Below are 72,089 nucleotides of genomic sequence, written 5' to 3'. Positions count from 1 at the left end.
AGTGAGAGGAATGTTATCGGAAACTGTGTTTCCTCAACTACTGGTGACTAACTGTGCTTGCTCGTGAGTTTCACTGAACAATGTGTTTCTCCTTTAAGTAAAAACATGCTGCTCCTTTTTGCTTTTTTAAAATTCTTGACTTAAAAAAATATCAATAACGACTCAATAAAGTGGGGCATAGCTGGCCACAATGAACATGACCAACACTCTAATCTCTTCAAGACACAGGTTAATTAAGGAATGCATTATTTAAAATGTTAGTGTTACATAGACATTGAGTGGATAGATTTGTCTTCCTATATTGGTACTGTTTAAAGTTTGAGGACCCATAGTGAAAGTTTGTATACCTGGCAGGGGTGAAATTCTCAACAAAAAAGTGCAGGTACTCATACGCACAACCGGGTGTAAACATTTAAAAAATTGAGACAATTTGAGTGCCAATGAATAAACACTTAAAAAATATATACATACGATATATTTATAAGTACAAAATAAGCAATTTATTGTTCACTTTGTTTTGTGATCTGTCTGTTTGGTTTGGCCAATGAGCGGTTTTGTTTTGTAAAGTGTTTTGTTTTTGTTTAAATATTTTATTTAATAAAGAAACGAGCGCATTTGCGTCTCGCCCTGTAAAATTTTTTAAAAAAAAAATAACTCATCAATTATAACCAATTCACCATAAACAAAGAAACTGAAAATACGGACAGCTTTGTACTCTCTGCTTGTATCACTCAGTCATGTACTGTAATATAACAGTTAAGTTATCCTAAAAGGGATGATGTTATAAAAAATAGTATAAAAACAACAATTGCGAAAAAAACAACTATGAATAAATGATATAAAAAGGTCTAAGTCAAACAATACACAATAGGGGTTAAATAAATGTATTATGTAACAGGCACTACCACTACTAATGTGGCAGGCACTACCACTACTAAGGGCAGCAGTGTGGAGTAGTGGTTAGGGCTCTGGACACTTGACTGGAGAGTCATGGGTCCAATCCCAGGTGGGGGACACTGCTGCCATACCCTTGAGCAAGGTACTTTATCTAGATTGTTCCAGTAAAAAACAAAACTATATAAATGGGTAATTGTATGTAAAAATAATGTGTAAACAATAATTTAATTGTATGTAAAAATAATGTGATATCTTGTAACAATTCTAAGTTGCCCTGGATAAGGGTGTCTGCTAATAAATAAATAATAATAATTATATATTTTTTTCATAAATTTCATAAATATCTGTGGTTTACTTCTGCCTTTTTTTAAAGATGTGCATGCAAGTGAAAACTCACATTTAACTTAACCCCACCGTTTTGGTTTTGGTTTATTACAGTCCTCATAACAGAAAATACTAGGATCACAACAAAACAAAACTTTGATCACTATACTTAACATGTACCGTGCAAGTTGGGCCAGTGTTTGAAAAGCATGAAGCACACCTCCACCTGTATCCTGATTCTGACTCGCTTACCAAATCTGAAGCTGCACTTTGATCTTGTTTTTTTATGTTTTTTTTTGTTAATCCCTTCTGTCCCACACATTACTTGCCATTTTGGTAAATCGGTGCAAGGCAAAACGCGTTATGATAATTATTTCTAATATTTATCAACTGTGTAATTTATGGCTAACACTGCCTTCAAATTCATGTGCAGCAATGTTCATTTTTCAAATATTTCAGTTAGTTTCTCCGCCACACTAAAGAAAATAATTATTACTTCATAATAATGATAATTAGTCCATACCGCTGTTTTCATGTTGAAATGCTAAAGTCTTCTCTTTGCTGATCAATGCTGATCTAATTTGAAATGCCAGATTTTCATTTTCTCTCACCACTGCAACCTAACCAGGACCCCAAAGGCTGAAAAAGGCCAATGCCCACCTTCCTGTGGGATACCAGTCAAAGTTGGCAACTTGGCATGACCAGGTTTTCAACCCCACTTGCATGAGTCACCCTGTACTGTAAGCAGCAGTGAGCCCCTGAGGACAGTGAGTCCTGTGCCTGCACAAGACTGAACAATATGATGGTTCTCTTACAAGGTGACACTGGCACCCAGAGTGTCAGGGGCAAGAGTACATTCAATTTGAGGTGCCCTTGCCATTGTTGTTGACAGATGGTTTTAGGGTGTTCCACAGCTGTGCCCTGCTTACAAAAGACCTATTTGACCAGGTCCACTGTAATGTCTCTAAGATAGTTTTGTTTTTAGGAACAAGTGAAGTGTAATGGATGGCAATGCTTCATATGAGAGTGAACTGTCAATATAATCTTCTTCAAATCAGGTCCATGTTTTGTCCTTTTATCATCAGACATATCATCTTTTTTTTCTGCTCACATTGTCGTATAATGTCTCCTCTTGCTTCTTGTCCATTAACAATTTAGATGCCATATAAATAAAAATCAAATGTATATTTTTCTATAATGTAAAAGAACAAAACACTTTATTACAGTAAAATATATCAGAAATGTTTATTTTTTCACAAAAAGGGTTGTGCAATTCCTAATCGCTTACAAACACACTTAAATACTGTTACATTATTGTGTTATAAATATGATCGCTAAAATGTGAATTTATAATTTAAAGGTATGACAAAGTAACACAGACAGCCGTGTCAGCAGCAATACTAAAAATGTTGACTTCAGCAGTGATGTAATCATCTTAACAAGCATTTTATGAGGCAAATATGGACAATTTTAACATGAATGACATGATCAGTTTAACACTGTAGAGGCCAGGCTTTCCCCAATATTTAATCAAAAGTGAATATTAGTGCCTTTATAATCTCTGGTAAAATGTGATCCTTCAACCCTTGTCACCCTTGAAACAGTAGCTTTAACACAATCAAATATGTACATGTTAATGGGCATTTTTCTTTGATGGATTACTGCAAAAATTGTCTGTCACAAGTAAAGACACCAGGTGTTTAAAGGTGCTCTTGTTGAGTGGCTCAATCTTGTAACTGCAACCACCCTTAAGCTGTAAAGCTTCAACACCTGAAGCCCAGAATGGATATGAAGACAGTCTCCACTCACATTCCAAATGTGTCCTCTGGTCTGGTCTCTCTCTTTAATAGGGCTTGTATTTCATTTCATCTGTAGCAAAGATGATCCAATGCCAAAGACGATGGTAATGCAACTAAAATGATTGATCATATTTTAAGAAGTTGGTAGAATTATTAGGCCATTTTTTATTTCGGAAGTCTGAGCCCACAGCTGTTTTTCTGGATGTCTGTGGAAGTTTGATGAGAATTAATGATGCCAGTCTGATACATAAGTCACTAGCTTGGTAAAATGTAAACATTACACAATTTTCTATGAGGTAATATATAAAAAAAAAGATTTAAAAATGATAAAGATAAAACCATATAAAACAACCAGGTAGATACTTCAAATAATAAAATTTCCCATCATTTTAAAACCAAATTAAATGATGTATTAGTTTTGTAATTTTCATTACAATAACCTTACACTCCCAAATTATTATTATTAAGTCTCCTTATTTAAATGTGACATTGAAATGTGACATACAAAAGTTAATTGGATGTACTCAGTGCAACAAAACATTTTGCAGGCAGGCATCAACTCTGGGTTTAGTGGCAGTGATATACAGGGTGATTCGAAAGTAAGTTTACCACATCACTATACTTACTTTCTAATTACCCTGTGTATATATGCTTTTTTATCAGCTTCCACTGCTATTTGTTAAAACGTAGCATTTTCAATGGCTAAAATAGGGTCCTGATCTTATTGCTTAGCTCATGTACAGTACCGCCTTTTTAAATATACAAAAGATTAACTGTCAGCTGACTCAGTTCAAATATGTTTTAGTGAGACAGAAGGCTAAAGAACTTCAACCACCCTGAAGGAAATAGTGCCATCATGTGGTGATAAGAAAACATGCACTGTCTCCACCTTGCATAACAGAAAATACCGCTTCCTATTCGTCATTGTGGCAAGTTCACACGATTCAGAAAGTCAGGACTTCAAAATTTCTACATGCAAAACTGACAAGACCCAGAAGAAAATACAGATTTAACTTGCAAATGCTTTAAAAAGGATTAATAAAACAAATGAACTATGCGTTGTTCAGGTTCTAAGAATCAGCTGATTTTTTAAAAACTTTATTTAAATAGGTATTGACTGGGGTTTCACATTATAGGAAACATCTGTGACTTTTAGTCTTCTGGAAACAGTTTTTAGCTATAAGGCTGAACACCAGTCAGTGTATGTATAAAGCTGTACATTATACACCCATCTCCTTTCGTAAACTTCTGGTAAGGTACATTACAACAGTGTTTGAATGTAAATAACCAAGTAAAACATAATTCTATATGGATTCATAAATGTGTTATAATTAGTAACACTTGGTCAATGAGCTAAATGTATACCTGAGGGCAAGAAGACTTTTGAATCAATTCAAAATGAGACATTTGAAAGGTGTTTCTGTATCTGAGCTTAGAGACTCATTTTAATCTCTTAGCCATTTCTCTGTACCCAAGGTGTCTTAAAAATACCCTTTTGCTGTCACAGTCAGTGATAACAAATGTACTATAGCAGTAACAACCCAAGTGTTGGCAGTCTGTTACATTTCCATTGCCCATGAGGCTTTTATGCTGTCTTTATCCCTGTTGCTTAACAATCTGTGATTAGTGAACCTTCAAAGTAAAGCATTTGGCTAAAACTACCATAGGTATTGCTGCATTGCATGCATGTAATTGTTGCATGCAATTAGGCATAACTATCCCTTTGTGAATGCGGTTTCCTATCTGGTGTACTATTTTACCTTATACTCTAGGTAGGATTCGCTAAATGCTCCACTTTAGAAAATGACAAGATAACCTAATTGCTTTGTGATGAAAGAGCCCTCTTCCCAAAAAGTATAACAAACAAAATAGAAATGCAGATCTGTATGCAGCTCCCTTACAATTGTTAATCGATTTCAGTTTAATAATACACTTGGCTTAATAACACCCTTGTGGCCATGGTGGTACAAAACATTAAATGAAAAAAACAACAACAAAAAAACAAACATGTAAATATGTTGTGGTAGGTTAGCATTGCACCAGTTCATTCCTTGAGGCAATTTTTTAAAGTATTTTCATCACCTAAAAATATTGCTTTTGTGCATATTGATTTCTAGGTAATGTTTTATTGTTTGTGTTTTGCACTCCAGGGCCACCTTGTTGGTTTATACTTTACAAAAAAAGAATAAGAAATGTAGTTTAAAAAAGGTCATATTTTGATATGGTTTTGACTTTGAATGGCACCATGATTTAATCCACTGAATTACATTCTTCAAATACCTCATCGTTATCTGTGAAGTGTAACATGGTCACTAGTTCCTTAAAACGAATCCTGGCCATGACATCCGCTTCAGGCCTGTAGCGTGTTCATTTTCCCAGTAGGCCCTCACACTTATCATTTGCACAATCCCTACGTAGAAGTATATTCCAAGAAGTGGTGCAGGAGCTGCAAATAGACCAGAGGTGCAGCAACCCAGTCCTGGAGGGCAATTCCACCCCAGGTTTAACAGGTACAATTATATAATGAACTACTTCGGGGTCTGGATGGAGGTTTAATTGGTTCGATTAACAATTTAGAACAGGGTTGGAACAAAGACCACCCCTGAAACAGACGGACACGTGGTCTGAAAAATATAAAGATTAAAATGCTTTATGTATGAGCATCTTCTGGATCAAATTTTTTCCTCCTCCAACGATACTCAACCCCCTGTGGTGCTGGACCTGTGTGAGCATCATCATCATCACTCGGGTCTTCAGCAGTTTCAGAGGGTGGATCATCATCAATGTCTTGATCTTGAAGGAGAGTAGTAATTTCATCAACATCATCATCTGAAGAGTCTTCAAAGACATTTATGAATTCAACTGTGAATTTCTTTTAGTGATATCTGGAATAAATACACACAACAAACAATGGATAACTCGCCCAAACCACTGAATTTTAATTTTAATGTAAAAAGTACATTACATAAGGATGTGTATAATAATTGTACTTCATTCTCATCATATTTGACACGTATATAAAAGTAACTCATTAAAAAATACTTTCTAGTCCATTTATGCTTTTATGTTGAATTTTTCTTTGAGATTACCGAAAGGAGCTACAGCAGCTGTATAATATTACAAGGTGCAAGCCTTTGTTTGAACCATTTTATGTTTGGTGTATTACAGTGTTGTAACATGTTTGTGGTGTAATTTGCCAGCATATTATAAAGCCATAAATATAATAAAGCCATTTATCTACTTCCAAATGAAAGTAGAGTACATTTTCTTGCATTTTGTGATTGGATTTATTCATGTGAAGCGATAAACACTGATCATGCTGTCAGACTTAATGGCACATGCAGGTGGGAACTATTCATTGTGCTTTTCACACATATAATTGAACTTTATGCCCAAAGGCATATGTTTATGACGCTTTTTCTTGAAGCATAATAATAGACAATAGTGTATCATTAGGTGGTGTTTTAGTCCTTACTCTTCTGAGGCAGCTTGTTTACACTCTGCTAACTTGCTTAAGCCCTTTTTCATCCTTTGAAACTATGTTAAGATCAAACAATGGTTTAAGCTTACCATTTCAATTTGATGGCTGTTCAGATCTCGTATCAAATTCATTTAAACTCATATAAGTTGGAAATGTACCGTCTTCATCATCCTCCTCATTTTCACAAAATGAAAACTTACTTTCAAAGTTATTGTTTTCAAAATCTTCCAATCATGAATCATCAAACTGTTCTTCACTTCCAGTGTCTGAATCAATCTTGTATGTTGACATTTCATTTGCAATAATAACAAACAAATGATACCAACATAAAATAAAGTTAAACAAGCAATACTGCAAAAGTACCAAAATGGAAGTAAATACTATATATCTGCATTTAGATCACCAGTAGTTTGTTGCTGTATCTTTCATTCTTCTCGATGCACGCACAGATAAAAAGGATGCTGGCGTGAAATGTGATTGGATACAAATCCCAACCTCCCCAACTGCAAAACAAACCTTCCAAAATCACAACACATCCTACAGCATGCACACTGACAGACCAGGCTGAAGGAAACCCCATAGAACAGACTTGATGTACACAGGTACAGCATGATACTGCAAGATACGTTTTTTGGACGTACCTGTGTATGTCCTGGGCCTGAAGTGGTTTTCATAACAGCCTACCATACCCCTGTTGTAACACCTCCGGCCTTTGTTGGCTTTTAGAATAAATGAACTCTTCTAGATCTAATGTAACTGATAAAGTCCAGCAAATAAAATACAAAAACACAACATTGTTTACAATGCATAGATTTATTGATAAAGCCTGCAAGCTTAGTAAATCTCAAGAGGTAAGTAACTGGTTTACATGACCCATTAGTTTCTTTTCAATATTACATGCATATTCTTCTGGGAGGTAGTTGACACAAAGCCCAGCCATTGTCTGCAGTTTAATAAATATCTCTCCCAGTGGTCTGACAAGGACAGACTTGCAATTATTTCTGAATGGAACCATAAATCACTGTAGGAATGGAAGGCCACCTTCTGGGATTTTCTGAGATCTGAGAGTAAATAAATAATAGATCTATGACAACACAACAGTAGCCTTTGTTAACCATAATAAAGAATGTTGGTACATTCACAAGATCTTTGTACTGTATTTATATATATATATATATATATACACTGCTCTACTATTGTGGGGCTGCCATAATAATTGCATTACAGACTCATTTTTCCATATTTGCAAAATATGAAATCTATAGGTTGTTCTTTTTTCTATCTGAATGTCAATTGAATTATTAATACTCTCATGTATTAATTGCTATGAAGTAGTGTACAGTCCATCACAGTTTGGCATTTGGAAATGGTATTTTAAATGAACAGTGGCTGAATCACTCTGATCTTTCTTTCAGACCTAAGGTATTGCAAATGGTGAAATGTCATTATTCTTAAACTTGTATGGGAGAACTACTCATGTTTATCTTTTATTTTTTAACTTTGTGTTTAAACATTATTTCAAATGAAAGAAAGTTTGTATGTGCATATATTTAATAACAAACTACAAGCACAGTGCAAACCAAGCTTTCCTTTCCTCATTCAAAATCCACATAAGACATGGGCTATGGGCTATTAATCTAGTAATTATTATTGCCACACGATGGCATCAGCTTTTAATAAAAGGGCTTTTACTCCAACAGTTGGTCTCTATTCTGTCCACGTTACTATATGGCATCAAAGTGAAACATCAAATACCATAACTATTGTGAATGGTCTCTTAAAGATTTATCTCACAAATACCTAACAGAGATACATACTTCAATCTTCAGTTTCATTCCCACATCATTCTATTATATTTCTTGGGCATATTTATACTTGGGATATAAATTTGTCAATCGATTGTATTTATTAATCTGGTAATGTTAAATATCCCTAACGGTTATGTATCAAAGTTTTTTTCTTCACGATAAACTTAAATTTAGCAAATTTTATAAATTGCTAAATAGGAGGTGGAGGTTGTTGCATTTTTTTAACACACCAGTGTATAAGTGATGTATCTCTTTTCATTATCTGTGCTTCTATCTTCCTATCTTCAGTGTGCAGTTGATATCACTGCCCTAAAAAAAGGATATTGATTTTCCTGTTACTGAACACTCCCAGTACCGTAATCTCTTGAATATAACATATTGTGTATTCAGTGCACCCAAAATATCATCTTTGTTTTTATTCTGAAACATAAATAATGGCTTGACTATAAAATGGGTTAGTGTGACATGTAGGTTGTGACTTATGGTAAACTGCACTCAAGTATCCCACTTACCTCCTCTATAATACGCATTTTGTGGATAGTGCTTGTTGCTCGTAAAATAATAATTTGGGTTTCCAACAGTGCTCTTGAGTTTGGAGACAGTTACAAGTGCATGAGAATTTAAAGCAAGCTTGCTGTCTCTTAGGTCAACCGCTGACACATAAGTACTTTCATTTTGAAAACATCTGTTAAATTTGTTAGAGCTTGATTAGCAGATATAGAGTTTTACATACAATACATTGCAATGACATTCCCAAGCCAGCCACCCACCCATTGACATCCTGAACATTGTTCTTGATACTTTAATCAGTACTTGAACAGTTGTTGTAAACAATTACAGGGAGCTCTATTGAAAAAAAAAAAAAAGGATTACCAAAATCTCTAGAGTATAACATGCAAAATACGTTCAGCGCATAGCACATGTTTTTACACAACCTCCACTTTTATGGCTTTCCATGTGGCCACATCTACCTCCAGATCTGAATCACAGATTGCAAACAGGTTCTTTCTGTATTCAGGTTACAGCTCTCAGCATTTCTTCCATAATACCACTTGTCAGGACCTTACAGTGCTTTGGTCTGGAGCACGCAAACATGCCCATTCTCCAGGGTAACTTGGTTAAGCACACATGCCACTAACACAAGCCTCATGACTGCACTGGTAACTGTCGAAAACAAGATCCTTCTAGCATACACAGCGATACATCACCAGGGGTAAGGTTACTCCTGATTCCTTTCCTACAGGTACAATGCCACTTTAATAAAGTGACCATTACACAGACACCCCACATATTTGTACCAATTATAATTTATTGAGATGTCACTATGCCATCTTTCTGATGTAATCAGACACTATCTACAGTTAGCCCTTGTCAATTAATAACCCATTACTGATTTTGGTAGTGGTATTTGTAGTAGCAACACATAGACAGTGCAATATAATGCAGAATATTAACAAAGACATTTGACAACATTTGAAAATGCTATAGTCTAGATTATTCTTATCAACCGTCATATTTTCTAAAGAACCCAAAACTCAGTAAATTCAAAGAAATGTTTGGTTGTAAATCCTGGTGAAATGCAGGGAAATATTATTTATCTATGCTTTTTTTTTCTTTTTCATTTTCAACCTATTTCCTTTTGCCATGTATTTTTTATGCGCTGGCACTCGTGTTTTTTTGCACATTCATCAGTTTCAAACCACTTCAGAGCATGATTCATCAACAAACGACTGTTGGAATAGTAAGGATGTCAGTACAACAGCATATGCTATGTTGAATACAACATAATATAATAAAATACAAGATTATAGGCACAAAATAAGAATATATTGACATGATACTAGCATACTGTATGCATATTGTCAGGATCCATAGAATAGCACTGCTGACATTCAGCCATGTTCATTTCAATTTGCCATATGTTTACCCCACAGCAACATGTTTTTTTTTTTTTTTTTTTTTTTGCTTGTTGAATTTCAGATTTAAAATGCAGTCATCCTGGTTGCTTCCAGTAAATGCCCAAATACTCAAATGAAGGGTATTTAATTTAAATCGTAAGTTATAATGTGTGTATTACGTGTGTAATTCTTTATCATGTAATTCACACAATCATAAAATGAGTAAAATAAAGGGTCTTTTTAAAGTCATGTGAGTAATGTATCTCCTTAACGCCTAATTATGTTGCAGTCCCAATTTGTCTGCTCACATCAGGTTAAGTAATTAAATGCATTTTCAGCTCTATAAATACATTCCCTCTCATGACCTTTTCTTGGAATTTGACAGTCATCCTGCACAACAGAATTAGGACTTGGAGCATTAAGCAATTGCTTAATCTGTGCATGCCCTGTACCCTTCTATAGTGAAGGCACTGTACTTGACGAACATTGATTATTTCATTAGTGGCAATGGCTGAGTTATTTCTTTCTAAGTTGGTTTAGTTTAATTTAAAACCAGTTGTTCATTAGAGAAATGAATGGTAATTACTGCTCTTCCTTTTTAATATATATTGATCCAAATTTGAAAGATGTTTTAGGATGCACATTCTCTGTTGCAATTGCATCATATGTTATACAGTTTATGTTTAATGAGTCTTGCAACGCATTAAAACAGTTTAGAAACTCCAAATTCTCTCTCCATTGTAATGAGAATATGACATAGCACACCCTTACCATGCACATTTATTATGTTATAGGAAATGCACAGCCAAAACATGGTCTAGCTAAAAAGGATGGGTAATTCGCCTTCTTACACTAAAAGGCAGTGCAAATTCACTAAAAACTACATTTACCATGTATTCACAAGACTTTAACAGCGAAGGTGACATAACCTTGCACAACTTTATACTAAAAGACCATACCAAGCAGCTCTTTATGAGCAATTGAGATATGTTGAAAGTAGCCCTGGCAAGCTTCTTTTGTCCAAATAAGAATAAATTAGTATATGAAGAGGGATTGAGGTTTAGAGACCTCTTTATTCAGTATGTTTGTTTTTTTTTTTTGTTCATGTGATAACATTTATATAACTGGATAGAAAGATAGGCCGTATATAGAGTTACAGTGAAATCTAATTCATAGGGAAAGATTTGTTTCACAAGGCAAGCAATATGTTTAAAAAAATAAAAACACAAATAAATGTTGGTTCAAAGAAACACATGTGGGGCTTAATATGAGCTTTCTGCAAGACTTACTAGAAAATTATAAAAATACCCTGGGGATTAAGCATATACAGAGTAACTCGTATAATACCAGTATACCCCAATAACAACAAAAATATAACATTCAACTGACAAAAGCCTTGTACTTATTATTATTATTATTATTATTATTATTATTATTATTATTATTTGGGTGAGTAAAGTAGTCTATTGTACATTTACTACCAGTATTTCGAAAATGTACAATAGCCGACAACATTTTGACTGCATATTTTGTGAAGTGCTTTATTTTAGCTCTGTTTATAGACTACCATAAGGATTAGATTTAGAAGCTACCCTTCTGGGAACCTTAATAATACACTATATTATAAATATATATGGAGTCAACAATGTTTAGTAAAAAAAAAGTGCCAAAAAGGTACTACCGAAATAGCATGGCAAAAAGGTGAGACTTATTTTTATTTTTGCATGTAAACCTAATAAAGTCATAGAGTCAGGGGAAAGACGGTTCCATTCCTGGCTTCCTGGCATTTTTTACAAGTCAGATTTTATTCTGAGGTCATTTATTAAACCCATTCTAGTTTTACTTCAGCTCACAGTGCCATTTTCATAAATAAAACATAAATAGAATTGAATGACATTCAAATTGACCATGCTGAACTAAAACCTTGTTCAATAAAGTGGGTAGTTTCCAATTCTTAATGTCATATGCTGGGAGTCTGCCTAAGTTGTAATTGAGCTACAGCAATCAGCATCTTCTGCAGTGTTTATTTCTGATCTTTTTCACCACTCTGTTCCACGCAGACAGCTTGATGGAGTGTTCCTACTGATGTGCTTTTCACACCATTGCCAAGTCTGATAACAGGTGCACAGTTCATTCTTATCCACTCCCCTCACCAAGAGAATTGCACTTTGAGTTTTCAATGAATACAAGGTTATTAGTATTAATACGATAGCTGCCATTTTTAGGCAGTAACATGCATTTGTTTTCACAGATTGGCATAGTAAAACTAAATGGAAAGATTGCCATGTAATTAGGTTACTACTGTAATTATGGCATTGTTCTTATGTTAGAGAATGTTATTTTAGCTGCAGCGTACATGTTCATATGGAATTTGAACATCTTCCAACAAGCCTTTTCAGCTTTTGGCACTGTGTTTAAAGTTGTTTGTATTAAGCTTGGATCTCAAATTCAAACCTAAAGCTCTATCAACTGTGGAGCGCAACAACTTCAATCAAGTTCCTGATCGTTTTTCAAATTCAGTTCCTTCAACAGATCTTAGTAGCTCGTTCCTTTAAGCCCTGGCATTAATCTGGTTGCTCTTCGTTGGAAGACCAAACTGTGGTGAATATACAGACGTGCTCAAATTTGTTGGTACCCCTCTACAAAAAACGAAGAATGCACAATTTTCTCTGAAATAACTTGAAACTGACAAAAGTAATTGGCATCCACCATTGTTTATTCCATATTTAATAGAAATCAGACTTTGCTTTTGATTTTTTATTCAACATAATATTGTAAATAATAAAACAAATGAAAATGGCATGGACAAAAATGATGGGACCGCTAACCTAATATTTTGTTGCACAACCTTTAGAGGCAATTACTGCAATCAAACGTTTTCTGTAGCTCTCAATGAGACTTCTGCACCTGTTAACAGGTAGTTTGGCCCACTCTTCCTTAGCAAACTGCTCCAGCTGTCTCAGGTTTGATGGGTGCCTTCTCCAGACTGCAAGTTTCAGCTCTTTCCATAGATGTTCGATAGGATTCAGACCAGGACTCATAGAAGGCCACTTCAGAATAGTCCAATGTTTTGTTCTTATCCATTCTTGGGTGCTTTTAGCTGTGTGTTTTGTGTCATTATCCTGTTGGAGGACCCATGACCTTTCTGACACTGGGCAGTACGTTTCGCTCCAGAATGCCTTGATAGTCTTGAGATTTCATTGTGCCCTGCACAGATTCAAGGCACCCTGTGCCAGGCGCAGCAAAGCAGCCCCAAAACATAACCGAGCCTCCTCCATGTTTCACTGTAGGTATGGTGTTCTTTTCTTTGAAAGCTTCATTTTTTCGTCTGTGAACATAGAGCTGATGTGACTTGCCAAAAAGCTCCAGTTTTGACTCATCTGTCCAAAGGACATTCTCCCAGAAGGATTGTGGCTTGTCAATATGCATTTTAGCAAATTCCAGTCTGGCTTTTTTATGTTTTTCTTTCAAAAGTGGAGTCCTCCTGGGTCTTCTTCCATGGAGCCCACTTTCGCTCAAAAAGCGACGGATGGTGAGCTCAGAAACTGACGTACCTTCACCTTGGAGTTCAGCTTGTATCTCTTTGGCAGTTATCCTTGGTTCTTTTTCTACCATTCGCACTATCCTTCTGTTCACACTGGGGTCGATTTTCCTCTTGCGGCCGCGCCCAGGGAGGTTGGCTACAGTTCCATGGACCTTAAACTTCTTAATAATATTTGCAACTGTTGTCACAGGAACATCAAGCTGCTTGGAGATGGTCGTGTAGCCTTTACCTTTACCATGCTTGTCTATTATTTTCTTTCTGATCTCCTCAGACAACTCTCTCCTTTGCTTTCTCTGGTCCATGTTCAGTGTGGTGCACACAATGATACCAAACAGCACAGTGACTATTTTTCTCCATTTAAATAGGCTGAATGACTGATTACAAGATTGGAGACATGTGTGATACTAATTAAAGAAACTAATTAGTTTGAAATATCTTTATAATCCAATTATTTATTATCTTTTCTAAGGGGTACCAACAAATGTGTCCATGCCATTTTAGAATATCTTTGTAGAATAAGCAATAATTCATCTCTTTTCACAGCTTCTTTGCTTTATTCTATGACATACCAAAGGCATGCAAGTATACATGATAAAATAGCTTTTAATTTCATCACTTTTCAGGAGGAATGAAGCATTATTTCAATGAGTTGTAAGGGTACCAACAAATGTGAGCACGTCTGTAGTATATTAAATGCAGTCTCAGCAGGGCATTTTACAATCTCATTAAAACCTCTATTGATTTCTACTCTACTCTTTTGACTATATTCCAAAGCATCCTATTTGTCATTTTACTTGCTTCCCCACATTGTCTGGTTGCTGACAATGATGCATACAGTTTGTTTTAATCAGAATAAAAACAGAAAATGTTGCCCATGCATCACAGACTCAAAATGCTCTTTTTTGCAGCACTGCTATGCGAGACCACTTAGGCAAGCTAAGCATTTCTTAATTACTGAAGCCTTTTCCAAGCTGGCATTATGGGTGTTATGCATGCAGCAGTAGTATTTAATGATCTGAAAAAATGAAGGCCTGGTAGTTTCATATGCATCTCCAAATCACCTGCTATTATTCTGTGCACATTGTTTGGTTATTGTGAGGCTTTAAATGTTTAAAGAAATTCTTGACTGATTCCCCATGAGACCTTTTTTATTTAGTGTGTAGTTTGAATTAATCTTAGTACAACAGCAACAACAAACTTAGATTTATAAAGCTATTTTTGTCTGAGACACACCTCACAGTGCTATAAATACGGAATACAAAACTACACTTAATTAAAAGATACAGGTTTAGACAGCTGTATAGTTTGAGAAGGCACTCTGCAGGGCACGACTAGGAACATGCTGTATGGAATGAGCATCTCTGCATATAATCAGGAGCAAGACCATGTAGGGCCTTGTAGGTCTGTAATAAAAAACTTAAAATCAACTTTGTATTGTACTGGAAACCAATGAAGTGATTTCAAGATGGGCAATGTGCTGCCCAGCCCTAAATTTTGTTCAAATACAATTATTTGTTTATTTAGCAGACGCCTTTATCCAAGGCAACTTATAGAGACTAGGGTGTGTGAACTATGCATCAGCTGCAGAGTCACTTACAATTACGTCTCACCCGAAAGACGGAGCAGAAGGAGGTTAAGTGACTTGCTCAGGGTCACACAATGAGTCAGTAGCTGAGGTGGGATTTGAACCGTGGACCTCCTGGTTACAAGCCCTTTTCTTTAATCACTGGACCACACAGCCTCCTAATAAAAGCTGCCGTGTTCTGAACATGCTCTTGCCTACTCATACCCCATTAGACAGGTCAATGAAAAGAGCATTGCAATAATCAATCTGGGTCATGACAATAGTATGAACCAGCATTGGCCAAGGTCAAGCACAAATCAAATGTCCCAGTATTCAAGTGTTTTCATTTTTTTTGTTGTGGAAAATGGTCCATGGACTCACAGCAAATTGGCCAGTGTTAAATCAACTCTATAGGAGTCAAATCTAACACTTTTCCAGTGTATATATGTACAATTTAACTCATATGAGTACATAATTGTACTCCGAGCGCCCTCTGCTTCTAATTAACATATTTGTGGAGGCCGGCTCCAGGCAGGGCACACAATCAGCCAACAGGTGGCAACGGCGAGTCAGTCCAGGTGTGCCCGTTACAATATATTAGCCTACTTTGAACTTCTCCAGCATGGACAGAAGCGCCGCCATTACAGAAACTGCTAACTAAAATCCCGGATGTTGATATTATTACTCTTTATTTTACACTGTGAAACATACCTTCGTTTACATATGAAACAGATGTGAAATTTTAACACCTAAAATCAACCCTAACAGTTAACACTGGGATTTAAACACTGGCCAGTTTGCAAACTTTATGTTTCATCGTTTCTGAGAACTCTCCAGTTCTAGTAAAAGCCACAAAGGCACAGTCTACAGTTAATTAATTTACATTGTCGACTTACAGCAGTTCCTGAGGCTCATTTAAAACAACCAGTGTCATAGAGGTATATTGGGTGAGTGAGGTGCCATTTTGAGAACATCAATCTGGTCAACACTCTGTAGAGATGAAAGCTTATTGCTAGTACAGTTAAAGCCTATAAATCAGATAGTTAAATGCCAATTAGGTTCAAAGAAGATTACATATAATTAAATAGAGCCCATACTTTCACTTTCATTCTGTCCCTCTGCAGCAAAGGTTTTTAAATTCTCATCCCAATACCAAGGATGCATCATCAGATTTGAATTAGCATGAAGCTTTATTTATTTTAATGAACTGGAGTCATGAATGTTGGTGCATATAACTATTTAGAAAGGCTTCCTCGAAAATAATAAAGGACAAGAAAAAAAAGTTTAACTCCTTGATTTGTACGGTGTGTGCTATGTTTTGTAAAAGTGAAGTCACATCGTCTTTGCCAAACTTTGAATTTAGAGCCTCCCACAACAACTGCAATATGTAACCTGTAAACAAAACATAAATACTTCATTAAATCTATCTTAATGAATGAATGGTTAATTACGTGTGGTATAATCAGAAAACACTTTGTGGGTAACCCAGATAATCAATTTGTGTGTAAAGATAAAACACTTTAGGATCATGGTCCCTCTGTATTTTTGCATTCCTCAATCATTGATTAGTTCTGCGTTACCAACTTAGAACTATTTTGTATCCTCTCTGAAAGTTATAGATGTTGCTTTTGCATTTAGTCAATTTATTGTACAGACTATGAGCAAACCTTTGCCACAGAAGGACAGAATGTAAGGTACAATGTGCTTAGTGAAATGCAAGGTTGACCTTGAGTTGTTTTAGATTTAAGTTTTTTCTCTTTACTGGGTGATTCGGCCACTGACATGCCAACATATAATTAACAGAACCACCCCCCCAACCCTGACACCACTACCCACACCTGCCATACAGATGTATACAGATTATAAATAAATGGACGGGGTCTTTCACCTTGTTTTGGTCATGGCTGGAGTGACCCGTGTGTCCTTTTGAAAAATGTTCATCAATACCTGTGCTGTACAGGGACAGGGTCCCTCAACGCCTTCCTTGACCCCAACTATCTTTAGATTGTTTCTCCTCGACCTCCATTTTAAATCTTCACATTTGTCAATTGTAGCACAGATATCAGATTTAAAGGAGACAACTTTAGACCTGAGTGATGATATAGCCTCCAAATTAGCGGCAAATAGTCAAACAGTCCACGCAACTAAACTCATTTGCAGCACCGGTTGGGTGGATGGGAGAGGGTACAGAAATGTTCATTAATGATCAACAAAATGAGAATATGTTAAAAAAAATGATATAAAGCTGGTTCATTCGTATCTCAGAGAAACTGGAGAGGAACGGGAAATTAAAACAAGGTAAAGGCAATCATCCAAATAAAGCTGAAGCACTAACGGATAACGACATAGAACGTCTGTGCAACACTGAAACACTACGTTTAAAAAAACACAACTGTACTGCTGAACCTCGTCTTCTTTAATATTAGCATCACAAGGGTATCCATGTATTATAAAAAAATAATAGATGGGCCTCTTCAGTCAGTTACAGGAAAACAATTCCATCTTGGGTTTCTGTGACAGTTTATAAATGACTCAACCTTCGGTCTCGTAGTTTATGATGTTACAGAAACCCTAGATGGAATTATTTTCCTGTAACTCACTGAAGCCCATCTATTATTCTATATGTATATGTACTAGATTCTGCCAAGTCAACGCACTGATTTGAACGACCCCCCCCCGCCCCCAACTTTTAGCTGAAGTAATTTTCACCATTAATTTCCAAGCGCAAATAATGCCTGAGGGGAAATATCATGGCTCAAGTGAACAGAAAAAACTGTCTTGCTCTGTGCATTAATGATTCAGACAATTGCTTGCATCATCAATGATGAAGGTTCAGATGATACAGACTCTGCAGTCTGATTGATTACACATTCCTGTTACGCTACAATGCAAAATGTTTTAATTATTTTTTTCAGACACTGTAAGAGCTTGTAACTCAGGCATTTATTTGTATTGAACATTTTAATGCTATAGTGCTACCTTGGATGCTATGTTAATTTAGTATGTCATGGTTTTTTTCACACTGGACACTCCCATTTCTTACTTATAGAGATTATGTAAAGCCATTTATTTTAGTGGATCAAAAATTTCACGTGTTTATGTATTTTTTAAATGCAGCGACTTTTTATTCTACCGTTTTTCACCTGCAAACGTGTTTTTTTATAATGTGCTTTTGCACTGCACATTGTAGCTTTAAAGTTTAATGTTAGTTTTGTGAAAATATTTCAAATAACAAAACAGTGAACATACTGCAGCAACTTTTACTTGTATTTCACTAGTCAATAAATATGTTAACTGCACTTCTCAATTCTTTCGCGTGACTGTGTGCTGTCCTCTACCTTTGAATTTTAAGCATGCCTAATTGTAAACGTAATCTATCTATCTAAAGTTAATGCCTGTAATTTCACCCCTGCCTGAGTCAGAATTCAGTATATATAAAGCTAAACAATCTAACAGATGTACCCTTTTTTATCCTTGTTCTTCTTGTAGGTGATATTTAATGTCACGCCCCTGGTAGTTGCTACACTCCATGAAAACAGGTATGTTTTTGTTCAGTTCAATTCAGTTTTTAGTCTGACCACCAGGAGTCGGTGTTCTCAATTCCCCGACATCAAAGCCAGTTTGATCTGAGTGTAACAAATCCACATGGTAAGATCAGATTTCTGCAGGACTGCACTGGGACCAAGTTCAACAGAGGACTGAGTCCCAGCACCTATTTTAATTAAAAAGAGGTCACTATATATGGTATTCATTTCAGAAAATATTCTGCTTTAGAAAGAGGCACTACATTGAAAAATCTCTCATAAATGGCTGTGACCAGTGATGACAAGTCTCACTTTACTGGATTAATAGTTCCTGAAACATAAATGCTTCAAATAATTGATCACACTAATCTCACTTCTAATGCTTTATGTTCAAAATATGGCATCTCTAGGGAGTTCAATATTATTCTCGCAAAGGATTGGGAAGGATTAAGGATTTCCCTAATGAGTGCATGGAAAGTTCTATCCTTAATGCAAGACACAAGGACACTTTACTGTTAAAGTGGCTCCAAAGTTGACTGTCAAAGTCTGCAGTTCTAGTTTCTGCTGATCATATCCCAATGACTTTTCAAACTAAGAAGTTTAAAGCTTCTATTGAGCTTACAGCTTAATAGAACACTCAGAAACATACTTAACTTCAGTATCCACCTGCTTGACTAGAGTGTATCCATTAACCTGTGCCCCTAAAACACTGCCCCTAGGGGATATAAGAAATATATGTACAATGTGTGTTTCTTACTGATATATATATATTATTACATAAAAAATAGTATTGCAGGGAGACAGGTTAATCGATACCCTCTGGAGTACCAGATGTACTCAGAAATGAAGCATGTTTCTGTAAACTTTATGGAGGCCACAAGGGGTGCATTTTACTTCTGTTTTTAAAAGTCACCAGGATTTGATGACAAAAATTGAAAATCATATCTGTGAAATTAATCTAAACAACACAATGAGAGCACATCAGTTAAGTTGCAGTTGCTTTGTAACACAACACATTAAACCCCTGAAACATTAATTTAGATTTAGACAAAATCTCTTGGCAGTAAAATGAACAACAAAAGAAGAAATGGTTACTCGGTATTCTTTCCTGCAGACAGATACATTTGTCTATTACATTCTTGACAGTTTCATTTTTCTCATCATGTTTTTTATATAAACCCATACGATTAAAAGAGACACCGGAAAGAGAAATTTCAAACCCGTTCATCAATACGTTAATATCAAAGTGATAAATCTGTTAGTTATGTGAAACCTATAGCACGGTTTTCTAGGCAGAATTCCAATATGATGGCATTTTGCTGCATTCTTGGGACATAACTATAAATTGTACATTCATCTGGTAAAATGTTTACATGCACAGTGCAGCACATAAAAAACAGGTCTGTGTTCTGAATGCTTGCCAATAGTGGAGAATGTGTATCAGACTGGAAGTTTGAGCACAGAGATGAGCACAGCTCACTGCAGTACTGTCTCTCTTTATTTACCCACAATTGTCTAAAATTCCCTTGGGGAAGCTTTTTTTTTTTCCAGGAGCATAGCAACATAGCTTTTAGGATGTCTAAGGATGTCTAAGGATATCCATGTACTTGCAGCCTACTGTATATAAGGGAGTATGGCGTTCATGATCTTTGAGTACCATTTTGTCAGCACATGAAAGGACTATAAATCCCTAAAACTGCCTGCGAATATCAATCACTAGCTTTGTATTTTTTTCAATTTTCAAACAGCTTATCTTCTTTAATATAATAAATGTAGATTTAGCTTCTAATGAACCAGACTTGTTTCCTTGGGGTCAGGTAAGAGCTGCACTCATACAATATACAGTATGTATATGATAATAAAATGTCACTGCTCTTCTTACATTTCTAATTCAAAATACCTTTTTAAATGATTATACAGGGGTACTGTACCAGTACTCAAAGGCTTATTTGAGAGTGTTATTGCTTAAGATATATACAGTATAACACTGTCATATATAGCACACTATTTTAAAATGCACCCCTTAAATTACAGAGTAAGTAGCTTCCAATTACTCTCGCATTTACATTTGAATGATTCGTACTTTTTGATGTAGTCTATGTTTACTTGCTTTTACCTAAGTGGGTTTACACTAGGCAGTTAATTGCCAGCAATTGTTCTAATCTACACTTGGCAATTCAGCGATTCAACTGAAAATAATGGCCTGCTGCATACAGATAAATGGGCCTGCTGCATCAAGATTTTGCCAGCTCGTTTTAAAAGGAGGCAGAACATCCAGACAGTGAACAGTCAAAGCAGCTTGAAGCGTTAATGGTCATCAGCTATTTCCAGTATGCCCCAATACAGAGGTTTCCTCCGCTTCAAAGGGGCAGAGCAAAGCGCCATACGTCTCTCTAACCCTCTCTGCAGTTTCTAGTAATACTTCATATTTATTGACGTGCAAACCAAAGCTTTGTAATCCAAATCGTTAACTCCAGTTGGCATAAGGACCATGATCACTGTTGTCCTTGTCAGTGTGCTGAAATTCTTTAAACTTTAATTTGGATAGGATGATTTTTCAATTAGAATACTATATATTTGGAATCTTTTAATTAGTGCTTCCTGGTATCTAATCCTTTCCTGTGCTGTTGGTGTGCTTGTTGGTAGACCAGGTAGTGTATTAAATACATACATACATACATACATACATACATACATACATACATACATACATACATACATAAATAAAACTAAAAACGGAAATCTCTTCAACACAAGAACATGTGGGCAAGTGATAATGTTGCTAGTGCTAACATGATGTAAGAGAATGTATTTTACGGCCTTTATATGCTTAGCCTCTATATACTGTATATATTGAGAAAGAGACAGTTGAAAAAAAAATAACAGGTTTTATTTATAACCAGAATTATCCCCCTTTATGTATTTCACTTCAATGCATTAAAACAATCTGGTGAGTGATGCACAGGACAAAAAGGGAGTGATGCAAATCAGAGGTTAAATGAAATGTGTTCAAATGAAACATTAATTTTAAAACCTTAGCAGCGAAATCTTTAAACAATACTTCAGAAACAAGATAGCATGGCAGTAAATTGTTGGTACTGTACAGCAGTGTTATCGAGAGACTGCAGATACCATCTGGGTTGCTTGCTTCCAACCAGCGTACAGCCTTTAGAGAGTTCTGCTGGAGGAGTGCCATGTGTTCATGCAGAGAAGGGTTATTTTTTAACACAATCATGAAATAATGAAAGAAACTAGGTTTTATTCAGATGTACAGCAGGCCAGAAATGTGACTTTCTAATCGTGAGATGTAGTCTAATTACAGGAGTTTCGGTTTACTAGAAGAAGCATGGAGTAGAACTAATGTAACTGGAGTTGTAATGATAAAATAAATACAAAAAGTACAACAAGTAAAGACAGCATCTAGGCACAGGAAATTTCAGCGTCAGGCTTGTACCCATTACCACTCGCCGTCCCCAAGATCTAAAGCAACTTTAGCATCACGTGTGTCTTGCAAGCCTGCATACCTGTACGTGCTACAGCTTATAATGCTAAGAACACAGACGTTACATTACCTGTTTCAACCACAGGGGTCAGGATTCTTTCACATACAGTAGGGTGCCACTATAATGGCAAGAAAAAGGAAAGGCCAGAGCAGGACATGAACCGAGCTAACAAAAAGCTGGACAAGAATGTCTTACCAATCAACTAAAGAGCAAATGCTCTTGTCAAGAGGTATGCACACATCAAAAGTCCAATTTACAATGTTTTAATGTGGTCTTAATCAACGCTACAATCACAACTTACAAGTATAAGCCCATATGCCTTTTTGTAAGATTATACAGTAACTTTTTAAATCTTAAAACTGTGCTTTCAGTTCTTTATTTCTCCTTAGATCGTCAAGGTTTTAATATAATTAAAATATTGGAGCAATTCTGTCATGACATTTCTAAACACTGCTATGAGGATTAAACCGTTCAATAATTACAGCAATTAGCTACCATGCAACCAATGTCAAAAACAATTTAGTGCTTTTAAAACTTATATTCAGTGTACTAAATTTTGAGTGTTGTTGGTTGTCATTTAAAGATCCTGTATCATAGTTTAACCTTCAGTGTTATAAATGCCTTTTTATTTCAAATATAAACAATTTGACTTTACCTTAAAAGGTTCTGACTAGGAACGATATACTGTAAGTTCCTAGAATCAAGTTTGTTATAAACATTTGACAATTATTTATTAAGAGATATGTTTAAGACTCATGGTCCTGATCACAGTTGAGAATAAAAGGATAAACATAGGCAAAATAAAATCTAATGTCTAGTCTACACATACGCCAGTCAAAGTGACAGTTATTATAATGTTGAACCCCTAATAATAGTACTAACAAGACACATTTGTAAAAAAAAAAAGTCAAATGCTGTTTTATTTTATTTCTTCCTGTCACATTATGCAGAAAACAGCCTACGAAAAATGCCAGAATGACAGTTCAGAATGACTCGACTTCTGGTTGGTACAGGGCAGGAGATGACAGCCGAACATTGGTTCTGACCTCAACTCACAACCAGAGCCGCCTTGTTATTTAATTTACCGTATACAATTACTGTTGCAGTAGGCACGTTTTAATGGGGTCTAAAAATACATAGGCCTTTGAGTTCATTCATCACAAATGACACTGCTGTACATGACGCCTGGGAGACCGTATCTTAGCAATCTGAGCAGCTACTGTAGTTTGAGGGGACTCTCATGTGAGAATAGAAGGTGCATCTACTGACTTTTATTGTGGTGCGTCTGCTATTACCTGACCGGAAAGCATGAAGACGCTAATTCTAGGACTGCAGCCAAAAATGTAAACATATACCCAAACTTTGGATTAGATGGGGATTGCCTGAAGCACTTCATAATGCTGAAAAACTGGTGAAAGCTATTTCAAGTGATCTGAAATAGCACAGCAAGGTCCAATACATATTACAGGCATTGGTATATCCTATATAGACATGATACTGGATATGGAGTCAATTTATCTAAACGGTGGAGAATTTAAATAGTGTTATTGTTTAAATCATTTGTGAAAAACACACAATGTGTGCTACCCTTTTAAGTGTATTTTTGACTTGAAAAGAACGTACAATGACGAATTTGTCCCTCACATTGCCTGAGGCGGTACTGGAAAAAATAGTTTCTCCAATAAAATGTCACTGTGCCGTAAACATAAACAAAACTGTATATACAAAAAAAAAATCTTGCACACAGAAAAATCTTGATCCAACAGTTACTGTCACATCCACACATCCAACACCACATAGATTCCCCATGTTTAACCTAATATGCACAGGAATCAATCAGTGCATTGGGTATAAGATTACATTTAAATTTCCTGATAAAATAAATTGCAGTTAATCAATTTAACTAATTTTCACTATATTGGTATTTTTTATCCATCATAAGACCATAAGAATATATGTAGAAATACTCAACATAAACTAATGTAATTTTTGACAAATGTATTTGAAGAGATTATTTTTTTATCAACGTTAATTTAGTATTGTGTGTTTTCTGCATTTTTTTTTATATCATATTTTATTTGTTATATTGTTCTTATTTGTGTATATTTGTACATATAAAAGGAAAAGGAAAAGACACAAAGCTCAGGGAATTACTTGGGGGATTTCTCATTAAGAAGCCTTTATAACATAAAAATACACACAAAACTGTCACATCCAAGTGAACTGAGTTGTTGCTGGTAGCTGGATGATGACTTTGGATACCTAGCAGCAGTGCTATAAAAATAAACAAAGGTAGGGATTTATTAAATATTTAAACTGAACAATACAGGCAGATGGATTTGTGCTCAAACCCCCGTGAGTTTATACTCTGTTCTGAGATAGTGATCATCGTAGAATAGCCAACATAGGAACCCTTAATACTAGCACTTCATAGTGTTTATTTATAGCAGGGTGTCTCTTTTTATTTTTTCCCACTATCATTCATGCATTCCAATATAAAATATGGGGGAGCTTTTGTGTTCTTCACGGTAAGGGTAGTGTATGGCAAAATCATGTTTTAGAATACCTCTGCTTTCAAACACTATTGCAAAAATGTAGTTCATTGGCACTGTTGTCATTTGAGATAGTCGCAAAGCGCGATAGGGACTATTGAACAAGTTAGTAGTTTAAAAACTCTAGTCTGGGCATGTCTGGAATATTAGGCTGGGTAGTGCTTGTGACGTCATTGAAATACGGAGAAATAAATAACTTTGGAACCCCCACAGCATAGGATAAATCTAGATCCTGAATTCTGTTAAGATTCTTTCTGGATATGAAGTAACCATATCAGTAAGGCCTTGTACAGTATTAATGCTTTGTTTAATTATTTTGAAAATTCCAGTCATGAAATTCAGCAAATATTGTGTAGCATTCAATAGATGTGCTTCAACTATTTTGGTGGTGTTTTTTAATGGAGTTAATTAATCCATGAAGGCCAATATTGCCCTCCAAAAGCTCCTGGCTCTTTGTTAAGCACAGGGGTGGCAGGATCTTCAGAGAAGTCATTAAGTTTGCCAATTGCTTGTTTCACTCTCCTTCTTGTCTAAAGAGGAGTCAAACTGGTTAAACTCTGTAAGCTACTAGTCCCTCTGGGATCTGGTATCTCGTTTTGTTCATGAGCATGTTATTATACACTTATCTTATCTGGCCTTGCACTTCTTTTGTTGCTGTACAGAGAAGAAGAAAAAATAAATCTTAATTATGACAGCAAAAATCTGCCTTCTTGTGTGCCTAAGTTGTGTTTTAATTCAATTTGATGATCGCCCCAAGGCTAAGTCAAGAGTTATTTAAGTTCTCTGTGTCCAAAGTTACCGAATCATGTGTAAATGCTACCTCCTTTTGATGTATATTCTGTGGGAGGGGATGGCTAACATTAAATTATTGTCAAATAAAGTATGAATCATCTTGCATCTAGGTTACCTGTTCACTGTTTCAGACCTATTCTCAATGGAAACCATTGGATGAATAGAGACTGTAGACCTAACATTGCATATTGTCAGGGCAGTGTGGAGAAGCTGTTACTGCTGCTGCCTACTGTGGTAATAGCGTTAATTCAAAAGAAAAGGAGTCTCAAGATTCAGAAGATCCTTGTACAATATAGTACATTTTGGACAGTGCTGAAAAAAACAACACATTTTGCAGCTGCATGCTCTAAATGTTTCACCTTAGTAAGTTAATTTAGCAACTGCTATCTTTATCCCTATGCACCAACACTTTTCTGCACAGGGCATATTTGCAGGTATCAATTGCAGATAGTTAATAAAACATGGCAGGTACAATTACCTGCATAAAATAATTAACAAAGCTGATTCATACTTTCTAACATTTCATTTTTATTACCATTTTTGCCAACTAAAAGGCCATTACACAAAACATGTAACTGAATGATAAGCAATCAACATGAGTATAGGCTGAAAGAACTAACCATAAACCACAAACACTGCATTGCATACACTGCCTTGCCCTGAGTTGAAGGTTTCTGTGATTTGCTCCACTGAAGCATGTCTGTTGCTTGTCACAATACATAGCATTTCATCATTACACACTTGCCACCTGAGTTGTGCTTCCTAGTGGTGGCATCATCTAATGGGATTTCAGTGAGTAATGATAGCCGGTGAAAATGTACACAATAAAAAAGTATCTGTGTTGTGCGAATCTCATATGAAAGAAATTGCATGCATCTAACATCTGTAATGTTAGATGCATGCAATCTGTAATGTCTCTATAACCACCACCAGTCTGTAATATGAGAACAAATATGCTGCATATATTACAACAAATAAAAATAAATAATATATATGCTATAACATACCATGCAAGGAGAATGCATTTTTGAACTACACCTGATTTAACAAATTACAGGTATCATCAGAAATATTCAAAGATTAGCTATTAAGTGATAAGCATTTAATTACGCTTGCCTCGTTCAACGTGATCCTTTCCATCGTATATGTATAACATTTACTGCAAAATGCCGGGTAACTGGTGACCAAATGAATGGGGTTCACCCTCTTGCTTAAATTCTAAATATGTATTGTGTATGTCTGTGACATTAGAAGACCATATTCAATCAAACAGCAATCGAAACCATGTCATGAACTCCCAGAAATAAAAATCCTTAAAAATCCTTTTTTCATTCCATCTCACTTTCATGCTGAGTACATTAAAAATGATGAGATGTCTCCAGCTGATCTACTATGAAATTGATTCACCTGAGTTCATATTGCACATCCTGTGGAAATGGTGTCATAAACACAGCACCATGCTGCAGACCAACTGCATAGCACAAACACAGTACCAGGGGCCTTTTTGAAAAATTGCACAATAATCAGGACAACAAGACCTTCATTTAATGTTTCCATTTTCACAAACAGAATATTAAACATTAAACATTAAACTGTGGGTCTGAATCAAGTACACATAAAACAATTTATAACAAGTTATTGAAATTGGACACGTATTGCACAGACATTCCCCAGTCTAGGCCAGATCGCAATAGAGGTGGCCCTACATGTGTTACCTATTTCTAACATAGTGAATATATATATGCTATTACCCTGTAACTACTGTTATGCAGTATATGTGCACACATCCATAAAAGGCATAAATAAGCTCTATCCAATTCAGCAACAGCCTACCATTGTGTATACAAGCAAGACTAGCAAGACTGATAAGATATGTAAGGATGCAAGTCACAGCTGTGTGTCTGTGTGGATTCTGCGCTGAATGCATGAGCAACTATAGAGTTATGGCTGTCTGACTAGAAATGCCAATTATGTCCCTGAATTTTGAAGGAAATAATTCAGTTTAATTAGATTTATTTTATTTACTGACAAAAATTAATAAGCACTTGTAAGGGGTATATACGGTATATCTAAAGTTATATTAAGGAATTTAACAATTAGTATTCATTACAATACATAGATCCTTTGTGATATCATCCTCTGAAAATAGCATCAGATTTATATGCTCAAACAAGTAATAGACTAGTACCCTTGATTCATGTTCCGGCCTGAGGTTGATATACTGTACAGTATATAAGCAAACATGTAATTGAGACTATTCAGTTTTGTTTAACAATAATGATTTATTCCTACAACACATAAAACAAACAATAACAGACATGTGATAATTATTCAAACAACTTCAATTGCAATAAATAAGAGATTCTCTCAAAATCACTTAGCAATAAATACTGTAAGTTACATGAAATTACAATGGGGACGCTTTCCTAGTTTCCCATAAACACAACAAACAAGATGCAAGCATTAAGTTGTGGTTAAGGTGATGCTTCATTCCTGAAATATCTGATTCCATAACTAAGATCTTGTCCAGTATTATAGCTTGTGGCAAAGTAACCTTTACAGTATTACATATAAGAGGTTTTTTTTTTTTTTCGTTTTTTTTTCTGAAAACAGCTAAGCAATGATTACTGTAAGTAACAACAAATTACAATGGGAAGTCTTTTGAAGTACAATAGCATGTGACAAAGTAACTTCTATAGTATTGTAGGAACATAACAGGTTAATAGGATTCAGCATAGTCTCTGTGACAACCAGAAAGATAAGGAGTGTAGCCTTTTATTCTTTGGGTCTTAAACTTATTTTTAATTGTACTGAATTTGCAAAATTGTTATAAAAGAGGTAAAAGGGAGTTAGCCTAGCTCGATAATCGTAGCTACACCGATAAGCGAGAACCACAGGCTTGACCAAGTCTGACTACCTAGAAGTGCCAGGTGTTATTCAATATAGTTATTGTGAGCAATGAGAGATATTGTAAGTTTGGAAAACTTCAAGGGCAACCAAGAGGCTGTCTTTGTTTTAGAGTGAGTTTATACAGTCAGCCAGAGAAAAGGGAGCTATCAACATCTAGCAAGCAAAGTCAGAAAAAGGGAGCTTGCATATGACATTTTTAATCAACAGCTCCAAACATGAATGAATAAGTCAGAGAAAAGGGAGATTGCTTTAGAGCACAACTAATTATTAAAGACTGAAAGGGGACACCGCTCTACAAGACGTCACACATGGTCAACACTGCATCAACTGTGCGAAACAAACTGAGTATTGTCAGTTAAACCAGAGAATTAAGATTTACAGAAACTATACTTGGGGGATTAAATTAATGTATATTGGAATGATTGAAGGCAATTTATTCACACACTTTTGATAAAACTTATAAAAGATTTAACAGTGTTGCGTGTTTTATTGTGCAATTGTCTCCTCGTGATCTTGAGCTCCTTTGGAAGAAATTTGTAACTAAGACTGCTAACTGAATTAAACCATTACATACATTCCTTATCTTCAATGTGTATTACACACCCATTCTCCTCCAAAGTATTACATATAAGACATTCTCTAAAAATGATTTGCGGAGATATGTGCCTGTAAGGACCTTATAAATACTTCATATTTAAGCATTTACAGTATGTAAGTATTAATCCTACAATCTGCATGATAATGTCAGAAAGAAAGTAGCAGGTTATTTAACAATTATTAGAAAAATAATCTTGAACATTAAAATGAACCTGTATCAGTCCAGGCTTGATTTGAGCATCATTAGCCATCATTAAGACATCTTGTTTGCTAAACAGTTTGCATTCATAGTGATACTCAAAGTCTAATGACAACAGTTGCTGTGGGACTTCCGGGTAGGACATTTTAATAAAGGTTTGACTTGCTTCAACTGCTCTTCGGGTTCTTTGTTGAATAAAACATGAATCTGGGGGGTGTTTTGCTTCATATCGGCTGACAGCAGCACTCGAATTGTCTGAAAGTTAGGCAAACAGCACATTGTCATTTCCTGCAAGATTGATTGTCAGCCTTCAATCATTCTTAACAAATTCACTTGGCTTTACAGGGTACCCCATTGAGCAAGCATCCCCTTAAAGAGCAGTTTAATCTCCAGCAGACAAACCTGCTCTGAGTGTTATTGTTAATGTATCAGATGTATATGCCAAGGTTATATTACTCCATTGTGAACAAGTGCCTGCAGCATACAGTAGTAACTACTAGCAGCTACCAGTACTGATGGTGGAAGCTCAGTAGCAAATGAATAGTATTTATCATTAATTACCACTCCTGTTCACACTAAAAGTTACATTAACATTAATACACAAATTATCATAAACTAATAGAGGAATGTATATTTAAGATGGCCCAATAGCAAGCACATTTATTTTAAGCCAAACAATCACAGGCTAAATGTTAAAAGTATAACTGGCTAGTATTGTTGGTCTGTCCTTTGTAGAAGTGAAATATGGTATGTCCCTTTAAGAAAAAAAGCATGTCACAGTGGCATGTTCACTATACTGAATTGACCAACAGAGGGCTGTCATCAAAGGTACAATAGAATAAAAAAAAGGGTTTAGTATTATATTCATGTTATTTGGTTTCCAGTTTTTATATTGTTTCAGATTTGTTATCACATTATTGAAATGTATTGTTAAAAAGTTTAAGCTGAAGAAGTTTAGCTGTTTGAAACCATTTCAAGAAGATCATTGTGTTGAGCTGGTTGAGTTCATTGCTGCAGTTAACAAGATGCATAAATATATATATAAGACCCGAATAGGCACGTTTTCTTTGTTTTGGCTTGGTACTAATAAAATAAATGATTGGATGGGACAAATAACATGAACGTGCTGCATATATTGCCTTTATTAAAGTATGCCAGATGCCCTTGGGTAACCGAGTTTTGGGACTGTTTCTAATGGATTTCCACATCTGTATAACTTGGCAAAGCTTTGCCTTACACTTCCAACCAATTCAGTGGATGCAGAACATGCAGTCTCAATGTATGGGCAAGTCCACACCAGACAGAGAATGTCAGCAGCAACTGCTGGGGGATGCTGCATGCTTGCCTTTAACAAATGACAGATTTATTTAATGTTTAAATGTGAAATATCCACGAAATCCTAATTTAATTCCATAACCTACCCGCGAAAAAAATATGTAAATTTACCGCGATTTAAGTAGACCCCTATTAATAGTATGATGCAAAAATTGAAAATGCTGATTGGAAATAACCCTTAAACAAAACTGAAATAAACATTTTGGAACTGACTTAATTTTAATGTGCTTAAAATAATCTCAAGTTACTGAAAGAATGATATCCTCTAATTATAGATAATTACAAAAAAAGGATAAGGCTAAATATAGAGTATGATTCTTTACAGTTAACTTGAAATTAGAGAAAATGTGTTCCCCTTAATTTGTGGAGTTTTTCATCGTTAATATGCAATTATATGCTTAATTGCCTGAATTCTATGTGTCCTTGGACTACATTAAGAATTTACACATTGACAGTGCCCAGAAAACTGTTTTAGAGACAAGCGAGGGGTTTCTAAATAGCGTTGTGACAAAGATCCTGTTTTTTGTTACAATTACGGATTGCAAAGCAGTCTAAGCAAAAATAAATGTGTATTAATTATTTATTGTGCCATTAACACCCTTTTGCAAATTTAATGCAAATTGATATTCTTTGCAAATTTCACATTTTATTAATTAATGAGAAGCATGGGATGTGTAGGTAAATCACTTAAAATAGCAAAGGAAGTCAGAACTAGATCTCCTGAATGAGAAAAAAAAACAACCCTTTTTGTATTAAATTATCAGCCCTACAATTATTGTGCTGAACTGAACCCCACAGACCATCACTTGCACTGAATCCAGTATGCAAGGAGTCTAATATTTGGGAAACTGTAAAAGTCTTCATCAAAATGAAAAGAGACTTTTGAGAATGCTGTGAAGCTTATGACAGTTCTGAAAATCTCTTAAATATGTGCTTTTACTACTTTAAATTGTTTATGTATGTCATTAATGTATGTTAGGTTCATTAGGCAAATACACAAATACTGATGTGCCTTTTTTTCTGCCTCATCCAATCTACATACATACTGTAACTGTGTGGAAATCGCTTTGTCAGGCAATCTAACTGTACATGATCACGTCTTTCCCTCCAGCAACTTGCAGTTCATATTCTTCACATGCTGCAGAGAGAAATTGAGCCAACTCAATCATCTAGTCAAGCCTCATTTGATGCCTGCCTGCTTAGAAATAATGGAAGAAGGTGTTTTGAAGAGTACAATATCAAGATAGACAACTGCTATAATCATGGGTTCTATCTCTGTGTAAGGAGGTAGGACATTCTAGAATCTGTACTGGAAAATGATGTAGCCGAGAGTCTACCTCTAAATACAGTATACAGTATGCATAATACAATTTATACCCCAACCTGGGACCGACTACCGACTGAAACTGGGAGAAGGATATTGAACAGGACAAAACAAGATTGACCTCTATTTTAGCCCCTGTGTTTATGAGATGTGAAATAGTGGCATGCCCCTGAGGGTATTATGTTCCATTGAAAAGCAGTGGGTCAAAGAAGTTGGTTCTATAGAGTGTTCTGGGTTTCTATCACACTGCAACTTAATTTTGCATGCAGTGTGAGAGTGCAATGGCACATGATGCTGGTTACACAGCATTTAGAACATGCAGATAGCACTAATGAGAAAAACATGCATTTCAGATATTTTACTTGCAATTGCAAACTGATTTGTTTTATATTTGGAATTGATTAAGTCGAAATCAGACTTCCTATTTTATTCACAAATTATAATTATTTTGGAGCATGAATATATATTTACCATGGCCTATCTAAATGAAAAGTACACAAATAGTAGTTAGGAAGACTAATTGTATGGATTAGGCAATAGTCATGAATTAAACATACAGTCAACTCTCATTCAGAAAAATCTAGATAAAACAAAACCCATAGAGTCTACCTTCCTCCCTAAACCCACTTAGACATTGCAAAGACCAAACCAATGCATTTCCACTAATTTACTAACTTCATAATGCTGCAGATATAATGTTGTATACTGAAGATCTGTGTGCATTTAGAGTCCATGTTTTGTTTTCTATGCGCTGATAAAACCAACATACTTTATATACTGTAACTCTGTTCACATCAGTAAGACCAGTATTACTGCAAATAAATCTGGATCAATCCTAACCTGAGTTTGAGAGATTTGAAAAGTAAGAAGTGGATATACTGTACTAAACCTTTGGGACAACGTTTGCATGTTCAAGGATTTACTGAGCCTGTGGTGTGCTGCATTTTAAATCTAACTTGTCATCTTAGAATCTGAAGCCTACTATCATATTGATGATTTTAGCTATCTCTAACCACTATGGCTATATTTATTTGTTATACTTTATATTTCTCATGGATGACATGCATTTTAAATAATAATAATAATAATAATAATAATAATAATAATAATAATAATAATAATAATAATAACCAGACTTTGGTGAATCCCTGTGCCAATATACATGTTTAGATGATAGAATTAATTGCATAGTCACCAAAAATGAAACAGGGGTAATTTGTAGCCAAAACCGAATTTTCATGTAAAACATTTACATGAAACCAAAATGACATGATTAATTTAATTAATATTTCATTTCAACCAAACATTCATCCAACACAACCCTATTTATAAGTCCACTTCAAGAAAAGGACAATGCTTTGAGTGAAGATATTTCTCTATCTTGATCAAATCTCCATATAGTTGCCACGTTTGTTAGTTATCTCATGCCTCACGTCTCACTTGTGGAATCGGGTCTTGAATTCATTCAGCCTGAAGAAAATAATTACTGTACACTGTTCCAGCAGCTGCACAAGGTCACATGCGCAATGCGTCCAGGTGGTCTTCCTCATACATTCATTGGCACAAATGTACTTCCGGCTGTTCAGCAATAAGGTACTTTAAAAGGCAAGTGTAATTCTTAAGGTGATGAATTTGAGCCAATATTATGTTTATGCAAGTGTGTTATTTTCACATTCTGTCAACTGAAACAAATATTCCAATATTTAATATGCTATCACCAGTTCATGGTATAAGCTTTTGGTTTTTTTTTTCGCCTTAGGAGGATGTCCTAACTGGGATATCCTCCTGCGGTGAATAAAAACGATACCACGAACACTCATTCCAGGAAGATGGCAAGATGAAATTAGGAAACATGCTGGAACAATGTGGATGAGGGATGCAGCAGACAGGCTTTTGTGGTAGAATCTTGGGGAGGCCTTCGTCCAGCAGTGGATTGAAAAAGGCTGAAGAGGATGATGATGATGATGGTGATGATGACGATGATATAAACAGCAGCAGAATGCACATGGAAAAAAAATGTGACATGCAGACAGACAGATAGACAGACAGGTAAATACCACCATACCCACCACCCCCACCCCCACCCCCCCGATTGTTACTACACACGACACACAATATTTACCCCCTTTTAAACTAGAATATTAATATGCAGGCTTCTAATTGTGGTAGTCTTATAAAGTATATTCCTCACTTTTCCACCTTTATTGATGTATACAGCACATCACCTTGGATTGAATGAGCAGTGAATTTAGAGAAAAAAAATAATAATCTTAATATGCACAATGACACTTTCTGTTTAAAAGTTGCAGGGAACAAGAACTGAAACATTTACAGTGATTCTTGATCCTGATAAAACATATCTGAAATATCAACACCAGGCAGTTTAGGAAATTAATTCCAGCCAGGCTTAATACCATTATCTTAATTTGTCTTCTTGAAAGGTTTCACATTCAGTGTCATTCAACCCTAATAAAACATTGTTGTTTTTTCCCTGTTGAAGCCTGATTGATTGTTACTGCCTGCAGTACACACAGACTTATCAGCACCCTGCAGGGTATTTCAATTCCTCCAAATAATGTCTTGTACCAAAATCAGCTTCCCACTAGGTTACCAAATATAATCAAGGTTTATGCTGGTAAACTTGTATCTTCATTTACTTTGGATGTAATTGTTTTCTGGATGCATTAGAGGCTAAAGAAAGTAATGGCAGCCCTATGCTTCCATTCAAAAGCTTCTCCCACTGTTATATTAAATCTGTATGCATAAATTTATGAAAGCTACAAGCAAATAATACTGACAGCAAGTCCTTAAATATTTGTCAAATCAGACAAATCTTTACTGGTAGTTTTGGTGACAAGCACAGGTGTTGAAACATGGCAACTGAGGAAAAAATCTTATACAGTATACAGTAAGTATACAGTATACTATATGATACAATTCCCTATGAATGTAGAAAATTACAGAATAAATTAGATAATATTTATCTATATGAATACAGTCTATACTCAAATAACTATCACCAACTAGAACAAGTTTCATAGTTAAATGACAGTGACAGATAGCTAAATGTATGTAGTATGCACATAGTTGGTGTTTTTATTTTACCATTACATGTATCTGCATGTATCTCATTTTAGTGGGCGTAAATAAGAGTTTCTGCCTGACAAAATCAATAATCACCTCTATAATGTTCATTATTGTATGTCTGAGAACTATGGGTTTGGTTCCAAAATTAAAATCCAAAATACACGCCGTAGGGTGCTTTGCCCCCATATAGTTTTATATGTGTTTTACATATTTCAGAAGGTAGTTTGTTACCTTGAAACCTGTGTTGAAATTATTAGCAAGAGCATGTCTACTGTGTTTGGATCCCAGAGCAACATACAGTACAATAGCTAGCTTCACTTCAAAAGTTCATTGGAATGTAAAGAATCAAGACTTTGAGCAAATTCAGCTGTTTGAAGTTTTTGGTTTTTCATCCATATATGAAACAAAAACCTTTATCCACATTCAGAGTTTGCATGCAGTAAATGTCCAAACACGTGAAATACAATATAGATGTAGGGATGATTCTTTTCTCGAGAGGCTACAGAATAATGTATTTCTTTATCAGTAGGGGGCTGAAAAAAACAATTCAAGTGATAGATTATAAAAGGGCAGCTTAATTCCAGTTGATGTGGTTTTGCAAAACAAAGGTGTTCCAGTTTGTCAATTCCTGCTCTCAGAGCTCCAAGGTAAGTAGATGTGAAAAATGGATGTTGTCACTTGTCCCAGTTATTGGAAAGTGGAATTAGAGCTGTGAGTGTTCAGAGTGCCTTGAGTCTGTCAGCAGCTTCTACCTAATGCAGGATCGTTAATATTGTGCCAGATGAGTAAAGCTGATCCAGGGGAGATTCTCGAACAGTAAAGTGCCTTAAGTGGAGACCCCAAGGTCAAAAGGAAACCAACAATAACAGCAGCTACCCACTTGTGTGGCAACCGTATGCATTGTATCATTCAAAACGAGTCATATTTACATACAAGAACCTTTAATAAATGAGTCCCTAAATGTCACCAATTATCACCACTTACTTTTGCATCCATATAAATCGTATTGATCCTTTACACCATCATCACTATATATGTTATTAATGATTACCAGCATTATCAGCACCAATGCAATAATTCCCACAACAGGACAGTATAATTGAGTTATTGGCATTTTGATCACGGTCTATGGATAACCATGATTTCCAGACATCACCTTAAAGAGTAGGTAGCAAGGTTCCAAAAAAATGCGCTTGGTGGACATGGTTGAAAAGTGCTGGACAGATGCAAAGAGAAGAACAAAATAATGCAAATTACGTTCAAAACATTGTATTCTCCAATACAAAATAATATTTGAAATTACAAAATACCCTGCCATTTGTGTTTGTGATGCAAAATACTTCAACATTAGCACGTGCATTACAAAGAATATATGGTGGGGATTCTCACGCACATGACAGTGTTCTCTGTTTGTTTTGTCTGTCTTACAGAAGAACATACAATATAGTTATTTTTTAATCAGCCATGACTCAATCTGATTGTTATCAGTCCATTCAATGGAATATTATCATGGCTTATCATCCCGTCTCCATTGGCCAGGAGTGCCTGCCTACTAGTCTTATTAGCTAAAGACTATATATGTCTATTTCAGTACTCAAATTACAAGTGGAATGGGAACATTACATTTTGTATGACTGGATATCAAATTCAACATAGATTACAATGTGGTTTACAAACACATGTTAGACTACCATGGACAGCTCCAAGGGGGAAAAAATAGAGAACTCCCTGTTCAAGATACTGTACAAATATGCCAGAGGTTTTGAAGGTACTAGTAAAAGGAAAGCCAAGAATTTGGTTTCATCTGGATGATGAGAATTAAAACCTGAAAGGAACTTTATCTAAAGTATGCAATGGAATAATAATACAGCAGGGAAGACTTTGATCTTGAGTTTGGCTTATAATTCCAAGGGCACCCAAGAGAGTCGACTGAGAGAAGGTAGCTAATGATGCTTTGTCTTTGAAGTGTTGCAAATTACATGTTTAAACAGTCATTATGCAAACTTCCTTTTATATAAGCTATGGAAGGTGGCTATGTGGTGTAGTGCTGGTTTATTTGTGCAATCAAGTTTGTTTTACCTAGGAGGACAGATATGCTTTTAATATAATACGGTGCAAAGTCTGGTGGACATATTACACCGTGTAACAAATTTTTTTTTTTTTTTTTTGGTTCCTGGGTAGTAAGTGTTATTTCCTAATTGCTTATGCCTCAAAAGTATAGAAAATGGCTATTATTTTCCACAAACTTTGCTTTTGTGACCAGGACAATGATATTTTGAAATTTACCTATTTTCCAGAACATTCCAGATAGATTCAGTGCTGAGTAAACTTGGAGTAACTTCTAGAACTTTCTAGAACTTTCCAGTAATATAAATAGTAGTATAAATACAGGGGCCTTAAGCCCACCAGTTCAGTTTAGTTCCAGCTGCCTAAATGGATACATATCTGCATTTTTCTGAGATGGCATCAAGAAGCTGCAAGCATCCGGCAGACGCATTTTGAGACTTCAAAATGGTGGCATTCCTGATGGGTCTCCAAGGCGGTTTTACCAAGTTTCCCTGCTATCTTTGCCTTTGGGACAGCAGGGACACCAAGGCGCACTACCACAGGCGGGACTGGCCACAGCGGACCGAGTTCTCTGTGGGGAGGAACAACGTCAAGTGGGAGCCACTGGTGGACCCCCGGAAGGTGCTGATGCCACCACTGCACATCAAATTGGGCCTTATGAAACAATTTGTCACAGCTCTAGATAAGGAGTCGGCAGCCTTCAAGTACCTTCAAGACTTCTTCCCTAAGCTGTCTGAGGCAAAGGTCAAAGCCGGTGTCTTCATCGGACCACAGATAATGAAGATCCTGGAGTGCAATGAATTCCCCAAGAAGCTCACTAGTAAGGAGTAAGAGGCTTGGAACAGCTTTGTCGCAGTGGTTCGGGGCTTCCTGGGCAATCACAAAGCCGAAAACTATGTGGAGCTGGTTGAGACTCTGGTGAAGAACTATGGCACAATGGGCTGTAGGATGTCCCTCAAAGTCCATATCCTTGATGCTCATCTTGATAAATTCAAGGAGAACATGGGAGCATACTCGGAGGAACAAGGCGAGCGCTTCCACCAGGATATACTGGACTTTGAACGCCGCTACCAAGGACAGTATAACGAGAACATGATGGGAGACTACATTTGGGGGCTGATTCGTGAAAGTGATTTACAGTATAATCGTAAATCTCGAAAAACTACTCACTTCTAAATCTTTTGTAGTCATTTTTGTATTACTTTAGTATAAATACATGTTAATTTGGATTCATATGTTGTTTTTTTCTGACTTTATGTGAACGAAAAGACACAAATTTGCCCGTTTTCTCATTGGAAATAGGTAAATTTCAAAATATCACAGTCCTGGTAACAAAAGCAAAGTTTGTGGGGAATAATCGCCATTTTCTATACTTTTGAGGCATAGGCAAGTAGGAAATAACACTTATCTACCCAGGAACAAAAATTGTGTTACATAGTGTTATTATTAAAATATCCAGTTTCAAAATCACAAATAGCATCCAATTCATGTCAGAAACCTTATTTAATGCAGAGAGTAGATAAAACAAATGTAAATGACACCTGTAGTCCCATTAGAAGAGTCCTCTTACACTCACATTTCCCATATCTCATCTTTCAGTCACTTTCCCTTGGTTAGAAAACGTTAATTATAAGTATAAAAATAAAAGGAAAATATTGTTTTTACAGCATGAACAGTATTAATTATTAAACCTGATAATCCAAAAAATACTAAATAGTGAAAAATAACCTGTAGTGAAAAGGTAAAAAGAAACCCAACTAAACCATCATGAATTCATATTTTAGGCTTTGCACCTCCACTTTAAGAATACAAGTTTGAAGGTCATTTTGGCACTCACTCAAAATGGGGGAGATATACAGATATATAGACAGAGGTATCTAGTGATATTCTGGCTATCTTTAGTGGGAGATGCTCTCATTAACCTGAGGGTTATGAACCTTCAGAGGAAACTGAGGTTTGTAATCGGTTCACATTCCACCTGACAGCATTTGGCTACATACTGCCACCATGCTTCTCAAAACACACTTAAATTACACTTCAATATATCTATATATATATATATATATATATATATATATATCTATATCTATATCTATATATATATATATATATATATATATATATATATGTTTGTTGAAGATAAGCATATAGGAACTAAAAGTTCAAACCTGACTCATACCAAATGAGTCAGTACTTTTTGCATGAATAAAACCAAAGTGTTTTCTCACTGTTATTCAATATTACAGCCCAACATTGCATGCATCTGTGTCTTTCTTTGTCATGTTTTGTTCCTGTGGCAATCAATCAGTGTTTGCATTGCCACTTATTTTGTTCATCAATACTGTTTAGCCATGCTTGCTGCCAGCAGTCTAATTTGTCTATCTCTCGTCATTTTCGCAATAGCCGTATAATGGTGCTTATAAATCTTGCGATTAGTCCTTTCTTTCTTTCGAAATAACGAGGGTATAATTCACATATATAATGACAACAGTAAGGCGGATTGCAAAACTAAAACTAGAATAAAGACTGGAGTCTGACTTTCTGGACGATATAGATCTTCAGTTGAGAAAATTTAACTATAATGCAGAACGCCTTCTTGCATACTTCTTAGAAAAGGGTTTGCTAGTACTGGTTGTAGACATAGGGGTCTATTCTGAAAGAACTGCTCCTAGTGGCATGTATCTTAAGTCCTTCTGACTCTGCAAAAGATCTGCACACCCGTCTCATGCCAATTTGTTTTGGCTTGTAGAATGCAGCCTCAGAATTAAACAATATTGTTAACTGAGTGACAATGCAGTTGGAAGGTACACATCTTGCCTCTAAAAGCTTTATTTAAGTAAAGGCAATGAACCTTATTATTTGTGCTTAATAACATCCATCCCATTGAAATGTGTTTTATTACTGATGCTATTGTAATGTTGGAATGTATTTTCTATTGTTTTGGCCAGGTTACAGTATGTGCACTCTTCACATTATTTTATTAATGTTATTAGTGTAGAATTAACATGCTTTTATCATCTCCACGTCATACAACAATGTGAAGCCTACAACGCACCAGCATGGTTTGTTTTGTGTTCATGTAGGATAGACAAGAAATGTACATACTGCTACAATACATATCAGATTTAAAAGTATGTACTGTATTACAATCCACATGTCATCTCTTTTGGCAAGTGCTATTTTCAGAATCATTCTGAATTAAAATACTTCTTCTGTTGAAAATATAGCACTGTACCAACAAAACCAATACAGTACATCTAAATGGAAGCCTACTTATTTTAAAACAGGCTTTTCAGATATGTATTTTTGATATTGTATCTTTTTTGTGTTCCCTGAAAAAAAGACAAGGGTTGGAATGGGCCAAAATCAAATAATCAAATATGCGTCACACGCATCAAAATTTGATAGGGTTGGATATGTGAGTGCTGACTTCTAATTAGTTAGTAAATAGGACGTGACACTTTGGGAAGTACCATGCGCTGTCATCTCAATTTTCTTCCTGCAATTCTGGCCAAATTACCGCTGCTTAGTAAATGAGGCCCTTTGTGTTACTTCTTTATTCTTTAGTTGTATTTCACAGGTAACAATGTGATTAGAGCACCATTTCCAGATCCGTAGTCGCTGTGGAATCAATTTGACATAGTTGCAGAAGAAAGACGCTGGAATTCTTCTTTACAATGGCAGTAACTGTTTAGATTGCACTTGTCTACTACATAAATATCATTCACCTCCCTGACTGCTTGGGGCTTGGCAAAATTCTTCAGGGATTGAGTCTCTTGTTTTGTTGAGAGATGCAACTGCTACACTGAGGTCCTACAAGACTATGACTGTGTTTCTACTGGTGAAAAAATAGCTTATAGCAGCAGGGAACAGAAGGGCTGAAGGGAACTGATAAAAACAGTGTGGTCTGAAGTGAAATTTACCAGCGTTAGAACATTGTGTGCTAATGACCTCACCTCAGGGAACACTACTGTTATAAACAGATCGAAACGTGAAAAAATAGGTTCCTTACAACTGAAAGAACTGCTGCACTGAAAGATGAAACTAAATGTAATGTCAGCAAAATGTTATGTTTGGAGAATAAAAGCACTTATGGGCAATTTAAATCAGCTGAAGTGGCCAAAATAGAAGATTACTGTATATATTTTTTGTGATTATTTTTTTATTTACTACAGACTCCTTCATCTTTACAGTTTTGTTAATCAGTAAACTGCCAACAGTTATTGATACATGTCTGCTGGATTGCATTAACAAAAAAGGATTACTGGAGATTTGTATTACTGTACATGCAAACTACAATGTTAAAGGTGTTAACTTATTTTTGTTTAATTCTGTTGGTTTAAGTATACCTTTCCTCAGACTTCAGTGCTATGTGTAACCACTCCCTGGCCCAAGAATTCATGTCGTGTCTCCATAAATTCCCACCGGTCCTAATTGCCTGACATTAGACCCCATGTAAACTGGAACACTGCCATTAATCATGTCCCTTAGTTATCATAGAATAATCACATTAACATGGAACATATCTGATGGTGCAGTCTAGCTGTGATACAGACCTTCTATAAATGCTCCCTTATGTTAATCAAATGTGAAGCTCACAAATTCTATGAGTTGATGTTCCATGTTAGTGTCCTTTACCTAGACCTTTACCTGGCAGTAGTTTTACATAAGTTAATGTATGACGGGAAAGAGATACAACATGGAATTGTATATTCTATTTATTTCTGTTTTAAATTGTAACCTTTTCCTCTCTGTAAAATACAGATTGTTGAGGGTAGTCCTGAATTTTCCAAGTAGAAAGTGGACAGTCAATTAAAAAGGATTTTAAAACATGTATTCATTTTTTTTGTCAATAACATTAACTAATAAACTTCTAGAAAATACTTGAGATTTTGTAATAAACAGAACAGATTGGAAACTGCAGTGCTTCAAAAATGGTCTCTGTTGGTCTTTTAAAGAAATACAGTTATCTGTACAGAATACAAAAAAAAAAACAACAAAAAAAAACACACATCCACGTAAGATTTCCATATGGTACTTAATGGCATTAACTAGTAGCTAATCATTATGTACAGTTCCCCTTACCCAGGGGTATTACTTGATTTAATTCAAATTTTATTGCCTTTTTATGTCTATAGCACATGATATTTTGTGGGCTGAAATAAAATGTAGTATTCCTAAAGGTAATACCATACTCTTGAGGTATTGCTCAGCAACTGAAAAAGATGAACAAGAGTGCCATTTTTACATAAAATATGCAAGTGGAAGACTTAGTCGCTTGATGTATATAAATGCTGACTTTTAGTAAAACCTTCACTCCTACAAAATCCAATTCTGGCGGTCGACTTGAGCCAAGGCATTTCTCTAGTTTGATATTCTAGTTTAACTTGGCATCTTTAAAGTCATACTATAGATGTTATTATTATTATTATTATTATTATTATTATTATTATTATTAGTGAAAGTGAAATTTCTAAATGGATAAGAATATGTATGGTAGCAATAACTTAGCTCTGTTTTTTATTTATACTTTTTTATGCCCACATATATCTCTTATATAAAAAACTGCTCTGAACTATGATCGTTTTAACAACAGCTGAATAATCTGCTCCATTTCTAGGATGATTCACCTACAGATTCATCTATGAAACCATTCATCCAAGCAGCACAATCTGTATAGATGTAAGTAATAGCATCCTTTACAGCACTCCATAAAGCAATGCCACTTTTTCATAGATAAAATCACAGCAGTAATGAAGAGTTACAGAAAAATGCAAAGGTTCCAACAAAATAATTTAGTATTTAAGGTTGCCAAATGCTTGAGCAACTATCACGGGCCAATGTGACAAATAGAGTCATTTACCAATATGCCTTGTTTTCATTTACCAGAAATATTATTTGGAAACTGTAAAGCTGTCATGTTTGAAGGAAATCACAGGATGATGGTGAAAATGCTCTTTTAAGTTAAGGTGGTGTATTAAACCTGTCCATGCTTTAACCTTTCTATAAAATGTTTTGCCTTTTACATGCTGTAAAAAGAGTTTCATTTTACATACTGTAAAAAGTGCACTCGCCTCTGCAATCCTTTTTGTCCTTACATTACACCATACCTTGCAGTTATTATTAATTTTATTTTTGTAGTAGCAAATGAGTACTGCAGTTAACATTTAGGCTTGTAGATTCTTCAAAATACACTCGTTATCGTCATTCGCGTATCTTTGGGGAATTATCGTTTGATATAGCTCTCCATCATTCAGTATTCCATCTTCATATGTGAAGCCTGAAGAGCGTGTTTTTTTTTTCAATTCTGTTGCTATGGCAATGTCACATTCAGATGTATGTCTTTGATCATGCTTGCAAATGGTATATTAGGATTACCAATAGTTTATAATAAAGGTCATATCTCTGTTACCCTTGTTTAAAAGCAAAACATTTTGAGAAAATTATATACCTTTCTGGTATTTAAACACTATTAGGAATGCTAGTGATAAAATGAACACAGGTAAAATGTATTCACCTTAGACAAACTACTGTGGAGATAATGAAGATGCTTTCAACCAAATTCTTACTTTACTGTATACACACCTTGTCAACCCTTCATCCCAGCATGTTCAAATTAGCTTATCTCAAAACCCTTTGAAGATCACCTTCATTTTGATATCAAACGCGTCCTTTAGAGTAATCCTTCAAAGTGCACATTGTAAATTTTTGGGATAACTGTGCACCACATTACACCTTCCGAGGGTAATAAAACATATGTCACCACAATCTCACAGCTCATGATTAATGTCAGAAAATATTGCTCAGAGGTACAGTACGGGTAGCTGGGAGAGGTTTAAAAAAGGTGTATTTCTTCTGAAAATATAGATTTTTCCATATATTCCATTTTTTCAATGTAGTCAGTTTCCAATTTTAGAATAAAACAAGCGTGAGACTGCATATACAATATGTGTTGTATATTATATTAGTTTCCAGCACTCCGCTTATTATCTGCTGCAGTACAACAGCATATGTTTATTATTTTTCTGTCTTCCGTGAGTTGCAAAAAAGACATGTATTTCATAAAGGCTACCATTATAGCACAGCTCCTACTGACAACAGAATAGACTGCTGAGAGGAGCAAGGGAGCTTTGAGACATGTAGAAAAGGAGTGTAGCTATTAAAATGATTCATTTAGCCCTACATATTATATTTCTTTTAATGTAGTCAGTTTCCAACTTTGGAATGAGACTAACATGAAACATGAAGCACTTAAAAAACAACATAAAAAAAAGTTTAAATAGTAATACATTCCAGATTTGTGTTGTTTTTTTTGGCTTTTTGCTTATGTCACCTTCAGGCTTCATGTCACCTTACCTTCTACACTTACTCAGGTTGGATCTGTATATCTTTGTATGATCATTAACATTCCTTTAAAATTCACTCTAAACTGTGAAGTCTTTTTTTTTAATTTAGTCTTTTAACTGTTAATTTCCACTCTGACTGCAATTACTACTGATATACATTTTGCAACACCCACTCTCCCACGTAACATTTTCCTTTTGTGTTTTCACATTTAGAAAACTATTTGCCTATGTGGAAGGGTGGGGGTATTCACTGACACGGGAGACAGAAGATTTTATTTGGAAACACCGCACAGGTGCCCAGATTTATTTATTTTTCTTATTTATTGTTTTATTTAGTTTAGCCCGCAGAGGGTGCTGTTGTCCGTGGTCTGGATACTGCCGACAGTAAACCAGGACCACGGGGTTACCAACACAGGTATCCAACTCCGTGCACCTTCAAGTGCTCAAAAGTAATAATGAAAACAGAAGGCGAAAGAAAAAGGGAAAATAAAACACAGTAATAAAACTACAAAGAAAAGTGCTGCTTATGCAGTGCCCCCACTGCCGCTAAGCCGGTCTCCGTCCTACACTCCGCTGTGCTTATACACTGGGGTTGGCCAGGGTTCCCCGTATATCTACACACGTCCCCTCGGGTAGGTAATTATTTCTTTTACTTTGTAAATTATTTTTACGGAAGGCTGTTCCCTCAGTCGAGCTCGCCTGCTCCTTATTTCACGCCGGCCTCCTCTGCCAGCGACACTGTACTTCCCCCAACACGGCCACCCGAGCACATAACCAAGCCAGTTCTTATGGGCCGAGCAATCTCCCAAGGCCCGCCCCCCAGCCACTCAGAGAGAGGGAAAGCACACACACCCTCTTCCCCACCTCTCCGTGTCATCGCCATGACCTACAGGCGGATCCCACGAAACTGCTGCCCTCTACCTGCAGTAATACGGATGTGCCAAATAGTCAGTCCAGATCTCCCCTGTTACAGCCTACTTCATCAACTGCTGCCATAGCTTTTGGCATATCACCAGCATGTATTTATGAAAATATTCAATTTTCAAGCATTAAATTGAATATGTTGTTGTCTGAAACTTCAGCCATTTTATTTGAATTTGAGTTTATACTAGGGTCTGACTGCTGGCAGAGTATCATTTGATCCAAGCAGCATATTGTATCATTAGTTCTGCTATGTTACAGAACACTGGAGATAAGGCAGTCAGTCCCCAGAAAGAATGTTTTTGTACACCGTGACAAACTGAAGGCGACTCAGAGTCTTATCTGATCACTGGACCACATTTAAATAGTGTAAAGAAGAAGCAGCTGGTTTTCAGTTTTGAGGGACATTTAAATGTTTCTCCTTATTGTACCTCACATTGTTTTTTTATTTTTATTTTATTGATTTATGAGTATTCTATCATTGCAATCTGTTAGTTTTTACATTGTGCACAGCTAAATATTATCCTATATCTGGGTGTATATTTCAATGCATTGTGGAAGCTGTAGTTTAAAATTGGAATGGACAACTGGGGGCTCAGGCTACTAATTGTCTTTAAACTTAATAGGAACTACTCTAGCCCTTTGCGGTCCATTTATTAAATGCACGTCAGGCACGCCAGGTCTAATTAATTTTCACATGCACAGTTAATTTTAGACGCGCTGTTTAAAAGTATTTTTTTCCACAGTCAAACGGGTTTAAAAGGCCCTGCATAACAACAAAGCACTCACTAGGCATCTCCAGCCCCGCCCCACCCTTTCGTTCGCTATCGCTTTCACATATGTAAGAAATAAATAATAATAATAATAATAGTCGTACATACCGATCAATCATCTCCTGATCACTGGTTTTATCACCAAACTCCTCAATAATGCGATTTTATTACTATAACATCTCAAAAAAGCTCTGCAAATGTCCGTGTTCTCTGTGCGCTGATTCACAGGCAGCCAGCTTGTTTACTTACGACCGCCCCGTTATCTGATACCAGGGCCATGTATGACTATTCATGAGATACGCCTTTTTTTTTTTTTTTTTTCGACTTGTCTCGGCTCCTGTCGTTCCCACTCGGCCATTGAATGGTTTTCTCGACTTTTTCCGGAGAAAAAACAACTAAAACCCGTTTTTTGCATTTCTATAATGATGTCGGACAAGGTCCAACAATGGACCTGATAGGAATAATTGCAATGTTGGACCAGGTCCGACAATGGACCGCAAAGGGCTAGACATCAGTGTTTTTTTGTTTCTGTGAGAGTGTTTTCATATGTTTGGTTCTTAGGGCCAGATGCCTGATCAGTTTTAATTCTAATTGCTGACGATCATTACAGATCAAGTCTATGCAATAGTGGCTCACATTGGCATGAATGGGCTCCATTGTTTAGCTTTGTTTGGCTCAGGTCTAGAGGTCCAGGTAGCACAGCTGGTTGATTGGGTAAGGTTAATCAAAACCAGGGGTGTGCCAACCAGGGTCAGTAAAACCAGCCAGAAGTATTTGACTTTATATCCTCTTCATGTAAAATGCAAGGATATGTTTGTGTGTGCACTTGACTCAAGCATGTAGAGCTAGAACCCCCCAAAAATACAAGCAACGTTCTCGTTTACTAATTTCAATGCATGCATGATGAATGAATCTACAGTACCTTAATAAGACCTGTTCACAGAAGCCTTTAATTCAATGCATCTTGCACTGAGACTCCAAGCGGTAGGCTTGCATAGTTACAATGTACTTAATGTGTAAATCTTCTTTTTTTAAAACTAAAAAACTTACAATCAATCACGGACTGGAGGAAAAGCGATTGCACTCACTAACCAAGGTGGTGTGACTGAAGGTACAAAAGGGGGATGTGGCAAAGCAAACTGTTTCTTTGTTATGGTTGCGAGAGAACCGCTGAAGGACCGTAGAGTAACCGTAAGTGTTTCATGTTTGTTTGTTTGTTGTTCTGATTGTACTCGTTTGTCATTGTTAGGTGGCTACCACTTTCCGGGAGCTGTCGCTAAAGGCCAGCACCAACCCAGACAGCACTGCACTACTGTTCACTAATAAATTGTATTTCACCACTTGCACGTTAGCACTCACTCTGGACTTGTGATCATGTTTCTGTTCTGTGTGTGTTCATACTGTGTTTATTATTTCGGGACTGAACCCCGTGGTTTCACTTTGCAGTACACTTTGCTGTGTAGTGCCCGTGATTATTATGTACGGTCGCCAAATGACCCGGATTATAAAAACAAATAAAGGATTGTTTGGGCAGTGAACTTTGCTGTCTGTCACCTGTTTAAGTATTGCATCACCTCTACATCTGCACACTGCAAACCACTTTGTCACAGTCCTGCAACAAAGTAGAGTTTTCTCTTCACTACACATACACTAAAGGAAATAATGTTATATACCGTAAAACTTCAAATAATTGCAGAGTCTCAAATAATCCCCTGTATCCAATATGCGCCGGGTCTGCTAGCAAATATTCTAAATAAAGCGGAGGCATTTAATTGAAGTTTTACGGTACTCTGTGTTTGCATTCATGTTGGTTGTACACACTGTAGTGTAAACTACACACTAAAGCTTCCCTGTAACATATTTCTGTAGGTTTGTAAAATATGACAAAATAAATAAGGTTAGATATTACCACAAGAAACACCAAAAGAATAACATCCTTCAATTATCAAACATTCCTGATACAAATCTTAGAAACCTGATAATGGGAACCTCATTAAAGCTTGCAACAAAACAAAAACAATTGCCTTGAATGTGCACTGAAGCCTATTTATAAAATGCATCCAGCAAGGCCTAATGGTGTCCTTTCTGTATCGCAGAGAATGTGTTTTCATCATTACTTCACTCTGTTTATCCTTTCTAACAAAGTTGTTTTTTAAAGAAGGAAATCAACTCTAATGCTTTGTATTATTATTTTCCAAATGTTTTTTGTACAGCGTAATGTATTATTGATTACATTACCTAAATCTTATTATTTCTTTTGATTGGAAGGTGCAATGATTGATAATACATTTCAGCACACCAGGAACAACATTACCATGTTTTGATATCATGTATTAATCATCTGCAGCCCCCAATGAAACTGCAAGCAACAGGAAACAGTTGACATTCAATAGGGTTACATAATGGGTCCTATTATTAAATAATAAGAAAGGGTGCCTTATATACTGTACACAGCAGTGATCTGATAATTTACTATTTACACCATGTTAAAACACCACTAATAATATGCATTCCCCTAATCCTAAACCTTATTTCTGTCAATTCGACTGAGTTATTGATTCACATGAAAAGAAAGTGCTAGTGCACTTCCTGCTTAACTTATTACAGCTATTTTTGTTTCATCTTGGCATTTTATGTCTTTTCCAAACTTGGGGTCATAAATATATATACAGAAAAGTATAAGCATCTCATGTTCGGTATTTGCTTCGAGTGATTATATACACAAAACATTATGTTTTGAGCCAATGTGACACATTCTCAACATATTAGCTGTACTATGAGGTAGGGCAGCAGTGTGGAGTAGTGGTTAGGGCTCTGGACTCTTGACCGGAGGGTCGTGGGTTCAATCCCCAGTGGGGGACACTGCTGTTGTACCCTTGAGCAAGGTACTTTACCTAGATTGCTCCAGTAAAAACCCAACTGTATAAAAGGGTAATTGTATGTAAAAATAATGTGATATCTGTATAATGTAAAATAATGTATAATGTGATACCTTGTAACAATTGTAAGTCGCCCTGGATAAGGGCGTCTGCTAAGAAATAAATAATAATGAGGTATACCACATTAAAGTACTCTTTTACCTCTTGGAACCACTGTGTGAAATTAACCAGTTCATATACATTTAAAGCAAGCCTAATATTCAATGATTTACTATATTGAATTTCAATGTAATTATTGAGCTTTTTTTTTTAAACAAATATCAATGACTAGATGATCCAGTCTTGAGGAGAGTGCAAAGTTTATATAAGGGATCACTTTTTATTCAGTGTTGCTTTGAGGTGGGTAAAGTGAAAAGGAATTGATGTTTTTGGACATAAAGAACAAAGAAACTGAATTGCAGTGGATGTTAGAGATCATCGCCAACTGGACAGGTGCAGACAGCACTGTTGAACTGAAGTAAAAAGAAGATGAAATGCCGCTGGGAGGGGAAGAGCAGAATACTAAGCATAAGGGGAGTTCAAATGGAATTTGGATTTATTTCATTCACCTTTATCAGGAGCAAAGTACCTTTTCTGTCAGTTTGACAAGATGCTAAATAGAGAGGTAATTTCATGGGAGTTTGCTCCCCCAGCCTCACTTCACTTCATACATGAAGACTTCATTAGGTTCAAACTGGTAGGCACAAAATGACAGGCCTGGATAGGTTTTAATTAACTACGTCATGCATCATAAAGTACAGAAAATCAAACACCAGGAGTAAAGGGGTGAGGCTCACACAAGGCTAATAAGTATTATTGTGTATTTCTTAAAGTGGGTAAATGGAAAAAAGTTTCTTCCTGATCAATTATTTCTCTTAATGACAACAAAAATAATAATCACACCACTAAATGCAGTGTCAGGTGTGTTCACTGTATATTTTCAACCCGCTTGGGACACCCTGTCACGTCTTCTTTAATTAGAGCATGTAGTATGTTTAGAATATGCAGTATGAAAAGTTCAATTATTCAGTGAGAAGACATTATATACCATATGTTTTGTGGGGGGTTTGTGCTTTAACATAATACATCTATTCCTTTACTGTTTGGGTCATGTTGTACCCCTTTACACCATCCATGTGTGTGTTTTATTTATAGCTGACATACAGTTAAATGAGAAGTTTATAGGTCATCTGTGTCTTATGCTGCAACACAATGAATTCTGTAATTGGCTATCAAGAAGCCTATTGGATTCCTGCCAATGTCAAGCAATCTTGACATTCTTTGTCTTTTGGCAGTATAATCGCTGGAAGTTAGCTCAGACAGCTTTATTGTAATAATAATAATAATAATAATAATAATAAAGTATATAAAGAGACTTTTTATTAACACAATCATTTGTAAATGTATATAAAAGTCGGTAGAGATTAACTTTGTTGGCTATACTAATAAGGCAGGTTAGGCACACACAGAAAACGTTTGAATTGCAATCTCTCCCAAAATCTAAGTGCAATTAACAGGTGTACCTTTACTCACATTGAAAGCCAATGTGCAGCACCAGCTTTTTTAATGCTCTGTGTTTGCCTGCTGTTACGAAAATGCAAACAAATGGACCATAAAACATAAAGCAAAGCAACAATACATATCACATAAAGCAAGGCAACAATACATATCACATAAAGCAAGGCAACAATACATATCACATAAAGCAAGGCAACAATACATATCACATAAAGCAAGGCAACAATACATATCACATAAAGTTTACTTTGGCTTCTCCACTTACAGAAATGATTTATTCATGTTAGCAATGATTGATTTATGTCACCAATAATACACAGAAATACACAGAGCCCTCAAGTTCAGTTGGAAAATACTATTCTAAATACATTTTATATTAGTAATACACAACCTTGCTAATGAAAACATATACATCAAAACATACATAGAACACATAAAACACATTATTACATTGCATTTCAATTTCATAACTGCCATTATTGATTTACACTGTGTCACTCATTGAAATGGTCCAAGCTGGCAGAAAAACTAAAAAAAAAAAAACATGAATCTCAAACTGTACTCTAAAAGCAGCCAGCAAAGTACCAGAACAGAGATTTTCTATTATTTTCTCAGCAAATTGGATTATATGAAATCATCACTACATTGAACTAGACACCTCTCAACAACTACAACACAAAGTTGCAATAAACGCTGTTGAAAATGTAGAAAACATGGCCTGGTAATGTAAACAGAAGGTACATGACCATGTTCTGTAGTACAGTTTGCAGTTTTTATAAGACAACCTGATTCTGCGGCCTGTACCTTACTCCACACTTTATATCAGTACCACCATCTACCTTATAAATATACATCAGATACTGCTTTTGATATCCTGTGATGGCCACAACAGTTGGCAGTAGCTGTTTTTTTTTCATCATTTAGATATTTTATTTAACATCATGTAATCAAAACAAACTACAAAATGATATTGCAAGAGTCTACCGGAAGCCATAAAAGTACCGTATTTCATGTTAGATTTCGAGATGTCAAATTTTTCAATTGTCAGTTTAGTATATGAAAGACTACAAAGCGGTATGTAATTCAATATGTTAACGTAACATTATTCAGCAGGTTTCATTCCACTTTATGAACCAAAAGTAGTTAATTCTATAGAGGGATGCAACACTTTGTAGCTGTAGCTGTAGCTGTAGATAAACATTACCTATAAAATGTTGTTAGACTTTTTATAAAAAGCATAATGACAAACCACCATGATTTTGGTACATGGAATACAACATTAATAACATACAGGCTTTTCCAAAAAAGAATGATCATATTTATTGATTTATTTTTTCTTAAACCTGCTTGGCAGCCAGTCTAGTGTTAGCCTTGCTTCAGCAAATCCTTTACTTAGGAACCAGTTCATTTATAAAGTTCTCATTTACTTGGAGTGCACTTCTGTATCTTAGCTTAAAAGCCTTCTTGATCTCCATATTCGTGTGAGACTGTGTGAGATAAGTGGGTATGACCTGATTCACTCAAACACATACAAAGAAAATACATTTCAGAGGAAGAAGTGAAATCCTGTGATAGTTATGCATACAAAAAGAAAACTGAACACTAGTTCGGTAGTTTCCCTTAAAACAATCTTTACAGGGAACCATTTGAGAAGGTGTGGTTTTTTTCTTGTGTAATCAGCATTTTCCTGAAATAAACAAGCTGTCAGAGCTGGCCAGAGGTACATACTTTCATGCTTTTGCCTTTGTATTAGTTTTTTTTTTTTCAGACCAACACACTTGTCATTCCAACACAATTCATTTGAGATGTGATGGATGATCCTCCACATCACCTAGTACTAAATACAAAAAAAGAATCCATGCCTACTCACTTCTGTAAGAAAAATCACCTCAGTTCTTGATTAATCATATCTTTTGATCTAATGTTTCCAGCTATTGCAAGCACGGTTCGAACATATTCATAATTATTTCTTATTATTTTCAATCCTAAGTTTTTTGTTTTTTTTTAAAGAACATGTTCAAGTGATGCCACTACCTTTCCATGCACTCAAAAACAATTTACACACTCAGATACAAATTGTATTAAGGTGTCTTCGCCATTTCCGTGACATTGAACTAGTGAGTATTGAGATATTCTGACTTTTTAAAAATATGCATGTCTTATTTCTGATAAAATTTTGAGCTACTGTAGGACTAAACAACCAGGATAACATGTTGATTACAGAATGTTATTAAATCACATGTATAATCATATACTTTTAAATGTTTTTCTTTATTTTAGGATACTTACTCTTTTTTATTCCTAATGACAAAGATAACTGAGATAGTTGGTTAATGTTGGATCCAGCACCACCCACCTCTGCTCTGTACAGTGGAAGTTAAGCAATGAGTTAATCTCCAGTGACTTCCATATGTGCACCTCTTTCAGTTAGATGAAAGTTAGGTGGTTTGACTGGAAGTATACATCCATTACAATACTATACTTCAACAGTGTCTGCCTCCCAAGGCAATGTTGTATGGTACATTTTACAAGGACATTTTTTTTGCACATCTCACCAGTTATTGCCTTCTCTGCAAATGCAAGCTAGTGCTCTAACCACTCAAATGCATTTCCCCAGGTAACTACTGAAGGTGATTCTAGGGACATTCTAAAAAAAGAACAATACTGTACACTAATTTATAGTTTATGTGTTGCCTTCCTGGTACATGTTTAGTCATTTGGTACTATTATACTTATAATATTTTCTCCTAGGCACTACAGAAACGATTGTATGGAGCCTGACCATAGAGTTTTAAATAAAACTGCCCAGTATGCCCTACATTAAGAATTCATAACATTGCATGCTTTATATATGAGACTGTAGTTTCTAAACACCACATAGGCTTTCTTAGGCTGCCCACTGTGTGATCTGAAAAGCTAAAGCTAACAAAGATAAAAGCATTTTAGATTTTTTTATTTTTTTCCACACACAGCAGTGCGCTGTCCTGTCAAGGAGTTAAAAGCGCAGAGGGAGGTCAGCTAACTTTCACCCTTCCTGAAATGAATACCTTTTTTTTTCCTCCCAGATTTTAAAGAGAGTATCTCTACAATATCAATTGGATAGGGACTAGTGTTTTCAGGAGTGTGGAAAAAAAAAACACTGTATACATATGACCTACACAGTTGTATGGTCACAATATTTTTGCCAAGGTTTAAATATGGGTGCACCAGCAGTAGGCTCTGCAGCCATAGATTTTGAACATCAGTTGTTATATGTCATATGCATTTATTCCAATTAGGCTGATGAAAGGTGTATTTGTAATTGTTTTCTTTAAGGGAAAAAAAATTTATTTAAGAAAGTAGAAGTCACAAGTCACAATGGCAATAATGAGTTACCTTCCTATTGTAACTAATAATTATCCAATAGGTCAGCAGGCCAGCTAGGGATAGGCTGGTTAGTGGATGAATACTTAGCCAGAGGCACAACTGTTGTAGTTGTATGATATGTATTTGAGCATACATGGCATGACAGGTTCCAGGTGGCATAATAATAATAATAATAATAATAATAATAATAATAATAATAATAATAATAATAATAATAATAATAATCAGGTTTTGATAGATGGAACAATACCAAGGTCGGATTAGAATCAGTGACCTTCTGTATATATGCAACACATGGAATTCAAATGCCATCAACCTCACTGTAAAATACATTTCAAATTGAAACCTGGTACTCCAATTTGTCAACTGGCCAGTCTCATGTCACATGTACATCTCTTTAACCTTTTTTATTGCTGTGTAAACACCTTGCTCAAGAGGGATCAGGGATAAGCTTCATTTGGAAAAGCCTATAAAGGATTCAATGGTCTTAATGTTATATCTTCTATCACAAAGGACTGACACTATAACACCAATTCGTAAATCTGGGATTTATATCAAATCTGGTTGATCTGAAGTTTGTTGTGGTAGGGAGTGTGCAGAATGAATCTGTATTCAGTGTACACGCCATTGGCAGATTTCAGGAGTAAATGGAAAAGTGCCATCAAATGTCAACTCCTGCTCCTGGTAGAAGTGAAGAATATTTCTGTCAGACAGCTGTAAAGTAAGCTGCGCTTCATAGTTGAAATATTTTTACTTCATGTATAATTCACTTATTGCAGTAACCATCCATCAAACACTGCTTTTTGGCCATTAAAGTTTTAAAAGTCTTTGTGCTTTACATTAATAATGTACTTCTTGGGAAAAAAAGATAAGCTTACTGTACTTCTAAGCTCCTAAGTGATTACATGCCTTCATTTATTATTATTTGTTTATTTAGCAGACGCCTTTATCCAAGGCGACTTACAGAGACTAGGGTGTGTGAACTATGCATCAGCTGCAGAGTCACAACTACGTCTCACCTGAAAGACGGAGCACAAGGAGATTAAGTGACTTGCTCAGGGTCACACATTGCAAGTTATAATTGTAGATGAAACAGGGCAGAAGTTGGGTACAAAACGGCGAGCATCTCAACGATGACTATATAAAGAGATGTGTAACTGAAGATACAGTATAACAGCACTGGCAAGAAAATGTTGTTGTAAGTAATACACATTGGCAGCTTATAATGAAAAAAATACCTAATCTCAGCTCTGAACGTGCTGAAAGTTTACAACTATCAAAACTACTCACAGATACATTTGCATAATTGTCTTTTTTTTTTTCAATGCTATTGCACACGAGACCATGGCAGAATGTCTGCCTGTTTTTAGGGACTTTAAAAAGTGCCATATGTTAGCAGTCAACCGTATAGTTAATCTTCAATATCCTACCAAAGCTCATATTATATTTCCATAGAGAAAGACCTGATGTTTTAATCAAAACTGGTTTTAATTGCAAATCCAGCAATGGGGAGCTTTGAAAAATTTACCATAAAGTTAAGCTCTGATTTTTACTTTGGGCTCAGATTCAGGTCTTAGCCAAGATCCTAGTCATTCCTATGTGCCTGAGCCATATTTAGTTTATTATAACTGGTGGAATTATAAGTTATTTTTCTTCTTTTTTTCTTATCTTGTTATTTGTCAAATGCTTTCATTCTCTTAGTTGATCAAATGTAATTCACCTTACCTCAGCACTGTAGGTACAAGATGTACCTAGTTATAGATATGGGGTTAGCCCCAAGGTATAGCAGGGATATAAGGTTGCACAGTTCATCAGTGGTATGACAGATGCAGAACCAAAGTTATTTTAAGTTAGTAGGAGGTACTGTTGTACAGCTGCACGAAGGGACCCACTGCTCTACTAACTCCAACCATGCAAAGAAAGAGATGTTTCAAATCTGGAATAATCAAGCTACACAATTACCTTTCAGTTCTATTGGCCCCACCACTAGAACTGATTCTGTGTGATCCAGTGATTAAAGAAAAGGGCTTATAACCAGAAAGTCCCCGGTTCAAATCCCACCTCAGCCACTGACTCATTGTCTGACCCTGAGCAAGTCACTTAACCTCCTTGTGCTTCGTCTTTTGGGAGAGACGTAATTGTAAGTGACTCTGCAGCTGATGCATAGTTCACACACCCTAGTCTCTGTAAGTCGCCTTGGATAAAGGCGTCTGCTAAATAAACAAATAATAATAATACTACTACATTCATAACAACAGACCTATTCTAGTGTTTTCCCATATGATATGAACCATATTAGAAAAAAAAAAAAAAAAAAAACACAACATATTTGTGAGTCAATTAAAATAAACATCAGGGTTTCTTTTTTTTCTTTTTTTTTTGTTTGCACATGATTGTGGCAAATTAACAAATTACTTTTTACTTGAACCAAGCCTTATTCAACAACAATTTGTTTTACCTTTTTCTTTTTGGAGGGAGTTTTCTTTTTTTTATTAAAACATGCTTTAGGTTAAGTAACTTTTTTAAAATTTTAAATATGTATCATACAGGCAAAGCTTCAGACTCTTGCGCTCAGCGCATCAGCTCTACCTCTGTTTTAGAGCTGCTGATTGGCTACATTTAGTACTAAAGACTGGGGCGTTCTCGTTGTGGCTGACAAATTATAAAATCAAACCATCCAAGGAAATTGTTAACATTTTAAATGTACATGATTTTATTTACTTTCTGACATTGTTAGACTGCTGTATAATTATGAAAAAGCTGAGTGGTCTTTTTTTCCTTATCACCTGTAATGGTGGTGAAATTCACTTTTAAAAGCTACTGAATCAAACACGCTTTGATCTTTTAGAATGTGACGAGGCAAAAAAAGTTCCAACCCATGCAGTAGTGTAAAAAATTCCTGCATGGTCATGTAATGACTAACAACCAATCAGATATATTACATATAGTATGGTATGTAAACAGTTATAATGGATCTCCACTTAGCAGATGATAAGTTAATAATATTAACTGACATCAGCATCAGTCACTCTTTAGTGGTTCATCTTCAGCCCTTGTATGTCCATTCAGTTAAATTCATTGGACTAAATTACAGGTACGCAGACAAGTCAAGCAAAACTACAGGCTTTACACTTTACCAACTGCATTGTGACAGTATGATATAAGCAATTTGCTTTCAACCAGTTAAAAAGTTTAAAACTTAAATTTCCCCCCAGAGTTACTTGAGTTACAACTGCTTAGTTATTTCCCCCTGAGTAGACTGGACCCTGCAAAAGGCTGTCAAACCATGTTATGATGTATGAGTGAGCTGTTTGTGATAAATGTAAGTAGGTCACCATGTTTTAACATTTGTCTTGAACATTGTGTGTGTGTGTCATAGAGCAGCCAGGCAATCATGGAATTGTCAATAAGTTCCATGGTACCAATGTGGCCCCTGTACTGTACCTTGTGTAGGAGTGATGATTTGCAATTAGTTCCTAAAATATCTTAAATTGAGACAGCATTTTTTTCAGACAGGCTGATACAGTGAAAATAAATACTTAATTACAAGTCTAGCCTCTGTTGTTATTAATTAGTTATACTGTACAATGCACAGGTAAAAGCAACATTTCCTTGAGGGGCAGATTTCGCCTTGTTTGCACTGTCAGCATGTAAATAAACATAATAAACAGTATTATAAGAGGTTGGTTAGTAGCTTGATGGATACCCTTTCATTCTGACTTTAATTAAAAACATTCCCTGTAGAACACTACAGTGGGAGGTGGAATCTAGAATGTATAAAGATGCCATTAAAAGAATGGTTCCATTTTTATGAAGTCCTCTGAAATAGTTAAATGCGAAATGACCTGAATAAAACTTGACAAAGCAATACTAACTGAATCAAATATGTATATGCCAATATGAATGCCCGATGTGCTGGGAATAGTATTGCATAATAAATAGTCCCATTCTTGCTGCTCAATTTGGATTAAGCCCATTGATAAATAAATAATCGTGTCATAACTGCAGCCATCACAGCTCAGGACACATCATCTCGAGCTATCAAAATCTTGCAAGTTAGTAGCCGAAAATGATAGACATAGAGCTGAAGTTTCATGATCTCAAACTCCTCTGAGCAGACTTTATGGCAGCTAGAAGAGCAAAAACATTTTATAACAAGCACAGCTCTCAGAAATTACTAAAAGTATCTATCCCCCTGCACTGCAGCTGCCACCTCTGCTTAATTATATTCCAGACCTATCCCAACTCATCCCAGACAAGCTCAATGGGTTTTAAGTCAAGTGAAAACTAGACCAGGATGGTACATCATAAAGCGACACAATAGATTTTAGAAAATGCAAACTACTTTTTAGGACAATTTGGACAGTTGTAAAGTTTAGGATTTTTGTCAGGTTGCAGTGTTTTCTTTGTTTTGTTTTTTCCACTAATTGTATTTCAATGAATAGAAACATCTGGCAACTCAGTTTATACAATCAGCTCTAATTCTGAGTGTCTGAGATAACATTAACGGTATACTCCAGAGAATGAAACATTAAATGTTCTTTGCAGCTGGCAGTTGTATGGATAAGCCTGGTTACCTTTCAAATACCGCTGTGATGCAGCTGCATTTTATATAAAAAAGCTATATATATATATATATATATATATATATATATTAAAAAAATAAGAAAAGTTTTTGGTTTCACAAAACTTGTAATATCAGTTATTTATAAATAGCAACAATATTTTATGATTTTTAAAGCATAAAAAGATGAAAAATGTATCAAGGCAAGGTGCTACAGTATTTCCACTATAGGATTCAGTAACTCAGTATTATGATAGGGCTGTGTACTTCATTACGTTAGTTCAAAGCAAGTGGAGGTACAGTAGATTCTGTTAAGGTTAGATAACTGCAATGTATGATTACTTAGCAATTGCATTGTAAATACACAACCACATGATGCAACTGCCAACACTTTTTAAAATTCTGTTGCTTTCAGCTTGTTGTTGCATTGCAACTACAAAGCCATATGTACATGTTGTTTTATTACAGTGTAGTTATAGAGACACTTGCTGAAAAGTGTTGCACCTAAATATATATCTTTATTAGATTTATTTTTGCAATCTGTATACAGTATTGTTTAATGAATATTTATAAAATTGCCTTTCATCAATCTCTAATTGGAACTTGTCTTGCATTTAATTTTCATAGACAGGTCTCTAGTATGAGAAAAAGAGAAAGACCTACTCAAAATAATATATTTTAATATTACTATATAAGCAAGATTCCCATTGCCATTATACATAACACATTATAGTTGTATGGAAGCAGCATACTTCTGGGTAATATGGGATAGAGATACTTGTATAAAACTAAGGATTTACAGCTAACTCAAAGAAACATATTTTGTATAGTTTTAAACACATTGACATCTGTCTATCCATCAGGAATCCATCCAGGAATCTAACATGGAGAAAGAAGGAGACCATTCTGATACGATAACTTTTTATATTAAACTTTGTATCTACCCACAGACAAGACTGCTATAAAAGCTGTCAAGGAACAAGTATTAGCTTGAGACCTCAACCTTACCCCCCTTTTAATGGAGCTATTAATTGAATGTATTACATGCAGCTGCTTCAGTCAGCAACCCAACGGTGATTCAGTAGTATCGATCTGGGTACTATCTATAGCAGGAAATGGCATTATGTGGTGCTGGAGAAAAATGTTTATTGAAGCTCATTTCCCTACTTGAAACACTAAATATGGCAAAGAACAATGCTAGATTAATATTTCATACTGTTTATATGAAATATTCATAAGTGAGGTTCTCAGAATAAAAAACACTCACTAGGGATAGCTTTAAATGAACCATAAAAAAGTGTGATTCTTTTCTGATCACCCAACTATTTGGATTATGTGTTCCTGACAGCAAAAGTTGCACTAATACATCTGTTTATCATATCCATTTAAAACATTATTATTATTATTATTATTATTATTATTATTATTATTATTATTATTATTATTATTATTATTATTGTTATTATTTATTTTTTTAACGTTCTTATAGTGTTAACAGTGCCACCAGCTACCAAATATAGTAATTGCACTGAATTGTGCTCTTATGCCACATGTACCGAATCAAAGAAAGTGTCAATTCTTTTTACCTAAATCCACAGATATGATAATGATACTGTATATATGTACATCATTTTGCAAGCAACATGAGAACAGAATTATTAATGAAGGTTGCTGGCAGGACATTTTGTTTTCTTGCAAATGTCATCAAATCCATCAATAACATACATTTTTTTATATTTTGCAGACCATCATCCATCAACAAGAGGAATAGAAGATTATTTTAAAAGTAGAAAGCTTTAAGTGCCCTGGGCATATAACAGCATTTATTTTATCACCTTTCATTGTGTGCTCACTTGGCATTTTATTGCTGTGATATTCTTGATGTTTCAAGGCCTAAATTTGAAATTAACAAAAGCAATGTAAACAAACACAAATAATCTGAACAATCTGATTGGCTGCCAGTCTTCGACTGTATAGCACAAGGTAATCTAACATGTTCCTGAATTTTTCATTATTTTCGAACATGGCTTTCTACTTTTAAGATATTCTGTTATAAGCTATTGTGTCAGCTTTTTGCTGCCTGGTCTAAATCCAGTTTTGGAAATGCAATGGTGACTTGTGACTCCTAGCTGCAGAAACATTAAAACCTTGTAGACTTTCTCTAGAAGGGTGACTGGGAGCTGCAGCCCAAGAAAGGGAACATCACGTGTGTGGCGAGCTAATAGTATCTTAAATCCAAAAGCACTTACAGTATACTATTCAATTATAAAATGCACAGTAACATCTTTCTGGTCGAATCTATCAGGATCAAAGTATACCTGACTAAACCTTAAACATTCACATCAGAATGCATTACCATAATTGTTTGAATCATGTAGAATGGTAAGAGATGGTCTTGTAAGAAGTTACACATTATGTAATGGTTAACCTTTATACCCGAGAATGAAAATTTGAATATTCTTGATAAATAAAGTTTGGATTTTCACAGATAAGCACAAGTCTTAAAGATGTTGTGCTGCTTGAATTCCCATCTTTGTATAACTATTGCATTTTCACTAGTTTTCATAAACAATTAGAAAATCAATATATCAGGTTTTTCTTGGCTGGATTACTCCATCTGTTCCATCTGGATCAGTCCCATAAGTTATTTTACATCCCTGTAGTCGTTGGTAATGTGTTTATTTTGAAAGGTTTTAGAAATTATTTTTACAATTAGCCTATAAAACCATTTGAATGATAAGACACTGTGCACTGCAGGATAAGTTGACTTTTCTTCTATATCATTTGCATATTATATAATAATATAATTTCACTGTGTAATTATTATTCTACGCCCTATAAATAAAATGTGTCAATATTAGGGCTGATGGTCAGGTCTTCACTGTTGCTTCTCTAAGTCGATTTTCATCATTAACTTTCATAGCAGTGTTGTGCTATACGATATGATTTACTTTTTTTTTTCTTTTTAAGTTGACCTTCATGTAATTGAGATTTTCAGCAGCAATACAATATATGATGTTCAAACTTATTTTAAATGTACATATAGTAAAAACTAGGGGTGTGCCCGAGTACGAGTATGGCCGAACATGGTATTCGTAACAAGTATGGCCATTTTTATTAATTTTTTATTTATTTATTTAATTAAATACGAGTAATACACAGGCGAGAAAAATAAATATGTACAAAAATGTGATGAATCAGCTCCTGGCTCCAAAAGGGCAGAGGTGACCGTCAATCAGGTCTAGAGACAGAGATCCAATCCAGAGGAGGAAGCAGGAGGGACCAGCCTGACAGTCTCTGACACAGTGAACTAAGCACCGTTCTGTGTTGCACGAGGGAGTGAGGAGGACACAACCTTCAGCTCAGAATCAGACTCTGTTCAGATATATATTACTTTCACATTGAAAAAGGGATTTCCTTACAACTTTTCTACGAGTATTGGTTTCCGGGTACAAGTCATGGGTTCTCTGCAGACCCCTAGTAAAAACAGAAGATTCTGGGGCTGGTTGCAAAACTGACATTAATGATAAACAAAAGCAAGAGAGCACATCTGCTTTCCTCAGAAGCTAATTAACAACCTTTCTGGTTAGGTATCACTGATTCACATGGCTGGCTGACATTCCCCAAATGCCAAGGGTTAATAAGCATGCAATGTGGTGGGTTGACACATACTTTAGTTCTGATGTTGTGCCTGTCCCTGCACAACAAAAGGTTGACAGTTGAATTACCAGACTATCAATAGTAACTAACTGTTTACTGGTTTGGTGTTGTAAACAACTGTCGTATTGGGATGTAGAGCTTAGATTATCAAAGTTGGTTTACTTTCACATCAGCCTGATTCATACAGTAGTTGCCCACCCTAAGGTTTCACCTTTGGGAGGAAATGTCTTAGCCATATTTGAATTAATCAATGGTTAGCATTCAACGGTATTTCCTTTGTAGTCACATCAAACATCAAGAGAAAGGATTTGCCAGTGTAATACCATGTATTCCCTCTGGATGCTTAGGGCACTGAAGCGATGCGGTGGAGTTTTACAATATTAGTTATGGCATCTAGACAGCAAGAAAGATCTGAGCCTTTTTAATTTTGATGACAGTTCAAGAAGGAGTCTCGGTGAGTGGCATTGAATCATTTATTTTTTTTTTAAATCCAGAAATTGAGGTGATCTAGAGATGTGAAACAGGGTCAGGAGTAGAGCAGTGAAAAACATAGTTTTGAGGTTGTTTCATATTTAGCAAGTGTCATGGTATATTTAACACTTTGCGGTCCTATGTCGGACCAGGTCCGACATTACAATTTTTTTTCCGGTCCGATGTCAGACCCTGTCCGACATCATCAAAACGGCGTCAGTCACATGTCCCTAGTCGGATTTTCTCCGGTAAAAGCAGAGAAAAGCTTTCAATGACTGACAGAAGCTGATAGAAGCCGAAAAAAATAACGGAGGCGGATCTGAGCAATACGCACAGTCCCTTCACCACAGACATAACACGAACATAAAACAAACAAGATAGCTGCTTCCGCATCCAGCGCTCAAAGAAAATCGCGGACATTTGCCAAGCTTTTTGAGATGTTACAGTAATAAAATAATGACTTGGATAGCATTATTGAGGAGTTTGGTGATAAATCGAGTGATCAGGAGATGATTTATCAGTATGCACTACTAATGTGATAAATACAGCAAACAAGGAGTGGGGCGGAGCTGGAGATGCAGTACTGAGTGTCCTGTTGATATGCAGTGCCTTTTAAACCTGTTTTACTATGAATAAAATTACTTTAAAAAGCGTGTGTAAAATAAACAGCTTGTGTGAAAATAAATTGGACCTGACACACCTGATAGGCGCTGAATAAATGGACTGCAAACGGTTAAGGCACAGAAAGCAGATGATATTTTGATTTAAACAGAAACATTCCAACTTTGTTAGGTACTTTACTGTCACTATATATTTATGTGAGTAACCTATAAAATCCAGATACAGGAATGCAATTCCCATACTGTTAAGCAGTAATGAGGGTTAAATGATTTCTTTCATACAAGAGCAAAGACAAATATTGCATCTATCCCCTGGATGTGCTTCTGCACTTCTCAAAATAGCTTGTAATTATATATATAGTAAAGAAATAAGTCAATGGCAAACAAATAAATACCTCTGAGCTCTGCAAACACACTCTGTGTAAAATAATTTATTAAGATAGCCATATGCTCAAATTAAATGCCCGGAATTTGATTTCCTAATTGAGTTCCTGTACTTTGCCAGCAACAGTAATTTAAGTTACAGCATTTCTCTCCAGTTCCCAAAAGAACTGTGCTTAAAGAACTGTGTCCATGCTTTCATTAAAGACAACAATTAAATGATAGGCAGAAGGTTCTAATGAAATGATATATAAATGTATATGAAAAAACATTACATTTGAGCATGATACAATACTTAACAGATATCACTAATCAGTACATAAAACACACTTCTAGAATGGTATAAAAAAATGGTTACATAAGGACAAGTTATTTGCAATGTAATAAAAGGTAGGCAAACAGTAACAAAAACAAAGAACATGTAATCTTAAGCGACTTATTCTTTAAAATAAACTATAACCCTATCCTTAAAACTTTGATTAATTTTAGAAATTCAAAATAATGCAGGTCAGAATGCAGGGCTGTAAAGTTTGAGTGAATCATTTAAGCTTGATAAATTCAGCTTTTAGATACTAAAGCCTTTGTTGCTGAAACCAGAAAGTTTTATATAGCATGTTAATGCGTTTAATCAAAAAGTATGCAAATGACTTACTTTTACATAATGTCAGATAATGTGTGAGCAATTCTCTTCTCTTAGTGTCTTTCCATGCAATGTAATCTTTTTAATATGTGCAATGATAGAACACATGAACCACAGGTCATTTCCAGTATGCTAATTGAAATAATTCACAGTGGGATTTTTTGCTATCTTATTCATTGCACATTAAGCGTATCAGTGATATAATTTAACCTGTTGAGTAACAGAAATTGTTAATGACTCAAAATGAATAATGAAGTTTCAAATGCAAGCTGGGGTCTGAGTGTCTTGAACTAAACACTAAGCTGTAGAGAAATTATCTGGTTGTTGAAAAAGAAAAAAAAGGGGGGGTGGGGGGGTGGGGGGGCAGAGTTACAGCTGCTTCATGGGAAACCAGATATAAACTCTTTGCATTTGTGCTGCATCCATTACTGTGCCATGGAACGGAAGTGTACGTACAGAACATATCAGAATCAGTAAGCAACTGCCTGGGGCTTTTGATTCAACAATCCATGTCATTCAACGTGTGCTGATACAAAATAGGTCTTATAGGTTGCAACCTACACATCTCCTTGCATGAGACTTGAAGGGAAGAGTCCTGTAGTGTTAATGGCTGTGTCACACTGTTAACAGTCGTCAAAGCTCATCCTTCCTACACTAATCCATAACAGCTGCTTTTCCAAAATATGGTTCAGTACTTCTCAAAAATGTTTTTTTTTAACTCCCTTATTTCAGATCAATTAAGATATTAAGATTTTAGTTGCATCAGATTTTTATGGTTGGAAATTACATAATAAAATAATCTCTACACTGTAATAACATAGCAATTACAGTACACATAATGACACCATATTTACCAATGTGGTTATTGGTTTTACAATGTAATTGTATGTAAACACAAATATAATTATTAATTAATTAATTACAAAATTTAAATACATACTTAGACACTCAAATATCTGACTTACTGTATGAAGTACTGTATCAGCAACAAAACAAGACCCTTTTTTAATTAAGGAGTGTATTTTTAAATGAATAATACATTAATTTATAAAATACTCTTATGAAATATTTTCATTTCATTTACATTTTTACTAACTTATCACTGCACAAACATGTTAGCCCCAGAGATTTATGTAATTGGCTTTTTAGCAGTTAAAAGAAACTAGACAAAAACTGTGCTTATGTTCTAAACGACTTAAATATACTGGATTTTGATGTTTCTTCCAATTCAATTAATCCTTTTCTCTGGAGCAATATCTTTGAGGATTTGAACATTTGCCCAGCAAAAGACAATCTTCTTGTGACCTTGTTGGTAAACTGCTGTACTGCAATAGTACTTCACTAAGCTGATGTTTTTTCTAAGGGAAATGCATATGCAATTTGATAGGTACAGAGGCCCAGTGCAATCATTAAAAAAAAGGTTTTTAATAGTTTAATATTGGTTGTAAAGGTTCTAGACATTCATAGAATTAATGTTAACATCCCAAGGTTATGGTGATAATAAGTACTGTTTGTTACCATCTCATACACTTGCCACTCCCCCAAGATTTAAAATATATGGATATTGTTCTACTAACTCCTACACAAGGGAGAGTGACCTTACTCAGTCATGGATAATCATCACAACCCATAAAATAACTCTTGTTCATCAGGCTACAGCACAACGACTGTGTGCCGGGGTACCTGCGCCCACCACTGCCACCAATGTGGCGGTGCCAAGAAGTACGCATGGCAAGGTTTCAAGGCTAAACTTTATTTGTTTTAGCTTCAATTATTGCTTAACAAAGCTGCTGTCAGTCATAGCTCATGCTTCTACTGGTCATACTGAAAAGGAGCTAAAGAGAGAAAGAGCTAAAGAGAGATAGAGCCAACTAGTAGAAGTGTGAGCTGTGGCTGATAGCAGCTTTGCTAAGCAATAATTGAAGCTAAAAGAAAGTTTAGCCTTGAAACCTTGCCTTGCATCCTTCTTGACACGGCCACAATATGTTTGGTTACTTATAAAACAATGTATTGGTTTTTAATTACAGACTCTGTCACAACTGTCTGCATAATGCATGAACCACCACAATGTATTATCTCCAAAATCATCAATGTCAGTCATGGTGACAGCTCCAATTCTGTGTGTTCAAAATCCCAATAGAGATAAGGAAAATAAAAGGACATACATAAAGCAAGTCTGCAATAATCAACTTTAAAATAAGTTATCTGTTTGACCTTTAATTTGTTGTAAGACCCTTTCCTATAACTACCTGACATCTAGTTAGAAATAGCCTATTAGAAATAATAAATAGTTTCTGTGATGCACTGCAAAGGATTTCATTTTATAATGACACATTGGTGAATTATCACATTACCTTATTTTTTCTGGTGTACTCGTATTACAATATTTATGCAGTATGAGTCATTTTAGTACTTCTAACAGACGCCAGATAAATTAGAAATTTTAATAAGTACAATTAGTTTGTTTTTTTTTGTTTTTTTTTAACAGGGCAATCTCCCCAGGTAGATTTGTCTTGAATTCACCATTATGAGCACCTTTACAGCAGCTGGTGCAAACAATGTCTGCCACGCTAACAAAAAAAAAAAATCTAGGAAAAAAAAAAAAAACTTGCATCACTGGTGCGTATCAGGATCATACCCCAATCAACCCCAAGCTGATCTTGTCTATGTGACTTAATTTTAGGAGTACATAGAACTTTTGGACAGTAACAAAATATTCATTGAAAACTAGCCTGCAGAAATGATGAACTTTCAATCTTATTATGTATAAAAGAAGCTTTAAATCAGTGCAGTACATCCTAAGCTTGTTGCCTTCAGTGGTTATTTTTTTTCTTTTTGAAATCCTTTTATCTTCGTTTTATTTCATGAGCCAAGGGCAGTATAAGCCGCTGGAGGCTGACTAATGCCACAAGTCTGAGGAAGACCTCCTGTTATCTGTATATGCCACTCTGTTGTCTGCAGCTAATTAAACTTGAACTGGGAGCTTTATTAGTTTGCCGTGGGGGATAAAAGCCAGTTTAAAATGAGCAAAGAGGCATGGATCACTATAAAACAAACTGTTGAAACTGCAAACATCTGACAAATTGATATCCAATGTTTTGTTGTTGTTTGCTGTAGGTGTTACAAACACAATAGAACGCAATCATAACACTAAAATAAGGAATGATGTACTCCCAACTGTACATATCCATATGACACGTGCACCATCAAAGCCTTGCAATTGTTTGTTGTCCAGCCACTTTTGAGAATTAGTATATCTATACATTGTAAATAAAACTCACAGGGCTAAATGTCCAAACCCTATTTACTCCAATTTGTCATTAGCACATTTTTTTTAGAAAGGAGAAACACAACCAAACCAGAAATAAGCAAAAAAGAGATTTAATTCAGGGGCTTGAATGACATTTTCAGTAACGAGCTTTGAGAATCTAGCCCATTATGTGTGCACCTTCATTTGTAATTAAAACAAACACAGCAGGGCCAGCCCTAAGGCAAGGCGAGCGAGACTGCCGCCTAGGGCTCCCACCCTGTATGGGGCCCCGCGCTAAACTGAGATTTAATGTGTTTGTTACGTGCACGCAAAACACTCAGGGGTGCAAATTTGGCGCTATGGTGCTAGATTCTAGCACTAGGGTACTTCATATAGCACCAGCAACATTAAATTCTGGTGCCAGTAGAGATGTTTAATTTTTTTTTTTATAAATGTTATTCCTTAAAACCAAATCAGTTGTTGCAGCTAATGTAAATTTAATCCATTAATACAAAGCTGAATTCAATTTGTTGTTACACAAAAATAAACAAGACGTAAACAAACACCTAGCTCAACACGAACACTATTTAAAACACAAACTGGAACACTAAACTAATAATCGTACAGCTAAGCTGTTTACCGGCGAAAAACCAAACAAAAAACGCACAGTTTTACATGTCACAACAAGGTTTTTCACACTACCTTTGTTCAGATATTATAGCTGTACACATGTGCACAGTCGGGCTTCACACACACAGCAGCCCCTGCTTTCTTTAAATACCCTGCACCTGGCTCTAACTTACAATAATAGCCAGGTGCAGGGGATAATTAAATCATACAATTAAAAAAATTAAGGCTTTTCAGCCTGTGACCTTCTGGGAGGTGTAGTCCTTTGGTCCCCAAGACTACACTTTCTCACTATATATATATATATATATATATATATATATATATATATATATATATATATATATATATACAGCATGATTGCTTCTAATACCATTCATCATTTTGTTAATTTTTTTTTTTTTTATCTAATAAAATATTTCTGAAAGGAATAATAATAGCTCTCTTCTTTAGCGTTTTGAGATCTGTAATATACAAAAGGTTTGAAGCTAAAGCTTGCTAAGGTGACTATAGTTTTGAAATCGATGCCCAATCTTGAGACCTCCTACTAACCCTGTTTGCCTGGTCCTGGAAGGTGTTAGTTGGTTAATCCTTTATACACTTCCTAGGAATATTGCCACCTGCCATGCCACAGTATTTATATTACTGAGCAAGGTTAGAAACATTAACTTATTAGAAAAGTAATATCAAGTAAGTGTTAAGTATGAACTCTCTCAATGGCATTTGATATGGTATTGCATACATGTATGTAAAAGAGAGGAGCACAGGTGTTTGGAGTGGGTGGATGCACAGTGGAAATGAACAGAAACCACCTGCAAGAACAGCAATATATAAAAAAAAAAATACTGTATAATTCACAGCAGCTGCAGAAACTGACATTGCACAGCCAGGAACTTGCATATGCATCTTGGATAGCACACTTCAAATAAGTTGTTTCTAATAGTCTGTCACTCAAAGAACACTTATCCATCTTAGATTGATGGAAACAGAACACTTTTACCTTAAATTAATTGGGAGTTTTTTGCTTGTATTAATACTTGCAACACACTTAGTTAATTGGCTTAACAGTTAGCTTGACACTGATCCAAATCTATATACTGTATCAAAATAGTAAATTAAATTTGGATACACATTTTTACTAAATCCTGTATCTCAGTACATTGTGCTTTATTTTTGTATTATTATTATTTATTTCTTAGCAGACACCCTTATCTAGGATGATTTACAATTGTTACAAGATATCACATTATTTTTACATACAATTACATTTTCAGTTTTATTTTTTTTACACATTATTTTTACATACAATTACCCATTTATACAGTTGGATTTTTACTGGAGCAATCTAGGTACAGTACCTTGCTCAATGGTACAGCAGCAGCGTCCCCCACCTGGGATTGAACCCACAACCCACAACTCTCTGGTCAAGAATCCAGAGCACTAACCACTACTCCTAGTATTATACTGGTTCTTTTTTTATCACATATTGTTTTTTCTCCCACAGTTTATATTATCTAATGATTTGTAACAGCGTGTACCAGCATTTTTAGAGGTCATTTGAAATCCATAAATCTGGCATCCAATGTTCTATTTGAGCATGTCTAACATACTCTATACTAAAAATAGAGCTGCAGCAAACATGTTAGTCTGGAATTCAAACAGCCTTGAACAAGCCCTTTGGAGCTTGCACAAAGTTCTGGCACTGTTTGTAAAAAAGGCTTGTATAGAGCTTGCAATTCAAATTCAAATCTGAACCTCTATAAACCATTGGCCAATCCACCAGTGGCATTTTCAATCGATTGCACTTGACTGCAAGCATAACCTAATTGTATTTGCATGAACATAGCTAAACAGTGCCTATCTCACATTTAGACGCGCTTAGCTAAGAGCATGTTTAAGTCGAAGTTGAAGTTTAGTAAAAGAAATACAGACAACTGCACTGTTTTTTTTTTCAGTATGAGCATAATGATACATACCATTAGGTATACAGTCAGAGCTTCCATTGTCCCTGTTTTAATCTATTGTAAAGACCCAGATAACTTCTAACCCATTTTACATCCTTTCCCCCTGGGCCTTGCACCTGTAGGCAACCATCTGTTCTTCTAAATGTATTTTAAATGCTAAATACTGTCAAAAGAACACATTTACAGAATAATTGAAACCAATAGGAACAATTTAAAGTGAACAAAAGCTATGCAGTGGAGATATCTCATGTGTAACATTTATTTAAAAATGTGTGTTAATTACAATAGCTGTTGCATTTACAGGCTAGGAAAATGACATAAGACTACATAATTTCCTGCAACTTGCTAATGTTTTTTTTTTCCCAGTACAACTAGAATTCTCAAATGACATGGTTCAAAATCAGTGTTAGAATTTATAAGATTAGTGTGTGAAATCAGTAGATTCATACAACAAACTAAAACATTCATAGCACTGTATGTTAGAGACTTGCATCGGGTCGGGTACCCGTGGGAGACCCGCAAGGCAGCTCGGGTTCAGGTCGGGTGCGGGTTAGAAAATGTCAGGCTTGGGTCAGAATTTGAATCGCCATAAACGTTGTCTGTCCTTTCAGCGTACTGGTCTGTAACCCTTTCCCAAATAACGTATATAGAAGGTACTGTAAATGTATTTCTTCCACCAAAGCCCTGTAACCATTTCTTCCATCAGAAAATATGAAACTATGTTTATACACATGGATCTGTTATATCAAAACTGGCATAAAGTTGGCTGGGGCATATTCCCACATGGTGCAGTTTATCTAGCTGATGTACTCTATAGTGATGAATTTTGGTACTGGTAGATAAGCCACAGTATTTGTGGAAATACCCCAAATCAAGCAACTTTGTGACAGCCCTATATGCATAGCCCTTTATTTATTAATTGTTATTTAAATTAAAATCTGACTAGGATCCTAACTGCATTACACATAGCTGACTACAGTCCAATAGGTCTAAAAAGGATTTGGAACAAATTACTTTTTTTCAGAAACGCAATTTTGATTATTTGTTCTGTAAAAAGACTTGGCACATTCTGGTTTCTTTGGAAAAGATAATATCATGATGGAAAAAAAATAGATTAAGAAAGTGGTCTGAAATAAGGGTTTGCTTATAAGGCACTATAGTTGATAGCAGAATAAAACAGCTCTGTGAGATTAACTGACAATGAAACAAGCATATTAAGATACACGCTATTCAGTTTGTACACTGGATAAATACTTTAGGTATTGATTTAATAATTAGAGATGCTGCAAGATATTTTAACGGCAATCATAGTGTAAGCTGTCCAAGGCAATTATTTATATTGTCCCGCAAGGTAGTTGTTGCCTCTTCCTGCATTTGGCATGCCTCATTAGCCAAATGGCAATGGTTTTACTTATTTACATGATTTATAAACGTTGGATAGGGACACAAATGAACAAATACCATGTCTGATTTTGTACTAGCTGGAGAGTTCATGGAAAAGCAAATGAAAAAAAAAGATTAAACAAGCATAAAGATAGTCACTGTATGCTTAACAAACAAGAATTTCAGATTGAATACACCTTTTTAAGGCAGCATGTGCGATGTATCCATCACAGTAATTGTATATTTGTAAAATTTAAAATGGTATGCTGCTGTTGATTTTCCAAATGAACAAAGACAATAAATGATCTGTATTTTCTTCATAGGTTCCATTAACGTTTGGGGTTGGGGAGAAGAGAAATAGAAGGGTGGAAGAAAGCCAGAGCTTTGTTTGATTAAAAGTGTCAAAGGGGAAAATTAAACTGCTATTGAAATGATATTGAAATGTTCATCTCCTCTATCTGTTCCCTCTAATTAAACTGAGT

The sequence above is a fragment of the Acipenser ruthenus genome, chromosome 15, assembly GCF_902713425.1.
Source record: "Acipenser ruthenus chromosome 15, fAciRut3.2 maternal haplotype, whole genome shotgun sequence".
NCBI lineage: Eukaryota > Metazoa > Chordata > Actinopteri > Acipenseriformes > Acipenseridae > Acipenser > Acipenser ruthenus.
The sequence above is the reverse complement of the archived record's forward strand: the minus strand, read 5'-3'. Positions refer to the sequence as shown.